Source organism: Haemaphysalis longicornis, unplaced genomic scaffold (assembly GCF_048455015.1).
Source record: "Haemaphysalis longicornis isolate Haplotype H1 unplaced genomic scaffold, Haemaphysalis longicornis Haplotype H1 scaffold_3, whole genome shotgun sequence".
Classification (NCBI taxonomy): Eukaryota; Metazoa; Arthropoda; class Arachnida; order Ixodida; family Ixodidae; genus Haemaphysalis; species Haemaphysalis longicornis.
The window spans coordinates 173,688,808-173,760,748 of record NW_027526335.1 but is presented as its reverse complement, the minus strand read 5'-3'; the positions used below and the strand labels follow the sequence as shown (position 1 = coordinate 173,760,748).

General features: G+C 47.6%; 1 protein-coding gene and 2 long non-coding RNA genes across 4 annotated transcripts; 1 reads left to right on the top strand and 2 right to left on the bottom strand.

Moving 5' to 3' along the window:
• The first annotated feature begins 2,966 nt into the window (after positions 1 to 2,966).
• LOC144175805 (uncharacterized) lies at positions 2,967 to 10,061 on the top strand. Its single transcript, XM_077704805.1, has 3 exons — positions 2,967 to 3,047; positions 4,290 to 4,351; positions 9,661 to 10,061. Exons 1-3 carry the CDS (start codon positions 2,982 to 2,984, stop codon positions 9,902 to 9,904), a joined length of 372 nt encoding a protein of 123 aa, XP_077560931.1. The 5' UTR covers positions 2,967 to 2,981; the 3' UTR covers positions 9,905 to 10,061.
• A 27,982-nt stretch (positions 10,062 to 38,043) lies between these two features.
• On the bottom strand, positions 38,044 to 56,439 carry LOC144175804 (uncharacterized). 2 transcript variants are annotated; one of them, XR_013323696.1, is made up of 3 exons: positions 56,421 to 56,439; positions 43,443 to 43,519; positions 38,044 to 38,447 (listed from the first exon to the last, which is right to left on the bottom strand). It is a non-coding gene; the product is annotated as an uncharacterized LOC144175804 (long non-coding RNA). The 2 variants fall into 2 exon arrangements; XR_013323695.1 differs by lacking the exon at positions 56,421 to 56,439 and having other exon boundaries at positions 43,443 to 43,641.
• An 11,865-nt stretch (positions 56,440 to 68,304) lies between these two features.
• On the bottom strand, positions 68,305 to 70,726 carry LOC144175803 (uncharacterized). Its single transcript, XR_013323694.1, has 2 exons — positions 70,607 to 70,726; positions 68,305 to 68,728 (listed from the first exon to the last, which is right to left on the bottom strand). It is a non-coding gene; the product is annotated as an uncharacterized LOC144175803 (long non-coding RNA).
• Between the last annotated feature and the right edge of the window lie 1,215 nt (positions 70,727 to 71,941).

The following is a 71,941-nucleotide window of genomic DNA, read 5'->3' as shown; positions in this document are numbered from 1 at the left end:
TTAAGAGGTATTACAAAGGGCAAAAGTAGCAACTGGTTCTGATAAATAGCGATTATAAAACTTCTCTCAGCTTTCTCGCAATTCTCATACTCACTAAACTAACTTAAATCTGTATAAATCAGAATCACTTAGCTCACATGCCGAATCGCTTCAGCGTCTGCACCTGTGTCGCGCGGTGGTGTAGCCCTAAGCTAGCACATCAGGATGGCTAGGTTCCGCTTTCTCACCCTTCGAAAGACGCTCTTCTCCGTTTTCTTGCTTCCGACTCACGGCCGGGCTACAGCGGCGGCGTCCGCCGCTCTAGCCCGGCCGTGGCCGACGCTGCTGCTGCGTTCGGGACGCCATCCCTGCAAATTCCAGTTAATGGCTGGCAGAGCCTCTGGTTTCCCTCTTTGTAGAGCCAAGTGTGTGAATTCAAGTGACGTCGCATGGGCAATTGTTGTGGGTGTCGTTTAAAGCTTTGCTTTCCAACAACCTTCGCAGCGTAGATTGGAGCCAATTTTTTATCCCGCGTACACTACGTCAGCCTCGAATACTGCGGAAAAAACACGGTGTAGGTGGGCTCTCTATATACGGACGTGCTCGAACTTAACACGAGGGAATGTTTCAAGTCCTATGACGTCAGGCGACAAGCTCTAACAAATCGTGGAAATAGAGAAGTTAAAGAAATCAGCGTTTCGAGTTAGAGAAATCCCTTTATCTCCCTGACAAAGTCGAAGAAAACCGGCCACTGTAGTAAGATTCTAAGTCCGATCAATCTGCCTAAAATTTGAAGTGAAATGATGAACAAGAAACGCCAACTTGCATGTTGTGTTAGAATGCAAGGAACCGCTGAACAGCACACCCGGTCTGTAATTTCTCCTTAAATCGTGGAAAATGTTCACGGGGTCCGTAGCTGTCATTTCACATTCCTCGAAACCACGCCATTCTACCACGCCGCCTGGGAAGCGGTGGAGCGTTTCGTGTCCGTATTTTTGTATTATCCACAATGGGGGCTGTCCTGATTGTGTAGACATCAGCTTGCTTAAACCGTCAACTACGTACTTTATGTGCTTTCCATATGAGCTGTGGCATGAAATGCCCGTCATATGGTACACGATGGCATTTTACACCTTTTTCCAAACGTGCAGCTATCTCGTGACAGCGAACAATGCGAATTCGCAAGCAATACTCCATTTTCGAAAGCAATTCTCAATTGAACAAATAACCTGAACGCTATGCTGGTAACTCTTTTAGTGCCAAATTCAGCCATGCTGTTACGGCTCTCGTACAGGACTCATTGAGAGCGGAAAGTGTTTTTTTTTCCTCCGGCCACTATTCCGACCACTGTCCTTTAGTGAGTCCTGCAGACTGTTCCCTGATGCAAAGGGTACAACTTTTTGTTTTTCGCCGTATCACAGCTTCCAATACACATCGACGGCCTGCTGCGAGCTTCAACAATCAATGTCGCTAAGCCAAACAATACGCGAAGCCTAAGCACCTGGGGTAGGAAGGACGCCAAAAAACGTGCTGACAGTGAAGCACGTACTTTTGATGAAACTTTCAGGAGATAAGGCATTAGATCTCCCTCCGCAAGCGACGTCAACTCAAGTTTGTATTCTGAAAACGGGAATAACCGGAGCGGTGCGTGCTGGGGTCAAGGCTTGTGATATACGATCAGCCCAGAGGGAGGGAAACGCGTGTAGAATACAAGGGCCAATATTCACCACCGGGAAAACATCAACAGAATGGAAGATTCACGGAAGGAGAATGGGCGAGAAGACATTTCTTTTAGTAGATTAAAATATATTCAGTTGTAGATATTTGTTTTACTGCTGTTAGAATTTCAGTACTTCGAGCAATCGCCGGGACGGACGAGGTCGGGAGTGAAAATAAGGGAGCCGTCCTTTAGTCTTTTGTGGGGTCCTTGCGTTTATATTCGTAGTTTGTTTTTATGCGTTCTAAATAGTTTAAGGGCGGTAAAAATATGACCCTTATAAACTGGAAGTTTGTTGGTAGGCAGGGTTTAAAATTATTAGCCCTGTGTATGGCAAATGGAAGTGAGCGCTAATTGTCGGTATTAACAGAAGTTGTCTTGAAGTAACTAATCTGCAGTACTGACTAAATAGCCAATCAGAAGTCTGTATTGAGACATACGGATCACCTGCTGTGCATGTGCTTTTGAGTTGTGGAGTCATAGACAAATAAAATGCGGACACGAGAACATGAACCGGAACACACAAAATTGAAAGATACTGTTAGTTGAGGTCTAATAATGGCGCGCTATTGGTATATTTGAAAAGCCACCTTTCCTAAATATGTTTTTGAAGCAAAGTCACGCGTTATTTTGACTTGCACAGAAAAAATAGCGCTATTTGTGGGTCCTGGCACAGAAGTTTATATTCGCGTTTTATTTGTCTATGGCTGTACCTTTAGCAACACGACAGCGGCTCTGGCTATGACTAAATGTCTTCTTTACCGTCCAAATTGTTTAGTTTCTGCTGCTCTGTCGAATTGTTTTATCGGCTCCACATTAGCTCTGATTGTTGTAGCTGCCTGCCTGTGGTACCGTGCTTTCTCGTGCCGACTTCGCATTTCTTTCTGCCCAGTGCGCAGCATTTGTGAACAACCAACGCAGCTCACCAAACATGCGCTGTGATCAAGCCATCAGCTTTCACCGGAGTCCCTTACCCGAAAGGTGGTTTCGTTGGCTGATGATTATTTCCGCGCAGCAAACGCACATATTTTCTATTTAACACACGAGTGGCGAGGGAGAGAAAACCTCTGCTTTTCTAGCTTTCAGTTTCCCGTGGCTGCACGGTGTTGAAACTTGCGTGTGTGGTCCGCACGGGTGTAAAAAGAAATACAGCATGAAACGAAGCAGAACTGGAATGTTTTCATACTCCTTCGTCGCCTGGCTGTAGATGAAGCGCTCGCCCACTTCCCTTCCTCTCTACGAGTAACCGAAGCGTGTTGCCCAAACCGGCATTCGAGGCAGCAGGATGGCGGCAGGAACAAGAAGCCGGAGGACGAGTCCATGTGTCCGGCCAGGGGAAGCGTCTTATTTGGTGAGACGCAGAGGCGGTGCTCGAAATTTTACGCATTAGTACGAATTATCAAAATTTTGGTGCGTCTTAGTGACATGGGTTTTGGTATTGCATATTTTTCTGCGCAATTCCTTAGTCTGACTTCCCGGTGTTGCTTTCTCCCTTCTTGATTTCTACTTAAAATGGACTTGAACATCGCTGCTCTGTGGGCAAGTAAAGCGTCTCTGCCTTTTTTTTGTTTGAAGGTTGCTTGGAGCTTCGTTATTTATGCATATCTGATCACGTTAAACGCGAATTGGAGGTAAACAAGCATTGCTTTAGTACCGCGTCAGGGGAAGGCTATGATTATTGACTTTGTTGGGAGTCAAGTTAATGTAATAAAGTTCTGCGTTGTCGATCGTCCATAGGTAACTTTGTGGTTTCAATTCTATTTGTTGTATGCGTAGTCGTACGGTTGAGGAACAACGCCACCATTGACTAGCTTGAACGGTATAGTATTTAAACAAAAGGCATAAAACCAAGCGAAGTTCTGTACCAAGAGTGCAGTGCAACGAAACTGATCAAGAAAACTTTATTCATATAAAAATTTCGTATCTGCAGCGCAGCTCCAATAACTACCCAACAGTAAAATGATTTTTTTTTTTATATTTAGAACTTAAGATTAGAATAAACATTTATCAGTAACGGTGCCGAAGTATTTTTATGGTGCGTACACCCCGGAATCAGCCTTGTTGTACATGTTGTACAGGAGGACCAGAGGGGACAAATAAGCTTTAAAGCAAATAGGCGTTAATGTTATAGCGGTAGAGGTGCATTGTAAAGAAATATAATGAATGTAATTATTCGTAGATAAACAAACTTCTGTGGATGTGCTTTTTGTGCATGGCTGAATGAGCAATTGGCTTGTTGCACCAGGTTATTGCCGTTTAAATTAGTTGTGTTATGTAAAAAGACCCCATCCGCTCTGCATATACCCATGGCTCATTGAGCTTTTCTCTATAGGGTAGCCATCGTTGCTGGGAACTAAAGGGATGAAAAATATCAGCGACAAGTCTGTGCACGTTCCGGACGCGCGATAAACTATTTTTAGGGCGAACGTGGAGAGTGCGTTTGAGCGAAACCAAAACACGGGGCGGCTGAACGTAAACACGGACGTTAGAAGGCTGCCAAGAAAAAAGCCTACCTGTTGGACGCCTACCTGTCCCCGGCGGTTTGTGTTCGTGGCCTTGAAAAGTTGCGTGGTTTGTTATCGTACTTCGACAGCGGTATAAAAACTCAAAAGCCGCGACATCCCGATTTCAAAAGGCGAGTGAAGATATAACGAGGTGAGTGTTTCCTGCCTTGCATAATCTAGCGAGGCTTTAAGAGATCTCACAAAAGAGTTAGTTGTTCGGCATTGAAAAAATGCTCATGAACATTTATTTTGTCGTGTTGTGTTGATATGTCATTAGCACAAAATCCTGTTATGTCACACAAGTGCCAGTGTAAATTTCATAAACAAATAAGGAAAAAATAGAGAACGCCGGCGAGTATACCCATACAATACCTTAAGGAGAGGAAAATTGTGAGATACTGGAAAGCTTTTTCTATTATCTGGTATTGAACAGGTTTTGAAGAAGCTCGAATATTTCTTTAAAAAACAGTGGCCACCATAACGATCCACGCCGTGGTTGAGAAAAAACACGTTAGTGGATAAAATTGGGTTGTGTAAAGTAACTTGCAAATTGATGTAACAGGTTATACACTAAATAGTAACAATTGCCGTTTTTGCAAATGGCGATGATGGTAACAAAAATTGTAACGGTTGGCCGAAAAAATGGCAAGGTCATTAAAAATAATGTTAATGTCTATTCCTCGTTTACTTTACCAGAGATGGCTAATAAATAGTTTATTCGAGTATTCCCAGTAAAGTCGCTGTCATAAGGTGTTCAGACTGAGTTTGTAAAATACAGTGTCGACGGGAATAAAGTACACTTCTATAATTTCGAATCACAGAATCAAAATTGCGCTATAATGGGAGCTTTCTTTAATTTTTTTATTTTAGGCCAAGATTGGGAGTTTCCTCTTGCATGCTCTAATTTGCTCAGAAACTGATCTGAGTGCTATAAGTTCGCTGTCTTAAATGTGAGCTTGAAAGCGTAAGTTCTAAGAATTGGCGAGATTCATTTTTTGTAGATTGGTTATGTCGAAAACGTGGGTGTTGCTATTTAGTGGCAGGATATATCTTTGTCACTTTCAATAGCTTCTGTCGCACTCATAAAAATTGTGAAGACGAAGCAGAGCTCCGCAGATTGAGAAGTGCGAGGGGGCCGTATTAGTTCCCAAAGAAGCTTGTTTGTTCGATACGAAATGTCAGTTGTATCGGTCAGGAAATAAGATTCGATTTAACTTGGCCACCACAATGCCCTCTAAGAGGTTCGCAGAACCTCTCCGTAAACTTTTGTTATTTTAAACAAGGATTATGTGGGCTTAATACCTCTGACATTTCTGTTTTAAAACAACGCGAATAAGCCCCCCAACTGTTCGTTTAATTACAGAATAAATAATGCTTTCTTTAGTCTAGGACTTAGCAGCATCTACAAAGCATTTTATGAGCCTCGGGGTAAACAAGGATACATAGCTTTTAAAACCACCCCGAAAATGTAGGCATAACAGTTGCTTTCTTGTTAAAAAATGTTTTTAGGCTCGCGAATAAAACGCGAATATTTCGGCTGAAAAATTTGTTTAGCCGCACAAATTGAGGTAGATTAGTCAATACTTGCAATTTCCGCAAATCTGGTAGTACAGAAATAGTGTTTATTTCTATTATTGAATGGCTAAAGAGAAGTAATGCAATAATGAGAAAAGCAAAGTACAGATCTGTCATGAGCACGTCATGAGACTTGACAGCTGCTTTGGTGTAAGTTGCTATGATGCCTACGAGAGCGCGGGAAGCCATTGATATACATTAGTAAAGTATGTGTTGAATGACTATGCCTACGGGTGTCTGCAGACGGTAGAAGGGACAAAGCCAAGCATGGTCGCTCCCAAAAGTTTTGAATTTTCATAGACCTGGAAAGAAACCGGACAAGGCTGGAGTGAAGAATATCGTCGTACTGACAGGGAAGGCCCCAAAACATGACATAAATATTTGTAATTAATTTTCAGTAACTAGTTGCTAATGCGTTTTCACAAAATAACGCACAGACACTTTTTTGGAAGAGCAGTTACGACTATAGATTATAATTGAAATATTTCCTAAAACGTTTCGTCGAAAGAAAAATTGTGAAAGTTTGCAAAACGTTGCACAGTTTTATCTTCTTCTTGTTTCTTCGGCTTTTGCGTGGCCTATTTTGGCACTCTTTTAGCGCGAGAAGTGTACTTTTATAATTTTTAGGTACTCTAATGAGCCATGTCAGCGGCAACAGTCCTCACTGGGGCGGGATACAACCTTCCCTCCTTTCTTTCTTCCTCTCCTTTCATCCCCTTTTTTCATTTATAATTTTAACGAACTGATAAACCAGCGATTTGTGTGATGGTTCCCTGTTGGATTTACCTTGATGGTACTTTTAGTTTGCCCTTTGGGTTCACATTATGCAATTTGCGCTCCTTACTAGCATTTTTCAACTTCAACTTAGCAATCTTGTTTGCGAATTTTCAGCTTATCTTTTGCTCTAGTTCATTTTAAATTTCCACTGCTTAGTTTATACACCTTTAATGTGGTAGGTTTCTTTTATTATTTTGTGCTAGTTCACTGCTTTCTATTTCGCGCTTTCTAAATCAATTTTTATTGTGTTTGCGTGCGACGCCTCCGTGGGAACAACCATTCTTGTTGATTTCTAGGTAGTTACGGTATCACATTCTGGTGCTATCGCATCCGGTGGCTCCAACGGGCGTGGTTGGTAGCATTTTTCTGTGGATTCAACTTCTCGTTCTGGAAGGTTAAGCCCAAATTTCAGTTTGTTTACCTTGTTATCAATTCAGGCCTACAAAGCAGGTTCACGATACGTTTTGCTAGCCTTATTCTGCTTGATTTAGTCGATTCCGAACCAGTACAAAGTCAAGTAAAATGACCAGAAACTAAACCCACACCTAACAATCATATTATCACTTCAGGCCTATACAGCAGGTTTGTGAAACGGTTGACGGGCCGTTATGCTACTTGGTTTGCTCCTACCTGAACGAAATCAAGAGACTGCCGGAAGCTGCACCCGAATTTAGCCAGTATTGTTAAAAGTTACAAACCATGGTTAAGAATAGATACTGAAGGTTCGCTTTGACAGGTTTTTTCAATGCGACAAACCATGCGGTACACATCCCACAGATTTTAATGAGAAAAAATTTGACTACACAATGGCTAAAAGTCAGCAGCCTAAGCCTGGGTGAAAATTGTTAATCTATGATCTATTCACAGAGAGGAGATCATTTATAATGCCATTGATTCAGAGGGGTTTCTCAGAATACTGTAACGGTGCCGCATTTGCACCACAGTTTCAATAACGTTTAAGCTGACCGGCCGCTGCACCACCGCAAATTGATGATTTAGACTGACTGAAGGTGAACCTCGCAAGTGGGTTGCAACCGTCGACTTCGATACGTGTGTTGGAGACATGTACTCAGTGCTACAGGAGAAATTTGAGCCTGGTAATTACGCAACTAGCAACTAGGTGAGTAGCAATGTGGCAATGCCCGTTCCCGCCGATAGCGAATACGCAACCGCAATAGTCGAGAAATTTATCTCGCAGTGAAATTGGTGTGGTTCCTCAGTCCAGGAACCCAAGTGACGACTTGGCGATCTCTGCCCTGGAGACCGGTAGTTCGTGGACATCGACGTCAGCACTGGTCGTCAGGTTCACCCACACCTCTCGAAGGGGTAGGGGAGTGGAAAGAGTTGGATGGTTGGGTTGTTAGCATTTCCGATGATGATGTGGGTTATGTTGCCTGGTTTAGAACAGAAGTTACGTTCTCGGGGTACTGGGTTGGATGTCGGCGGTGCTGCCAGTTGGTTCAGGGAGTGTTCGTGTCAATTCAACGGCAAGTAGTTTCTTGGTATTTGACAAGGTTACCATGAGGTGGAGGGATGTATTGTCAAAAAGCGGGGCAATGCTGTGTGATGTCTTGAACCGTCACAAGGGGCGAAGTGTCCCAATCGTCCTGCTAGCCTGGGAAGAAATAGCGCAGGCTCGCTTATTGATACAGTTGTCGCCGTTCATTGAGGGCGATCGGCCAACCAGCAGCAAGACCAGTAAAACTTCGCAAAGAGAAAAAGAACGATGACGGTAATGCGAAGACTCCCTCGCCCCACGGGACAGTAGCCACCGTTGGAATCAGGTTATTAGAGAGCATAGAACGAACGCCACACTTATACAAAAAACTTTATGGGTGCAGCGTACACGGTGAAGGACTCTGCACAATCTACATCGACAGCGCGGAGGAGCAAGTCGGCGCACACAATACTGGCATATTCATTCCACAATTCAACACTACTGTTTTCAATTGGTGACATCAAACGGAGCGCCTAAGTGTTTTAGAATTTCCTGACACCCGCCTGCGTGAACCCTACGAAAGTGCCGGCTACAGGGGAGTGGATACGCACCTAACACAGTGCGATGGATGGCCGAAAGCGCAGAGCGCCATCCTGCGACTGAACGATGCATAGACCAGCAGCTTTGTTCAAACAGGGCTGGGTGGACCCATAATCTGATGCAGTGTGCTCCAGAAGTGAGGAAATTAGGCCTACTTTATGCTGTTGTCCATGATTCAGTCCGATTCATTCCAATTCAGACCGAGATTCGGACCAATGAATCTGAAACAGCGTTAAACTCAACGCTGTTCATAGCGCGCAAGGATTCAGCGTCTTAGCTATCAACTTGGGATTCAACGATGCACAATTCGATGTCGAGACGGACTTGGTGCCCGGCGTAACCATAACAAAGCGACGCTATGGACAAAAACAGTGTTTACATTCCCAATGGCTTTAGTGCTGCATGAGCATTTGTGATAATTTGGTATTTTTCTCTTTTTTCATTTTTTAATGTGTGCACATCTCGTTACGGACGTAAAGTTTTGTTTAAGTCGTGTTTTGAGTACAAAGTTTTAGTTTGCTTCATCATCGTGTTTCTACCCGATTTAGCTATGTACGTATGATGCCTTACACTTGCTTTTACTTTCCACCACATGTCTTTCCCCATTTTATGATTTTATCCAACATTGCTGATACCGATATGAAATAGCAAGCCGTGTAACTTGTGGGGTGCACGTTTTCAGTTTGTCGTTAAAGCTTTATTGCTCTCTCTCTCTCTCTCTGTCCTTCTCGTGTTCCGGGGGCTCGCGACAGTCTAAAGCTCACACCGTAACAGCGCAAAGTCACATTTGGCAGTACAAAACGAATTGGATACTAAGACACCCTGAATTTCAGAAAATGACATTGAGAAAAAGTTGGCCAACTGCTAGAGGAGCACGGATGCCATGGAGACCGGATTGTTGTAGGGTGGCACAAGTGAGAACCACACGAGCACATAATAATCATCCCAAGACGTCGGCGTTTCTTGCTGAAAACAAAATGGAGGTGAAAACACTAGAACTTGTCCTGCTCTTTATCGGACATTGGTTGGGGTAGATCCTGCCTGAATGTCGTCTCTTTCCGCAATTTCAGCTCCAAGATGATCACCACAAGGATATTCGTAGTCAGCCTTCTGGTCCTGGGCCTGCTTGTTGCCATGGCCACGGCACAGGGCTTTGGAGGAGGCCGTGGCTATGGAGGAGGTCGTGGATTTGGTGGAGGGCGTGGCTTTGGCGGTGGACGTGGCGGTGGACGTGGCGGCGGACGTGGTTTCCAAGGAGGCTTCGGTCCAGGACGTGGCGGACCCGTGTCTCGTGGCCGCGGAGGTTACAATTGAAGAGCGGAACGCCGGACGTGGGAGGACGTTCGCACTGTAAACGATGAAATCAGCGGCCATTGCACGACAACGCGGAATATGAGGATGCTCTTATCACTGCATTCGTTCACCCTTTTAAGCAGTAAACCACACTTCGGCCGCTAAGAGGCCAACAGAAGGTTGTTTCGGCTCCTCGTAGTATTTCTGGCTTCGTTTACTTGAATCTTCCGCAGAAATGGAACTTTCTTTGTGGAGCAAGATGATCCTAATAACTTGTTACACTAGAGCAAATGTTTGTTAATTATAACACTTTATATACTGTGGCCTACACGAGGAACCACAGGTAATTGTTAATACGTGATCAATCTTCCACTTTGCGAAAATTAGAAGTCCTGTATAATCAATTTACCACGTTGTGAAAATCAGGCGTTGTATATATTTGTATTTGTTGCAATGAAGAATGCGGCCTCGAAAAATATTGGCTCCTCACGAAGGTAGACGTAGCGACTGCCAGGAAAGTACAAGAGTGGGTATGTGTGTATGGGCACTAAACCATCACCATCATCGAATCTATCACACCTTGGAATGTAGACGACGCATTGCTCACAACTTCATTTTGATGGTTCTTTCGGTCGCTTTCAAAGAACTTGCCTAAGCACAACTTCCCGTTGCGGTCCAAGTCTTCTGAACTGAGAATAAACAGGTCGCACCGACGCCAGACACCGATGTCGCTTGCGATGGAGACGTTATTATTCTTTGATCAATATACGCTGCTGCATATATCAATAAGAGACGCTTCTGGTCATACACCAAGCAACCAAATAAAGCGAAACCATTAGACGGCCGACCGTCTATAATTTCGTGGCACACTTGAATCCTGTGTCCTTAAACTGAGACCTAGGAAAGTGCTACACACGCCCGCAGACGAGACAATTTTCCAAAAGGGGAAATTAAGAAGACATTAGAAGCAGAAATGTATGTGATATAGCTTGTTTAATATAGCTGCTGAGCTCAAGTACGCGAATTAAATCAGGACTTTGGTGGCTGGTTTTCTGATGGAGGCAAAAATGGAAAAAAGAAGTACGTCAATATTTCGGGCCACAATAACGATCACCAGGTGGTCAAAATAATCAGGAGCCCTAACCTACGGCGCGCCTCATAAACCAGGTGTAGATGCGACGCGTTAGACCCGTGATCAATCAAATCAATGAATGTTTGCGCAGTTAATTGTATAATGTAAGCATAATGAAATATTCCACGAACTTCCTTGCAACGAACTTGCCTGAAACTTGGTTGCAAAGCTTTACGGCTGAGCGGCTCTTCGCAGACAATTGGACAATGTTCGTGAGGGTATGAGCGCTTTCCCGTAGTTTTTCAGTCCTTGCAGGGACCCCTGGCCGGGAAACTGGCCGGGCAACTGCCCGATATTAGAATAATTCACCACGTGGTTGAACATAACGGCAATGATAATGCTTTTTGCGGTATACTGAGAACCGGTGGTCTTTAAGGCAGTCAAAGGGGGGACGTTGCTGTCGCGATCATGGGAAGGGATGCTACTGCACAGATCGCATAATCAATAACAAACGCTGTAAAAGTTAGTTACGTACTTGCTTGGATGAGGAATTGGAGTACGCGAAAATTAAAAAGCCCAAGCACCTGGTACGACTCTTGGGGGTAGCGTTCCAGTCATCTCCCATCATAATACGGAACTCTTTGTTGCCTCCGGGTGTAAGGGTTGCTCAGGAACCAGTTCTCTCAATTAGCGCCTTTCCGGTCCGCATTATGACCGTGTGTATGTGCGTCGCCGTTTTACGCTAGGAAACCTGCCTCCATTATCCCAGTATCAACTTGGCCAAACTTGCGCCCTAATACTCTCAGCTGCTACACCCGCAAACAAATGCAGCTGATAAAGACTGCAACTCTCGCTCCGGACGATTTGAATGCATCTTGTCTACTAGTGCTCTCTTGTGTATGTATATATATATATATATATATATATATATATATATATATATATATATATAAGAGATCACTACCCAAAAACGACCGCACACACCATGCAGGGCTTATTCTGCCAAAAGAAAGCGAAAAAGACCCCCTCAGTTTCGGGGTGCCGCCCCAACCCTGATTCCGTACGATTTTTTCCCAGAGCTTTCATTCCCGAGGAAGACCTGTCTCAGGTAGAAACGTTGGAAATAAAGTCTCTGAAGAGCGTACTTTTATTTTGTGTGTGCATATATATATATATATATATATATATATATATATATAGAAATAAGAGTTGGCAGTCAAGAAATCCTCGGAAAGCAAAGGGGAGGGTGTGGTAGGTCATTCAAACAGATAAAAAAATTTGGAAAGAAAGAAAGTGGAGAACAAATTCCCGCCAGGTGGGATCCGAACCCACGACCTCCAGAATACCGGTCTGGTGCGATAACTACTCCGCTACCGGCGGGGCGATTTTGCGCTCCACTTTCTGGGGTATTTATGTTTAGGTTTTTTTTGTTTTCTGTGCTTGGGGCTGTTAGCCCGCGCCACTGGGACTACTTGGGGTGAAGGGGACCTTCTTTTAAGTGCGAATGCACTTTATAAGCGACCCTGAATTCCGGTGACCGCCGTCCGTCCACATAGCAACAGCTGCGGGTACGCGCGCTCCTCGTCTTCCTTGGCAACGGGGGGAGATGGGCGCGCGCTGCCTGGCCGCTGACATGGCAAATACCCACGTGGGGGATTGACCAGGAATCTCCTCGTCTTCCTTGGCAACAGGGGGGAGATAGGCGCGCGCTGCCTGGCCGCTGACATGGCACATACCCACGTGGGGGATTGGCCAGGAATCGGGCGTGAGAAGGGCTAATGCACCCGCTTAAAGGAGTACTGACACGAAATTTCAAAGCTGAGATCCGCTCTAGCAATCACGTACAACGACAACACAAATAGGTGTCTGGGCATGGCACATACCCACGTGGGGGATTGGCCAGGAATCGGGCGTGAGAAGGGCTAATGCACCCGCTTAAAGGAGTACTGACACGAAATTTCAAAGCTGAGATCCGCTCTAGCAATCAAGTACAACGACAACACAAATAGGTGTCTGTGAATAAATGCATTTTTCTTTCTTTGTAGTTGTGTATGTGTGTGTGTGATCTCTCTTTCGCGAACATTACCGAACCGCGAAAATTCAACTCCTGCATTCGCACTTTCACATTCTTCCCCTCGGGGAAATGTGGGGAAATTTATTTAACCCCCGGGCCGGGACTCGAGTGTCTACGACATGTCAAGAGTGGTGCTTTGACATGTCCTTTGCTTTCCGAGGTTTTCTTGACTGCAAACTCCTATTTCTGTCTTAGTTCAACGAGCATATAGCCGTGAAGTAGTCCTTAGTTGCTGCAGGAATACGCACAATGTAAAAGTACGCTCTTCGGAGACTTTATTTCCAATGTTTTGACCTGAGACAGGTCTTTCATATATATATATGTATATTTATATATATATATATATATATATATATATATATATATATATATATATATATATATATATATATATATATATATATATATATATATATATTTATATATATATATATACATATATATATATATATATATATATATATATATATATATATATATATATATATATATATATATATATATATATATATATATATATATATATATATATATATATATATATATATATATATATATATATATATATATTTATATATATATATATTGTAATGCAGAAGATTGGCAACTTGCGCGTTCTTTTACCACGGAAGAACAGGGCCGCCAAAAATCTCACATTGATGGCAAGCCCATGCCGAGCTTCGTTCCTGATTCTCGTGTATGGCTCTGGGTACCCACTCGGGCTCCTGGTCTCTCCTCGAAATTCCTCTCAAACTATCAAGGCCCTTACCGCGTCATCGAACAGACTTCCCCAGTCAATTACGTTGTCGAGCCCTTAACACCTTCCCAGGATCTCCGACGCCGTGGTCGGGAAACAGTGCATGTTGAACGTCTAAAACCCTATTACGATCCACTTGTTTCGCCAGCGCCTTGAGTCGCCAGGATGGCTACCCTTTTCGCCCGGGGGTGATTGTAATGCAGAAGATTGGCAACGTTCACCGGAAGAATCAGGACCGTCACCAATCCCCTGCGGGAGACGTGCGCCACTTTATCATCGTCGGTAGCAGAAGCCGAATATGGAAGCCGCACCACCGTCGCCTGGAGCGACGGGGTTCCGTCTCGCTGTGCTTTCTCCAAGCGTCGACTGTGCTCGGACTGTGCCCGGACTGTGCCCTCCTTACCTTTCGCCTGCACAGCAACCTTTGACAATAAACCCCATTTCAAGTGGTGGAGGAGCCGGGGTCACGATCCAGTCCTGGAACTCCGGAGCCGAAAGCTGCCCGAAAGGGTGACCAGCGAAGCCAACCAAACCGCTACGCCCCCGCCTCGGCCTGTGATGTGCTCTGTTGCTGTGCGTGAGCGAGACCCACCAGACTTCAACGGCACTGACGAAAACGACGCGGAAGATTGGCTCGAAACCTTTGAGCGGGTGAGCGCGTACAACCGGTGGGACGATGCTTTCAAGCTCACTTACGTGGGCTTCCCCCTGACCGGCGTCGCTGAGGTGTGGTTCAAGAATAACCAGCGTCGCCTTAAGACATGGGCTGAGTTTAAGGACGAATTCCTTGCGGTTTTCGGCCGTCTAGCTGTGCGCAAGCTTCGAGCAGAGCAGCGCTTGCGCTTACGAGCCCAGCAGGTCGGTGAAAACTTCACGAGTTACATTGAAGACGTCCTCGACCTGTGTAGGCGCGTCGACCCCTCTATGCAAGAAGCTGAAAAGATCAAGCACATCTTGAAAGGAATAGATGACGACGCCTTCCAAATGCTTTTGTCGAGGGACTTACGCACCGTCACCGAAGTCATTAACATGTGCCGAAGCTTCGATGAGTTACGGAGGCAACGGGCCCTCACTCGACGATCTCTAAGTGTACAGAATGACTGTGTGTCAAGTTTGTCAGCGATGCACGCAGATCCTTCGTTGCTTTCGCAAATCAAAGACTTCGTGCGGGAGGAGGTGGCCCGTCAGTTGTCTCTTCTACCTGCCGTGGCAAAGCCTGTGTCGACGCTAGGACCTTCTCTCGAGCATGTGATCCGAGATCAAGTTGCCGAAGCACTTCCGCCTTGTCCGCAATACGTGCCGATTGCCGCGCCAGTCACATACGCCAACATCGCCGCGAGACCATTGCCGCAGTCAACCCTGACGTACCAGCCGACATTTCCAGTGCAACCTCGAGCTATCCCAACTGTGCCTCCGCCTCCACGGTTTAATCCCCAATCCGGTGGTCCGTGGCGTACTCCGGATAATCGTCCTATTTGCTTTGCTTGTGGAGTACCTGGGCACGTCGCACGCTACTGCCGCCGCCGTCCGCCGTCATTATGGGACGCTACACATGCCGGTTTTCCGCCGTCGGCTCAAGCCCAGGCGCCACTTCGCACCCCGACTGAACCTCGCTCTTCGGATCGCGCCACATTTACTGACCGTCCTTCATCTTCCCCGCGCCGTCGCTCGCTTTCTCCGATGCGACGTCGTCCTGGTCACGAAGACACGGAAAACTAGTCGCCGCAGTTCCCGAGGCAAGAACTGCGCTGACGTCGAAAAGTACAAGGCCTCACCCTCCTCCGTCCCCTACCAATGTTATCGACGTTACCATAGAAGGTTTTCGCACTGTCGCCCTGGTAGACACGGGAGCTGCTGTTTCCGTCATCGAGGCCGATGTATGCCGTTTATTGCACAAAGTCACGACGCCTCTTCAAGGACTGTCGCTCCGAACCGCAAGCGCGCACAATATTGAACCAATGGCCGTTTGCACGGCTAGAGTCGTTATTCAGGACGTGCTGTACTTCATTGAACTCATTGTGCTACCGGCGTGTTCCCACGACGTCATATTAGGGTGGGACTTCCTTTCGCGTCATAAGGCAGTGATCGACTGTGCGCGCGCAGAAGTTGAGTTTTCTTTCTGTGACGCACTATTTGATGACAGCAAAAGTGCCGCCACAACCAAACTTGTCATGGCAACCGACACCGACGTCCCGCCCTATTCTTCTGTTTGTGTGCCCGTGCGCTGCGCATCCACGACTGACGCCACGGCGCTGTTTACGCCCTCTGACGTTTTTCTCCGCCGCAAATGTTTTCCCCTGCCGTCTGCCCTCCTTACTCTCAGCGCCGGAACGGGTAACATGTTTGTCACTAACGTGTCTTCGGCGCCGTGCGCCCTTCTGCGGGGTGAAACACTTGGCAGCTTGGAATACATAGATCCTGGTCGTGTGATAGCCATTCCGGACTGCACTTCGCAGGTTCAGGTTGCCGGACTTGACCACTGTCCGCCTGGGGCGGAGCCTTCGACTGATGTTTTTCTTGCCTCTGTTGACGACGGTCTAGACCCTACCCAGCAAGCCCAACTTTTGGCGCTACTTCAACGATTTCAATCGTCATTCGACTTGTCCCAAAGCGCGCTTGGCCGCACATCTACAGTCGAGCACACCATCGACACTGGTACCCATGCCCCCCTCCGGCAGCGGCCTTATCGCGTTTCCCCAGCTGAGCGCCGCACCATCGAGCAGCATGTGGACGACATGCTTCAGCGTGGAGTTGTTCGACCCTCAAACAGCCCGTGGGCATCTCCTGTCGTGCTCGTCAAAAAAAAGGATGGATCCATTCGCTTCTGCGTGGACTACCGTCGCCTCAACAATATCACGCGCTAAGACGTCTATCCGCTTCCACGCATCGATGACGCTCTGGACAGCTTGCAGGGGGCAGAGTTTTTCTCGTCTCTTGACTTGCGATCCGGATATTGGCAGGTACCTATGGCCGACGCTGATCGCTCGAAGACGGCATTTGTCACTCCTGATGGATTATATGAATTCAATGTTATGCCGTTCGGGCTGTGTAACGCCCCGGCAACATTCGAACGCATGATGGACAATATTCTGAGGGGACTCAAGTGGAAAATTTGCTTGTGCTCCTTAGACGACATTGTCATTTTTTCTGCCGATTTTCCGACGCACCTTCAGCGCCTAGAACAGGTTTTAACCTGTCTTTCTCGAGCTGGACTCCAACTGAACCTAAAAAAGTGCCACTTCGCCGCGAGGAAGCTAACCATCTTGGGCCACGTCGTCACCAAGGACGGCGTTCTACCCGACCCAGCGAAGCTCCGTGCAGTGGCCGAGTTCCCGAAGCCCACTAATATAAAATCTCTTCGGAGCTTCATAGGCCTTTGTTCATACTTCCGACGTTTCATCCGCAACTTTGCCTCTATCATTGCGCCATTGACGAAACTCCTTGGTGGTGCCAGCGACTTACCTGACTGGTCCCCAGCTTGCGACCACGCGTTTGAGACTCTGCGTTGTCTACTGACCTCTCCACCTGTACTTCGCCACTTCGATCCTACAGCGCCTACTGAAGTTCACACTGACGCCAGTGGAGTTGGCCTTGGGGCCGTGCTTTGCCAACGAAGACCTGGTGTTGACGAATATGTCGTTGCCTATGCGAGCCGCACGTTGACAAAAGCTGAAGCGAATTATTCGGTAACCGAAAAGGAGTGCTTGGCCATCATCTGGGCGCTCGCTAAGTTTCGACCATATCTGTACGGCCGCCCATTTGATGTGGTCACTGACCACCACGCCCTTTGCTGGTTGGCGTCGTTAAAGGACCCGGCAGGTCTTCTTGGACGATGGGCGCTTCGCCTACAAGAATACGACATACGCGTCATATACAGGTCCGGTCAGAAGCATTCTGATGCCGACGCTCTGTCCCGTTCACCAGTTTCTTCTGACCTTGCGAAGCCGTCGGGTGACCTGCTGGCCCTTTCGGTGACTGATATGGCAGCCGAGCAACGGAAGGATCCCTGGATCGCTTCCCTCATCAGCTGCCTATCCGATCCTTCCAGGGCCGCTACGACTCGGGCTCTGCGTAGGCAAGCATCACACTTTGCGGTACGCGATGGGCTGCTTTATCGTCGCAACTACCTCGCGGACGGCCGCAAATGGTTACTTGTCATCCCTCAACATTTGCGATCCGATGTGTGCGCCTCTTTTCATTCCGATCCCACGTGCGGTCATGCCGGCCTGCTCAAAACCTATCAACGTTTGCGCATTCGTTACTTTTGGCGTGGGATGTACAGCTTTGTGCTCAAATACGTTCGGTCCTGCCAAGACTGCGAACGACGAAAGGCGCCGGTGCCCCATCTGAGTGGTCCTTTGCAACCGCTGCCTTGCCCGGCCAAGCCTTTAGACCGTGTTGGAATTGACTTGTACGGCCCATTACCTTGCACAGCCCTAGGAAACCGCTGGGCTATAGTGGCCATTGACCACTTAACACGGTATGCAGAGACCGCGGCTCTGCCAACTGCCACGGCACGTGACGTTGCGTCGTTTCTCTTGCACCGATTTATACTTCGTCACGGTGCCCCTAAAGAACTGCTCAGTGACCGGGGCCGTGTCTTCCTGTCTGACGTCATTTCGGCGCTTCTTAAAGAATGCCATGTCATCCATCGCATGACCACAGCTTACAACCCGCAAACAAATGGTCTAACAGAGCGCTTTAACCGCACCCTTGGAGATATGTTGTCTAAGTGCGTGGCGTCCGATCATAGAAATTGGGACCTGGTGCTTCCCTACGTGACGTACGCCTATAATACCGCAATTCAAGCCACGACTGGGTTCTCTCCATTTTTCCTTTTATACGGGCGTGAGCCATCGTGTATGTTGGACACCATTCTGCCGTATCGTCCCGATACATCTGAGTGTGCTCCGGTCTCGGAGGCCGCCAAGCGTGCAGAAGAATGCCGGCAACTTGCGCGTTCTTTTACCACGGAAGAACAGGGCCGCCAAAAATCTCACATTGATGGCAAGCCCGTGCCGAGCTTCGTTCCTGATTCTCGTGTATGGCTCTGGGTACCCACTCGGGCTCCTGGTCTCTCCTCGAAATTCCTCTCAAACTATCAAGGCCCTTACCGCGTCATCGAACAGACTTCCCCAGTCAATTACGTTGTCGAGCCCTTAACACCTTCCCAGGATCTCCGACGCCGTGGTCGGGAAACAGTGCATGTTGAACGTCTAAAACCCTATTACGATCCACTTGTTTCGCCAGCGCCTTGAGTCGCCAGGATGGCTACCCTTTTCGCCCGGGGGTGATTGTAATGCAGAAGATTGGCAACGTTCACCGGAAGAATCAGGACCGTCACCAATCCCCTGCGGGAGACGTGCGCCACTTTATCGTCGTCGGTAGCAGAAGCCGAATATGAAAGCCGCACCGCCATCGCCTGGAGCGACGGGGTTCCCTCTCGCTCTGCTTTCTCCAAGCGTCGACTGTGCTCGGACTGTGCCCGGACTGTGCCCTCCTTACCTTTCGCCTGCGCAGCAACCTTTGCCAATAAACCCCATTTCAATATATATATATATATATATATATATATATATATATATATATATATATATATATATATATATATATATATATATATATATATATATATATATATTGGCCTCGAGGACATACCGTGGCGCCACCTACGAGTGACGTCACTTGTAGGACGCTGAATCGTGTTGTCGTCTGCTACAACGCATTTCCCGTGCGTACGCGAAGCGTGTTTTTTTGTTGTGGCCACCGTCTCGCCCGCTCCTTGTGGATTTTGATGCAAATTACCAAAAAAGTTGTCTGTAAACCTAATAATTCGGGCAAGCAATCAGAGACTCGCTTGTTTCCGGCGACACCGCCGCGTTTAGATAGTTGCTACTATCGCGACCCACAGCTCTTACATACGAAGCCAACTATATAACGCCAAGGACGATGCAACTGATGCCGAGAAAAGTTCGCTGTAAATTCATTATGAAAAACTTGTGACGGGACATGTGTGTGCAAGCAAACACCTTGTAACAGCGACGGAAACACGTCGCTCACTTATGATGATCTCACCGCGCGAACTGCTCTTGCCTGGTAAATGAATGATGCGAGAACGGTGATCAGATTGCTTCGCCGCACATGCCTAAAAGTATTGTTATGGTCTGCAGTTTGGCTTAATCAGTGCCTATTTCCCCTACGATGTTTTATAGTCATGCCCGGATTTGATTAACGATCACTGCCGTAGCCTGTACTCTGCACGGCTGGTGTTTACTTTTCGCGACTTGTCCGCAATGTATGAACGGTATGAACGCGAGTTTTTAACGCCTTCGAGCGGGTTCGGACAAGACTATATTTAGTTTTCATTAGGTGCTCGGCGTGGCAATTTATAATTGCAGCGTGTTTTGTATGTTTACAGTAAGCCGGCATTTCTCAAGCATCAATTTCGAAACTCATGACTGCTCACAGAAGGCGAGGCTGCGTACGAGGCAAAACACGTCGTTCATGATTTCGGGTAATGGGGATACTTAGAATAGGAGAACCGAGCGTTGGGGGCCCCCAAGAAGTTAGAGGAACCCAAACGCAACACGCGCGTGCGCGACGGGAGAGCCTTCGCCAACAGCTCGCAGCCGGCTTCGGATGCACGTAATCGGATGTTAGGAACTTTAGGCTTGGCGTCGCAGCAGATATTTCATCGCCGTTAGAGTTGCGAGTGACAGTCCCTAACAGAACGTTTCACCGCGCTGGGAACTCCGTAAGCGCGGTGATTTCCGTTGAAGCGATCGAAGATCGAGATACCTACGACCTCGGCCGATTCTTGCGCGCAAGCATAGCCATCCTTCGGCCGCTCGCCGCACCGTGCGTGAACGGGCCGGTGCTGCCGGGTCCGACCTCCGCGGCCGGTCGGCGTAAATCGCGGCAGATATTTGAGCATCGCTTTGAAAACCACACCTCATGACACTACCTATCAGAATTTTTCATCACACTAACATCCACTTTCACCAATCTGGAACATCTTTTCCACGACTTGTGCGATTTTAAAAAGCGGCGACAAGTTGTTGCTGCCGCGACCAGCGTCGGTTCGAGCCGCACCGTCGGCTGTGCATGCGGGCAGGCACGGCGGGTGCGTGTGCGTGTGCTTCTGCGAGCAGTTTACGCTTCACGATTTTCTGCTTTATACATTTCTTGCAAACAAGGGAAATCTAGAAACTTCACTCGGCGATCGTCGTAGTCCACATTGTTGATCGGGGAAATGCGCTTCAGTCGCATGCGGAATACACCACCACACTCATGGTGTTTGCGGATAATCTACCATAGTTGATACGGTTATACAGTCACCATTAGGTCGAACTGCGCTTTACGCACAGAATTAACTTCAAACGAAGGAAATTAACACGAAAATACTTCTAGAACGCGATTCCTAAGCGAAGTGTGACGCGCTGCAAGCCAACTACGCAGCAAGATAGGAACGGTGATCCTACAAGTGACGTCAAAACGATCGCAGCGCCGGCCTCTCCAGTGGTAGGCCTCGCGGCCAATATATATATATATATATATATATAGCAAACCTTGGGTGCAGACACTTGGAGAACACTGAACAAGGGTTTTCTTGTTCCCAACAGTTTCGAAAGGTTGTCTTCGGGGGTTATCTTAGAATAGACAGAACAACAATTATACACCCTTTGCCCCCGAGGGGTTCCCTTTCTCTTCCCCGTCGCCAATAAGAATCCTCGGGGAGAGTAAAAGAGCGCGAGAGTAAGAATAACATGTCGTAACTACACTACAGGAGGTGGAAAAAAGGGAGAAAAGAGGAAGGGAGGGAGGAATGTTGTAAATGCCAAGGAGGCACAGTTGCGACATTGATTGACAGAAAACAGACGCATAATGTTCAACCACTGTACGTCTACACAAAAAACGGCGTGCTTCATCTGGGTGCGGAGAGAGAGCGGGCGGGAGAGATAGAGAAAGAGAGGGAGAGAGATAGAGAGAGAGAGAGAGAGAGAGGAGAGAGAGCGATACATAACTTTTGGAGAGTCGAAGTTCGAGAGAGAGAGAGAGAGAAAAATGACCTTTATAGCGTTGTCCGGCGGGGAGTGCGGGTCAGGCCACGCAGGGCTTCGCCGTCACCCTTGTCTATCTACCTATTCTAGGTATCGGGCTGACCTCGAAGCAATGGGCCTGGCCTACGGCTCGGGCTACTAGGGGTGTCCCCGCCCCGCCCCCTGTCACCGTTCCCGAGGGAAGCAACCGGGGGAGAGCGCGGGTCCTCCTTTCGCCGTTGCCGCGCCAAAGCAGCCTCGAGTCGCTGGACGGCACTGAGCTGGAGTCCGTGCTCCGTAGAGCCGATCATGTCGCGAACGTCCGGTGGGAGGCCGCGGCCTCCGTCCCGCGCGCAGTGTTCTTCGCAGCCCCACATGAGATGGGCAAGGTCCGCGGGCACTCGCGCTCACACACTGCACTCACTTCGTTCGTAGAGGTCCGGGCACACGTGGCGCGCGAGCGCCGGCGTGAGAACCGTTTCTGTCTGCAGTTGCCGCAGGAGCACTGCCTCCTCTCTCGTAAGCCCCGGATGGGGGGGGCGCGAAGGCTCGTCTCCCGTGCCTGTACCACCGGAGCGTGGCGCCGTAGGCGGTCAGGGGCTCCGCGTCGTCGTCGTCGTCTTGCTGTTCTTCTCCGGGCTCGGAGGGGGGTCGGGCGAGGGGCGGGGCGAGGCTCGGCACGTGGCGAGGTCTCTTGCCACGGCGTCCGCCTCTTCGTTGCGGTTGTTGTGGCCGTTGCGAGGCTCCCGGCCCGCGTCGGCGGGGAACCAGCGGATGCTCGTGCTGTTCGCGCGGGCTCCCTCCCCGATGCTGGAGAGGAGCCGCGCGGTGCTCTTGCACACCGTGCTCCGGGCGAAGTTCGCTATCGCCGACTTGGAATCGCTGAGGATGGTCGTCGTGGCCGGCCGGACCAGGGCGAGGGCGATCGCCGCCTCTTCGGCCTGGCGGGCGGTCGTGGCCCGCACGCTCCCGGCGCTGAGCAGTTCTCCCGTGGTTGCCTTCACGACCACCGCCACGAAGGTGTCGGCGCGCTCGCGGTGCTTGGCCACGTCCACGAACACTGCGCCTTCGCGCTCGTTGTACTCCTTGGCGAGCGCACACGCTCGCGCCGGCCTGCGCTCAACGTTCCGCTCCGGGTCGACGTTCTTCGGGAGCGGCGGCACGATGACGCGGCGGGCGATGTCGTCCCGCAGCGGAACGAGCTCGTCCTCCGCCGCGGGTCCGAGGGGCGGGCTCAGGCCCACCCTCTGTAGTATCTTCCGGCCCGATCTGGTGGTGCTCAGGCGTTCGAGTTGTGACACGCGCTGCGCCTCGCTGATTTCCGCCAGGGTGTTGTGCACGCCTAGGGACAGGAGGGACGCGTTGCTGGTGCCGTTGAGGAGGCCCAGGGCCGCCCGGTACAACTTCCGGATGGCCGCGTCGATCCGGGCCCGCTCTTGGGTCCTCCACTGGTGAAAGGCGCCCACGTACGCCACGTGGCTCACCACGAAAGCCTGCAGCAGACGGAGGAGGCTGGCTTCCCGCATCCCCCGCACGCGCGTGGAGACTCTCTTGACGAGGCGCGTGGCGATGCCCATCTTCGTTGTCATTCGCTCGATCGTGGTGCTGTTGGTGCGGCTGGCGTCCACGTGCATGCCGAGGAGCCGGATGCTCGGAACCTTCGGGATGGCCGTGCCGTCCCCCGCTCGCACGACGATGTTGCGCTCCGCCTCGGCGGCGGCGCGCTTGCGGTACCGGCTGGTGGGGGCAGGATCAACAGTTGGGACTTCTGCTGGCCTCGATGCTGTTCACCGCCTCTTGCAGCGTCGACTCAATGTGGCCGTCACTGCCGCCCGGAACCCACAGGGTGATGTCGTCCGCGTAGATCGCGTACTTGACGTCGGGGAGCGCGTCCAGGCGCCGGGCGACCTCGATCATCACCAGATTGAGCAGGAGCGGCGAGATGACGGAGCCCTGCGGGGTGCCGGTGCTGCCCAGTTTTCACTCGTCGAGCTGCGTTCGGCCGATCTCCAGCCGGGCGGTGGGCTGGGACAGGAAGGCTCGGATGTAGTCGTAGGACCTCCGCCCCAGGCCGAGGTGAGAGACCTGGGCCAGGATCGCAGAGTGCTTCACCTTGTCGAAGGCGCTCTGCAGGTCCAGACCCAGGATGGCGCGGTTGTCCGCGGTGGGCACGGGTGGGAGTGCCAGCACCTCGTGTTGGAGGAGGAACATGGCGTCCTCCGTACCGAGCTTCGCGCGGAAGCCCAGCATCAAATCGGGATACAGCCCGTTGTCTTCCAGGTAACGTTGCCACCGGGCGTTGAGAACGTGCTCCAGCACTATGCTCCCACACTACGCTCCAGCACTATGCTCCCATCTCCCACACACGAGGTGAGGGAGATGGGGCGCAGGCTCTCGACGCCCGGCGGCTTGTTGGGCTTGGGAAGGAGGATCGTTTTGGCTGTTTTCCACTGCTTGGGGAGGCTGCCCGATTGCCAGCATTTGTTAAAGAATTTCGTCAGGGCTGTTATGGCTGCGTCGCTCAGGTTACGCAGCGCCTTGTTGCTCACTCGGTCCGGACCCGCTGCCGATCGGCAGTTTAGGGCCTGGGTCGCCTGACGAACCTGCCACTCCTCGATGGCCTTGTTGAGGGTGGCGTTGGGCGGCCCGGCGTACTCGGCGTGCGTCTCGCTCGGGGTCTTGGGAAGGTAGCGCTCGTTCAGCCGTTTGTGCACCGCCTCTTCCCCCAGCCTCTTGGTGGCGGTGTACATGATCTGGGCGAGCCTGTGGCGCTGGAACTCCTTACTTTTGCTTTCGTCCATCAGGTGGCGAAGGAGTTTCCACGTGCCTCCCCGGTGGAGCTGCCCGTCGGCCTCGCTGCATAGCTCGAACCACTGCTGGGCGTACACCTGGCGGCTGTATTTTTCGATCTCGCGGCCGAGCGCCGCGATCCGCTTGCGGAGGGTGCGGTTGTGGCGCTGGCGCCTCCAGCGCTGCTGTGGTGATCTTCTCGCCTCCAGCATGTGCGCCAGGCGGGGGTCCATGCGTGTGGTGTCCTCCGACGTCTAGATCTCCGTCGTCGCGCTCTCGGTAGCCGCTACGAGGCCTTCGGTCCACTTCTCGATGTCGTCGATCTCGCCCAGATCCGCGGCGCGAAACTGGTGCCAGTCCGTGAGGCGGTGCTTGATGTGCCCGGCTCCTCCACCGCCGCCGCCGCCGTCGCCGGAGTGGAGCGGCACGGTGACCTCGATGATATTGTGGTCGCTCCCCAGGTTGTGGCCTGTGTTCCTCCAACGCGCGGTCCTGCTGCCGGGCAGGAGCACGAACGAGAGGTCCGGGTTGGTGTCCCGGACCGTCGACGTGCCGATGCGCGTCGGGTGGGACGGGTCCGTGAGGAGGACGTATCCGGCCTCGGCGGCGTCTTCCAGCAGGCTTCTGCCCTTGGCCGTCGTGACGGTGTAGCCGAGTTCCCGGTGCTGTGCGTTGAAGTCGCCGCACACGACGACGGTGGCGTCGGCGTGCTGGGAGACTGCGTTGCGTGCCTTGTGTAGTAGTGCGCGAAACTTCTGTTGGCGATGCTGCGGATTGCTATAGACGTTCACCACCAGGATGGTGTCGCGCGTCGTCTTCTTCTTCCTGTTGTGGGTGGAGGTGATCGACAGCTCGGTCGCGCAGTGCTCGATGGAGCTGCCCCGGGGACCGAGAAAGTGCTCGTGCTTGATGAAGGCGAGCCGCTTGCGGACGAACGTGCACACGCCCTGCGCCGCTCCCTTCGCGCAGGTGCGGGCGCTGGGCGGGCTGGTGTGCGCGCGGTAGCCCGACAGGGACATCGCGTTGCCGTCTTCTGCGTGCGTCTCTTGGACCATGATCACGTCGGGGAGGTCCGGCACGGCCAGGGTCTGCAGGTGTTGCTGCAGCACTGCCTTTCGGCACCGGAAGCCGTTGGCGTTCCAGTGCAAATCTTCAGGCTTGGGGCTGTGCGGTTGTGGCTTGGTATGATGGCTGGTGCTGGGCGTCTCCGTTGTAAAAGTGTTCTTTAACGACGTCGAGGATGAACGCCTTCATGTTTTCGGGGCTGATTTGTTGTGCCAGTTGATTGATTGCTTGATTGATTGCTCGATTCGTTTGGCTGGTGATACGTCTCTCGATGCCCTCCAGGTTCTTGCCCCAGTGGTTCATCACGTTGGAGAGCTGGCGGCAGCGGTTGTTGAGACCCACGTACCCGGGGGTCTTCGTTTCGCTGGCCGTCTGCATCGACGCCGACGAGACGATCGACTCCGCGTCGTCGTCGTCTTCCTGCGTGTCCAGCGTCTCTTCTTGCAGGTTGTGGTTGTGGTGCTCCTTCGCTCGCCGCTTGGCGGGGGTCGGGGAGTCCTGGTCTTCCGCTGGCGGTTGTGGCTGCGGTGGCTGGCGCGGCTTAGGGCTGGTTTCCCTCGTCGCCTGCCGCTGCTGCGGCGCCCGGGCTTGCCCTTGCGGGGGGCGCGCTGGCTGGCTCGGCGCTGGGCCGCTGGCGGAGGTGGTGGTCGCGGCTGCCGCCGCCTTCTTGCCTCCCGTTTGCGAGATCCGGAGCTCTTCGAGCTGCCTGGTGAGCCTCTCTATCGTGTTGGTGAGCTTCTCGATCGTGCCTTTCTGTTCTTGAACCATTGCGCGTAGTTGCTGTAGTTCGTCCGGGGCCGCGGAGCCGGTGCCTGCTGCGACGGGGCGTCTCGTGCTGTTGTGCCGCGAGCTGGAGCGGCTCGCGCGCCACGCTTTAGACTTTGACCTTTGGCGCGCCACCGCAGCTGTGCCGCCCGTGGCGATGGCGGCCCACGTGGGGTCGCGTGATTTGCCTCTGCGCCTTTCGCGGCTCGCCGCGCGGCCGGCAGACGGGCTCCGGTTTCTGCTTTTCTCCCGGCCGCGGTTATCGGCCTTGCGCGGGGCGAGTTCCGGGAAGTCATCCCTTCTGGATATTCTGACCTTCAGCGCCGGCGGCGACGGCGGCGGCGGCGCCACGTGGGCCTCCTCGGCTTCGAGCTTGCGTTGCCACTGCCGATTCTTCACTTGAAACGGCGTCTTGAATTTATTCTTGCAGTTCTTGGTGCCCGTGGCGTGCGGGCCGCCGCACAGCTTGCAGTTGGGCTTGCAGTGCTGTTGGTGGTCTTGGCCCGGGTTCTGCTTGCCGCAGCCGAAACAGACTCGGGCGGTGGGCGTGGGGCAGACGTCCTTGCTGTGGCCCACCTGGCCGCACGTCTTGCACACCTCCCTGTGCTGACAGTAGAGGTAGCACCTCACGATCATGCTGCCGTACTTGATGTAAGACGGGTCCTTGCCGCCGTCGAAAAGAACGACGACCGCCTCCGACTGGCCGAGGCGGTGGGCGTCCAGCGCCGTAGGGTTGTGCTTGTGCACAACGCGGCTGTGGATTTCCGCGGCCGTCTCGTAGATCCCGATGTTTCTGATGATTCCCCGGGCCGTGTTCTCCGGCGCCGCCCGGTATGCGTAGGCTTCGAAGACTTCGTCTTCCATGGTGATGGCTCGGATCGTTTCGTAGCGCCTGGTCCGCTTTTCGCTCGGCGTGCTGAGCACCACGATGTTTTGCGCGACGTTGGGGCTCGCGGTGTCCTCCGTCGCTTCGCTTCCGCTGATTCCGGCCGCTCTGACGATGGGGTTCGTCAGTTCGGTCGGCCTCGCCTTCCCGACCATTAGGCCTCCACGTGGTCGGACGACGACTCTGTGCTCGTCTCGGGGGGAAAAGTTGGGCATCTTGGCCGTCTTCGCCATGGTCGCGTTAACTTTGCGGGCAAACTGCGCCCGCGTGGGTTGACGAGGGGTGCGAGATTTCGAAGCGGAGTCGGGGCTCGGCTTACCGGTGGGCGAAAGGGGCTGCTGCGGGAGGGACCCTTCCGTGCCTGCTTGCGACTTGCGTCCGCGCCGGGGTGCGACGTTAATCCACCCGGCGCGGCCTCCTTCTTCGCCCGGAGCGGCGGCGGCGGTGGCGCGCAAATCCGCGCCGTCGTCGTCGGCTGCGCCGGGAACCGTGATCGCTGTTCTCCCCAAACTGCGGTCCAGACTGGGTTGCCGTCGGTGGAGGCCGTCGGCGGGGGTTATATTCATGGCCGTGATGTCATCGTTGTCGTCGACGGCGTTGCGTCGTCCTCCGGCCCCGTCGGGAGCGACGCCGGGGGCGTTGCAGGTGGCGGCGGCTGTCGACGTGGCCGTCGCCATGGCTCGGAGTCGTCGTAGCCCCCGTTAGGCTTAGCTCGGGGGCCTCGCCTCACTCGGGAAAAGCGGCCGTAAAACGCGCAGGAATGGGCGAAATTGCCCAAAACTGGTGCCACTGGGTGGCGGGTGCTAAACCGAACACGTACGTGCTGTTTTGGGATGGTTGAGGCGGGATGGTCCTCCGAAATTCGGCATAAACGACGGAGCCGATGTGAAGTGCGTCCACTCACCTCGGCGACCGCAGCGCCTCCTCGAAGTTCGAAAGCCTGAACGAAAAGGCTCTGGATGGCAGAGAAGGATGCCAACCTCTGCCTACCGGTGATCAATGGTAAAAAAGACCTAAAAACGGCATTTGTCAATGGCGGTTTGAGGACGTCGTTAGACAAAGACAAGTGCCACATGGCGCGCAGGTGGCCGAAGGAAGCTTATAGGGAAACGAAACATTCGTGGAGCATTGAAAAAAGGGTCAGTGAGTCCCCAGTGCGCGGAGGCTCGTACGGGTCCGCCTGAGTGAAATGGTCCGGAAAGTTTGCGTAGAAAAGGATTTACGCCTCGCAAAGCGGGATTCACACGACGGAGAAACCCTCTCTTTTTGGCCCGCGGGACCCGCTTACGTGACCGGTTTTAGGCTCCGCCCCTCGGTGGGGTTAGCCCTCAGAGGCTCCGTGAAAGAAAATGCCTCCTCATGGTTTCGCTCGACGGCGGTGGCCCTCGGCGGGGAATGGAACCTGTTCCTCGGCGCTGTCGTCTGCTAGTCACTCCGCGTAGCTCCGCACGGGTGGATGCGCCGCCAGGCCGGATAATCAGGTCACGTGCTGTTGAAGTCACATATCCGTCCGCCTCCGCGCGCCTGTTCCTCCGTCGTGTGAATCCCGCTTAAAGAACCAAAGGCGGAGAAGGATTTATTACCTCACCGTCGCCGGAGGGGCAGTTTCCACGCGGACCGTCCCGCATCGCACGGCCCCTCCCCCCTTCCCCTTCCCGGTGCCCCTCATGTCACAAATACCGGCGAAACGCGGCTCCCTTCAGGGGCGGAGGGAGTGTTCTACGAACTTAAAGAGGAGAAAAAAAGAAATTGCATGACCATACGTTTCGCCCTCCCCAAAAACAGCTCAGGGTGGTTACGTCAGTTTCGAAAGCAACTCTTCCCAGTAATCTCATTAATTTTTTTGGCGAACGTCCGAAATTTATGCGTAAAGAATGATTCTCTTTGTTCCCGCTCGTATGTGGTGCGGAAGCCTGACTGAATTAAGACGACCTGTATTTTTGCAAACGAGTGACCCGAGAGTCCGATATGCCTACACAGCGGAAGCTCGGGGGTTGCCCTTCACGTGTGACTTGTGATTGCTAAACGTTTTGCGGAAAGTGTTTTTGTTTGGCCAATATATTCCTCCTAACAGACAAGGCAACGGAGTTTGTAGATTACATCATGGGGGTCACAGTTGAGGTTGTCTTTGATTTCATATTTAAAGGTTGACCTGGTGGCCTGGGAAACATTAGTGTTCTCCATGTGGGGACAAAGTTTACAGCACGGCTTGCCGCACGACCGGCAGCCTAGAGTTCGCTCAGGTACTTGTGCTTTTGCCCTGACTAAAAGCTCCTTCAAGTTTCTGGCCCGTCTGTACACAGCACGGGGGGGGGGGGCGCTAAAAAACAGCCGCCAAGCGCTCACTCTGCTTATGATATTAAAATGTCGTCTCAAGACGTTATTTACATGGGAAGGTTTGGACGAATATGTAAGAACTAAGTTAGTCTCATGGTTGGTTTCTTTTGGGGTTTCAGTCAGAATGTCTTCTCTTTGTAAATTGCGTGCTCGGTTAATCGCATTGTCAATAATTTTTTTTTATTTTTTGACGAATCAGGGAGGTCTTTAGCTCCTCCGCATGTTTTTCGAAATCGTCCCGTTCAGAGCATATCCTGCGGTACCGGTGCGCCTGTGAGTAAGGTATACGTGTTTTACAAGGGGGCGGATGGCTTCTGTACAAGTGAAGATATCGTTGGCGGTCAGTGGGCTTCCTGTACAATGTTGTTGAGACTCTCGCTTGGTCCAATATGAGCGTGACATCTAAAAAAATTATTGTTTCAGTTGATATCTGATAGGACAGTTTGATTGACGGATGCAGCGAGTTTATTTCGGAGATAAATTCCCTGAGGCTTGTCTAATCATTATTCAAAATGAAGAAGATGTCATCAAGGAATCGTTTATAAAGTTTAGTTTTTGAACAGCATTTTGCAATAAACTCTGTTTTCAATGACGCCATAAAGATATTGGCGTATGTAGGTGCCACTTTCGTACCCATGGCTGTGCCGTTAATTTGGAGGTAGTGGGTATTGTCGAATTCGAAGTGATTGTACTCAAGGACGAGGTGGAGGAGGGTTTTCAATGTTCCAGGGGTTATGTCCAAGCAGAAAGTAGAGTCACCGTAGCATGAGACTGCGGCAAGGATGCCATCAGAGTGAGGAATGTTAGTGTACAGGGACGTAACATCCGTGGTGTCGAGAACACTGCCCGTTGGGACCTAGAAACGTGAAACATGGCAGAGAAAGTGGCCTGTATCTTTCTCGTATGAGGGGAAAGTCTGGGGGATGTCTTTAATTAGGTGGTCAATGAAACTGGGTATGTTTTCTGTTGCCGTAACATTGCTGGATACAATGAGGCGACCAGGATTGTTTTCTTTGCGTATTTTAGGTAGGAGATAGAAACGTCCTGGCTTAGAATTTTGGGGTAGCGTAGCTTTATACATCGGATAGGTAATTTACCCATCACGCAGCAAGCGCTTTAGTGTATTCACACTTTCAGCTTCAAATCGCAATATTGGGTCGTCTTTGAGCTTGCGGTATAATGTCTCCTCAGCTAGCTGTCGCTGTCCCTCGTTTAGATAGTCATTCTTGTTCATAATCACAACAGCCCCGCCTTTGTCTGCAGGTTTTATTACTCTTTATTTCATAAACAAAGACTAAGGGTACGGGGACAAAAGGTACACATAAGGACCTGAGTGGGTCCCTGCTCTCTTTGAGACATCAGCAGCAGCACAAAATTACAAGACGAGAGAAAAAAAAATTCGGTACAACTGGTAACCGAGCAAACAAAAAAGCAACAAATGGCAGTATCCTCACTCAGGCACTTCAGTGCTTCAAGCTCGTCCCTAGCGATGTTGCCGCGGATGGGCAACCGTTTTTTGAAATCTCTGATTATATCTTTTTGCGCGGCCGAAATGTATAGATCCAAGTGCTTATGCCGTTGCTCGTTTGATGTCCACATTTTGTCTGAAGGGGCAGGAAGTAATTTTTTGGCTTTCAGTGGGAAGCCCGTGAAAGTATTCTCGAAGGCGCAGGTTTCTCGCAAAGTTGTCCAGGTCCTGATATAGTTCGAATTCAATAAGGTTTCCCGATGAGGGACAGAAGTTTAGGCCCTTCGACAGTAATTTGATTTCCGCTGGAGAGAGCTCCGTACTTGAGATGTTCACAACGTTAGAACGCAAGTGCTTGTGCTCAGCGGGAGAGGGCTGTTTATTTCCGACGTTGAAAACGTTAGAGCATATAAGGCTGCTTTTGAGTCGCATAGAGTCTCTAGTCCGCCCCGGTCCTCCACCTCGGCAACCACCATCAGAGCGCCGTCGTCCCCCCGAATTGAAATTTTGTCTCGTTGGCATTTTTTGCCTTTTGGTTTTCCGCAATTTTCTCTTTTTTAACTTCGTATCTTTCCAATTCAGATTGTTCCGAATTAGAGAGAATTGCTTCCTGGCGTTTTACGAGTTCAGCTGATATGAGTTCTTCGGCCTTCCGACTGCTATGCTTCGTAACCAATCTCGTCCGGTTCACGGACGCGTCATTTAAGATCTTCTCCCACTCCTTTCTCTCGGTGTCACTAAACGTCGACATTGAAGGTGATAACCGCGCACTGGGGACTCACTGACCCTTTTTACAAGGATGTCCACGAATGTTTCGTTTCTCTATAAGCTTCCTTCAGCCACCTGCGGGCCACGTGGCACTTGTCTCTGTCTAACGACGTCCTCAAACCGCGATTGACAAATGCCGTTTTTCGGTCTTTTTTACCATTGATCACCGGTGGGCAGAGGTTGGCATGCCTCTCTGCCATCCAGAGCCTTTTCGTTCAGGCTTTCGAGCTTCGACTCTCCAAATGTTATGTATCTCTCTCTCTCTCTCTCTCTCTCTCTCTCTCTCTCTCTCTCTCTCTCTCTCTCTCTGTCCGCACCCAGACAAAGCACGCCGTTTTTTCTGTAGACGTACATTGGTTGGACATTGATTGACAGAAAACAGACGAATGTCGCAACTGTGCCCCCTTGGCATTTACAACGTTCCTCTCTCACTTCCTCTTTTCTTCCTTTTTCCCACCTCCTGAAGAGTAGTTACGACAGGTTATTTTTACTCTCGCGCTCTTTTACTCTCCCCGAGGGTTCTCATTGGCGATGGTGAGGAGAAAGGGAAGCCCTCGGAGGCAAAAGGTGTATAAGCGTTTTTCTGTCTATTCCAAGATAACCCCCGAAGAAGAAAGGTCCACTTTTCGAAACTGTTGGGAACAATAAAACCCTTGTTCGGTGTTCTCCAAGTGTCTGAACCCAGGTTTTGACCACCTGAGAACAGCACATGTGACGCCAGCACACAAACCGTGGACGTGGCCGCAACACCAGCTGTACAGCACGCAGGCGAACAACAACCCGACCCACCAAAGACATCACGCTCATGGTTCACGCTGACCCCAACACGCAGTATAACGCAAACAGGCACCCAAACAGACATCGATGTGGACCTCACCCCAAGAAGCCCCCCTAAACAACTGACTCCAAGCAAAAAAGTGTCACCCCGGAGGTCTGCTCGAAACAAACACAAATGACTACCACCGAGTAGACCGGATGCTCCAACCCCTAAATCCCGCTCTTTCCTCAAAGCTCGAAAACTATTCGGCAAACAAACCAACTACAGATTTCATCTGAAAACGTACTCCTCGTATCTCCAAAGCAAAAAGATCCCAAAAGGCCTCCGCCTAAAAGTTATTTGTGCCCTTGGTGAGCTCCCTCCTGAACTAGCTGCCAGGTGGCAAGATATTCTCAATAAGGCTTCGCTTTCCCTCCTGGAAATTCTTAGAGACCACTGTACTGGCCAAACCAGCCTCTTCAACGACCAGATTGAAGCTCTTTCGCTAACTGAGCAGATAAAATAAATCTCAATCTTTTTATAAATCGCAAGGAAAATGATCTTAGTAATAGGCAAGCGGTTAAGTTTCAACATGACCAGCTTTCCTCGCGAATAACAGCTTGCACTGTAGAAAATCAGCCTCTCAATAGCCCGGAAATAGAGTATTAGGTCATGCAATGTTGCCCCTTGATACAGAGATTGCTTTAGTAGAACCTCATCCCCCAGCCAATAATCCTATACAAGCTCCCTCGCTACCGGCCCCAGCAACTTCATCGACATTTCCAAAACACTAACGGCCGACGAAAAAGGTATCCTACAACGAGGTCTAACTTTCTGTCCCACAAATAACCGTGTGAATGAATACGAGTTACATAAAGATCTTACTGAATTTTCTCGGAGAATGAGACTAAGCGAGTTTTTTTCGGAAAAGCAGGACCAACCTGACAGTAACAAATGCACCCTCCACCCTCCTAGCACTTGGACTCCAGATGTAGATCAATCTCCAGAATTAGATCTGTACTTAAAATCAGTATCAAGAGAAATATTGGCAACAACCAAGCGGTCAAACAAGCGCAAGAACCTAACTCCGTCGGAAGAAGTTACCCTGAATAGCCTATCAGCCAGAACCGACATAGTCATAAAACCAGCTGACAAAGGTGGTAGCGTAGTTGTTTTACCTATGGGAAAATACAAAGATGAAGCTTATAGGCAGCTCAATAACCCTTGCCACTACAAGCCCCTAGATAACGATCCGAGCCAGGAATACAGCCTAAAAATCCTTCAGTGCCTCACAGATCTGCGATCTAGAGAATTAATAACGACCACTGACTTAAATAATAAGCATGCGGGCCGTTTTTACCTCCTCCCAAAAGTCCACAAAGTCCCCGTAGAATTATTGTTCACCGCCGACATTCCTGGCAGACCCGTAGTTTCGAATAACAATACCCCAACAGAAGCATTATCTCTGGTTATGAATCATTACCTATCTGACATTCCGACTCTTCTTCCTTCATTCGTTCAGGACACCCCCCACTTCCTCGGCATAATAGAAGAGATAAATAAGGGTGGGCGCCTACCCAGTGGAACCCTCCTTGTTACTCTTGACGTTGCCGCATTGTATACAAACATCCCTTTCATCGAAGGAATTGAAGCTATTTCAGAAACTCTATCAGAGAACCCGCACCAACATGCGCCAGAAGTGTACATAACTTTGTTAAAACTAGTTTTTAACTCTCAAAAAGTTTGAATTCGACTCTTCTTACTTTTTGCAAGTTTTTGGAACCAGCATGGGTACTCCATTCGCGCCAACCTATGCCAATATTTTCATGGGGCAACTTGAAGCCACTCTATTAAGCTCTTTTCCGCATAAACCTCAGGTTTACTTCCGCTACAAGACGACATCTTCATGATTTGGGAACACAGTCGCGCGACTCTGGAAACGTTTATATCTCATCTCAATTCTTCGCATCCGACTATTAAATTCTCCTGCCAGTATTCTGAAAAAGAAGTGAACTTCCTAGATACTACCGTTATTTTAGACAACGGTAACCTCAAAACCACGCTTTTTAGAAAACCAACTGACAGGCAGCAGTACCTGGACTATAAAAGCCATCACTCGAGAAACTGGAAGCAAGGGATCTTTGTAGGACAAGCCACCAGGCTTAGAAGAGTATGCAGTGATGACCGTGACTACGTAGAGCACCTAGATGAACTGAAGTCCACCCTTATTAACAGCAACCACCCCAAAAGCTCGCTCGATCAGGCGTACCAACGTGCATCTAATCTCAAAAGGGATGACGTGCTCAACAAACAGCGACAAAACGAAAGCGCCAGGCCGCCTGCCCTAATAACTAAATTTTCAAACGCCTTCCCAAACGTAAACAATACACTGCGCAAGTACAACCCCATTTTAGCCAGTAACGACCGACTTAGAAAGACTTTCCCGGAAGCCCCAAGGGTTACCTACCGGAGAAACAGGAATCGAAAAAATATTTTAGTGCATGCTAAAACAGGGCCTTCAAAGCAACCAGTCATAGCCAGCTGCTCTCGCCCCAGATGCAAGACTTGTAGGCACCTGCAGACCGACTGCATTGTAAAAAGCACAACCAGTAATTATGTACACAGGATTAATTCAAGTTTTACGTGCACTTCATCCAACATTGTGTATATGTTGGAAGGCTCAATGTGCCACAAACAGTATATAGGCGAAACGAGTCAACCTATCAGCCTACGTCTTAATGGTCACCGGGCAGATACTCTTAGCAAATCCTCAATAGCTGTAGCGCAGCATTTCAACCAACCAGGCCACAATTTTGATGACCTTAAGTTGTATATACTTCAGTCAAACTTCAGGTCTCCTAGGGACAGGAAATACCGAGAATCCTATTTAATTCACAAATTCAACTCCATTGAACGTACTGGAATTAATGCGCCTAGGGGCAACTTGGAATCCTTGCGATATGCACCGGGAATACAGAAATAGGCAATGTCTTGCATATACCGTATCCAAAGACTATTACTGCTCCCTCTGGTCCTTACCTGGTCACCTAAGTTCTTTTTTTCATTCCATAGCATCTAGCTTAATACTTGCCCGCACCCCTCCAACCTTTGCATTTGGAATTCCATTTTTTTTCTCTCTTTTCTTTTTCTTTTTTTTTACTCCGCGTGGTCTTGTGCCCCGTACGTCACTCTAACTTTATCTTTTCGTTTTTGAGTTTCAGGACAGGCCTGTTCTACGAATGTTGCCGTGGGTGACACGGGTCATTTCAGTTGCCCGGTCATTGCTTTTTCTTTTGTGTGTGGGTTTGTGTGGTTTCCCTCCCTGTTTCTTTTTTCTGTTTTTTTTTCTTTTTTCCTTGACCTAGTTATTTCCCCCCTTCTCTATCCTTTCTTTTGACCTGAGGCTTGCAGATAGTTTCTGATAAGGAGCCCACTCTCACCGCCTGGTCTGCTTCCGGCGGATTTATGAGAACCTTTCCGTATGCCCCGCGGCGGTTCAACAAACACCCTCTCATCCATTCTCTCCAAAAATTCCCCGAATATCAACCACCGGCTGACTTCCCTGTGACCTTCTTCGCGACCTAAACTATACAACCTTCTTTGCCCCTCAATCTCTCCCCCGACATACCCCCAAACCAATCCGCTTTCTCAATTTCACTTCCTATTGCCTTCTCCCCTCTCACCTGGGGACCTACCCCTATATAAAGCGTGCCAGCCAGGCGAGAGATTGCCCTGTCGAAAGCAAGTCTCTTTGCTGAAACGTTGGCAACAATCGTGCTTCTGGAGCAAAATTAAGAGCACAAGTTTGTAAGCAATCGGGCAACATAAATAGAAGGATTTTTCGAATTTACGTTTGTATATTAATGTTTTTCAATCCCGGACATGTAGGCACGAATCACGCGCTTCGGCGCCCGCGCTCCTCGATATGGTGCTTGGAAGTGCCTTGCCTGGGTGAAGCAGGTGACTCTACTTTGCACCATTCAATGTGCGTTGATGGTGTTGCGAGAATATTGAATATGAGCTGCTGTCTTATGGGAGGATACAGATAGACCAATAAGATAGCGGTTGAACGCACTCGACGCAGCATTTAATAACAGACAGCAAAAGGCATCAAAGGCGAGCAGGAATTGGAAATTGCAAGGAAGACGCTTCTGCGTTCGGGGAAGGGAATGACAAAAGATGGGTTATGGCCTCGTTAGGTGCGCACGCCACGGCGAAGTGCCAACGTAGCAAAAGAGACCGGACATTTTAAATAAATGCATGAATGATGTGATGCATGTTATACCTGTTGAATAAGAGACGCATGCATCTTACCCTCTATCATGCATTGTATATTGCAGCCCGTGTTTCGCCATTATTTCACAATATCTGCTACGCAGCTGTATTGGTACTATCTGTCTTTTGCGTATTCCCTCTGGCTTTTTCTGCTTTTCCTATCGTTTTCTTACATGCCAACCAGGCTGCCTGACCGTTGATTATATTAGGGGACATCAAACGGTGTTGGAGGAGGTCTGCTCCAGCGTTACACTTGGGTACCTCCTTTTGTATAAAGCAGTCCATATATTCAAATGTGTGCAAAGTATTTTATGTCAAAACTTTCAACGTTCAGCCTTATCCCGACAAACTTTTCGGTTCTAATTGTGGACCTTATACTGCTTGTGACAACCAATACCCGGCTCCTGTGTATGCGAAGACGCGATGTTACGATTCCGATAGTTTGTTAGCCGTGTTAAAAATGTTTTAGGACACCTTCGTTCTTCCTTCCTACGCAGTTTTATGCAGAGTACAAAGTATTGTGCTCGAGATCTCACACTCACTCACTCACCGCCGTTCGCATGGCTGTGTTAAAAAAAAACGTGGCATACTTCGCACCTTCGCCCGCATTACGAAACATGGGTGGAAATACTGAGAGAAGAAAGAGACAGAGAGAGAGAGAGATAGAGAGAGAGAGAAATACCTGCATATACAGGCACAGTGCCTGGGAGGCCCAACTTCGGGGCAAAAGGTAGAAACCAGAATTCGACCACTGAGAAAATCCAGACAATGGTGTGCGCTGAGCAGACAGCCACGCGCTCTCGCTCGCTTCGTCACAACTCATTTGTTGTAGATTGAGAAGAGCATAAGAGAGGTAGCATAACATGGCTAACACCGAACTGAGGATGTAGAAGTGACCATTTTTGGGGGTCGTTCCGGTATTTTCCTCTCCGATCTTCTGCGCGGGGCTTTTGTTTCTAAGCAATATTTATCTGAGATGTTTGTGACTACTTTGTTTGGTGGATAGCATACGGCGGTTGGTGAAGGCTACCTGTAATTCCTAACAGATGGCTGGGAATGTTTCATAATAATGTTTTGAATGAGCATTGCAAGCAAGCAAACAATAAATACTCGAAATGAAAGGCCCGATTTATTCCTTCGCAGCGCAAATATTCATTCCAACGTTGCAACTTTTAATACCGGTGAACATCTTGGCTGAATTCAAAATCCCGTGCGTGAGCTTTACATTAAAGAGGTTGCGGCATGGGCAGAAGTTTTGCGTGTCGTGATGAATAGTTAACGGCCAAACGGGCCTCCTACGGCCTGCGGTCCCGCCCCTTGAGGCGCCGCGCCGCCGAAGGGTCCTTTGTACACCGTTTGGACTGGGCCAGCTCCGTATCCAGGCGCTGCGGCAGGCCCACCGGGACCGGGCCGTGGTCCCGCTGCGGGACCGAACTGGGCGTTGGCCATTCCAAAGACCAGTGCGAAGACAAGAATCGCCCCGATGACAGACCTGCTGTTCGTCATGGTGGCTGACCAAAAAGAAAACAGAAAAAGTTGAGTGAGTTTTTCGGCACCTTAAAACTCAAACTCGGTGTGAAGCAAAGTTCAATGATTGTAGGTGTATTACACAATCAAACTGTACGTATAACATACCATGACGGTGACCAGTTTCGCTACCACAGCGAATCTCTCGAGGGGCTCTTCACGTTATTTGTTAAAAACGAGACCTCAACGGTTCTGATTTCAGTTCCGCAGGTTTCATTGCAACGGTGGGAAAATTTTTGTTTCGTCTAGAATGAATTGCAGTGTATTTTACCACCGGGAGCCATCTAAAATATTCTCGGCCAGTTAAGCCTGCTAACGTGCTTTGTAAGGGAGTGCTATGGATTGTCGAAGACTCTATCACTGCTTCCTGTTTGCGTCTGTTTGTTAGCTTTCATTTTTTTACCCAGTTAATCTGGCAGGCAGACTGGGCCCAACTGACACGGTAGTCTCCTCGACATGCACCTTTTCATCACGCGCTTCCGTGTACACCTTTCACGGGGCACGCTACCGTCTAATCTTTGTACCTTTTTGCCAGGGTGCCGGGTTGCGTTATTGACAAACCTGGCCGCCTAGACGCAGCCTGTTAGCTCCGTCTGCTGGGTCTCTTGGAACACTTTTTGTATTCTCCTCAGCAACTGCTAAACAGGAATTTTTTAGGTCTCTAGAGCACTGTCTATTCTAACTTGTCTGGTCAAGATGTGCTCTTACGTGCCCGTAAAATACCGTTTCCTCCCTCAAAAAGAACGTTCTTCTTCACACTGCACAGCGAAACTTTGCCTGTTAAGACGTGGCTGCACAACCGGAAAATTTTAGTGGCAAAGCCCCTTAGGGGCTCGAGCTGTCGGCGCCTCATGTCATCGTCGTCGTAACCGTCGTGTCACGTAGTCATGGTAGTGAAACACCGGGACACTCACTTATGCCCCGCGCTAGAACGTAACACGCCCTAAAAAACACAGGGACCCTCGTTTACACCTCGCGCTGGAACACGCCGTGCTTCAAAAACACGAGACATTTAGAGCAAAATTGTATACGCCTACCGTCCAACGGTGTCATCTCGACTGGACAAAACGCCAAGGCACCAAGAATACATTTACTATACACTGCGTGCTTCGCCCCTCCCCTGGTTTCGCGTTAGTGGAGATCGCCGTGGATTTTCGTGTATTCAGTGAACTGTCGTTTGTACGACGTACCGGAAACTGTTGAGCACTGCTTAGTAAATTGTAACGATGCCATACTATCTCGGTATGTCCTGCAAAGAACACTTAAGAAGGACTTTGAATCTCGGTACATGGTATACCGTATCTCATATCACCCGCAGACGGTCATGTGCCATATGATTGTTTTTTTCTAATTGCTTTGCGTAGTTAATGAAAAATGTGAATGCTGAGTAGGCACGCTGAGCCTATGGTTTCTTCCAAGTCAAATTTTTTCCAGAGGATCATTAGTCTTAAAGACATCTATGACCAATCTGATTCTCGCCCCGACTCGTATCCCCTCCTTATTTGTTGTTCACTTTTGCCCCCGTTTTAAACCAAGTATACATAATTGTTCATTGTGTTTAGCTTTGCTTTTAATCTTGTAATCAACTCATTTGTACGCCTACATAGTTTTAAATATCTGTTGTAACTATCGTTTCCTACATTGACATGTAGTGCCATAAATACCGCGTGGGAAAGTTTTTGTTCTCTGTGGCTCAGGGGTAGGGTCATGGGTTTACACTATAACGATTTGGGTTCGAGCCCCAGCGGGTTAATTTTTCTTCGCTGGAAATATTTTTTTACGTCAATTCTACGCATGATTGTCGACAATACAGATAGTGTGGCATCTTTTAAGCCCGTTCAGCCTGCCAACACGTTTATTAGTTTTCCAGTTGTTCTATTACGACGCACTAAAGACGCGGACATAGGGTGTGTATAGGCGGCCAGGTTTGTTAAATACATGGTCGGTTTGGCGCTGTGGTTTATCCCGCTTGTCTCCTGCTCTGGCAACTCGTTTTCACATCCCATATGAAGCTAAAGGTGCTTTTTAAATTTATTTCTTGTTTTCCGCGACGGCCAATTTGGTACCACTGCGGTCACCGGCGACGGCGACGACTGCGGTCCCTACTCGCGTTTTATACGACACCCAAGGCCGTCGCCTTGATGAATTTATTCTTTTAGCCAAAAGAAGAGCTTGAACATGCATTGACAAGAGTAATGTTACTTTAAAACCAAGAATGATGTCAGTGTCATGCCTACTTATTACACGAGCTACACGAGACAATTAGTGATAGCGGTAGACAGGCGAACCCGTCAGTGCTCGCCTTTGACCAACAATCTGCATATAAGCAAGCTGTCCGCAAACGAACTGACGTAATGACAGCGACGCCAAAAGATCTAAAGCCACAAAGCATTCATGCATTCGACAAGGTAGGTTTCGCATAAAATGAGTCGGACGCGTATTCGCTCGTTCGCTGTAAATGTCGTGGATCCTTTTGCGGCCTGATCACATAAAACCATCTATCTTGTTCACGTTGCTGGCCACACGCTCTTCTGCTGCGATCGCCCTTCTCCCATGACGAATGCAATAGGGTTTGCCCAATCTAATTCGTTTTTATCGCGTTCGTTGCACTCACGTGCCATCTGCTCGGGTACCTTTCTTTTTTTTTTTGAGCTTTGCGCAGCTAGAGCTGGAGATCTTGTAACACCGAAGCTGTTGAGCTAATCTTTTCTGTATGGTGTCCGCAGTTTAAAATACCAAGAAAATGCCGAGTGCTGGCGCACGCGTGCCTCGAGCGCACAAGCTATGCATACCCACTTAGGCAGGTTGGCCAACTTCGGTCACAGAAAAGAAAACGTCCAGTGTTTGCCGAGTGCGTCGAGCGTACGTTCGCAAATCCAAGCATACGTGCTTGGCCAACATTAGCCACGGAAGTCTCCAGCGTTTGCCGTATCGTGGCAGGACTTGCTCGGAACGAGATGCACGCGTCATAGGCTACGCCCCTCGCTTCTTCGTCCTTGCGTCTTCGTGCGCATGCGCTAGGCATCGTAGAAGAGCCGCGACTTGAAAGTAGAAGCTGGTGTAAAGGATCATTGACTCCACATCTCCCGGTCGTGGATAGTTCGCAAGGCCGACGAAGAGGCCGCGCTTAGAGAGGCTCGGCGTGCAAAGCATCTGATAAAGTCGCGCTTGCAGGGTGGCGTACGAAAACATCGACCAAAACGATGAGCTCACTCTGGCCTTGCTAAACATAAGGCCATTGAAATGCCATGGTGCCGATGCCAACCACGACAACACAACGATACTAAACTAAATTTTGTGTACGTCAGTAATCACCTACAACAGATTTACCATTAAAGCTTTGGGCGTGAGAGCAAGCTTCCCTAAATTTTTTCTAAATTTTTTCGTTTTGTCTCACCTTGGACACCTTTTTTAACCGTACTTTGTTTTTTCATATTGTAAATTGAAATCCAGCCTGTATCGCGAAATCAAGCGTAATGTGCTACGGCCGCGCTTTGGAAGTTTAGAACGGTCTAGCCTACATATACCTTGTGCTCAACCCTTTGTTGATATTGTTTTGCCATGCGATCGAATCTCGCGACATATAGCAAGATATGCGAAAATTTGCGTGCTTACGTAGTTCAAGAAAGAGTTTCCTCGTAAAAAATCGTTTGGTTTCCTGCAGCTCTTGTGTGGTGGCATGTACACCTTGCGCATATCACGGCACGCGCAACGCGCCTCGACCGACGGCGAAAATATCTTTAATGATGGGAACGTGCGTAATTTTAAATAGCTTGGCCGTAATGAAGGCAGGAAATAGGCAGAGGAGTGAAATATGCAACCGTTCGCACAACATTCGGGGGTGAGCCGGTAGTGGTCCAATAGTTTCTGTTTCGGGGCACTTATTTGGCTTTACGTGGGCTGTTGTGTCATTTTGGCTACATTCGCCTGTGAGCACTGTACCGACAAGTTTTTTTAACGGTGAAATGGCTATTAGGTTTATGCGTTTGGTGTAAAAAGGAATCAAAGTAATCCCAGTAAAAGAAAGGTTTCAGCCGTTACTGACGTGAGATAGTCCCCGTAATCTTGCGATCATGCATAAAAGCTCAAAGTCTTATTTTTTACGGCGGAAACAGCGCGCCGTGGCGCAGTCCGGAATGTACGAGACTGGTTCACAAATTGAATCTTTAGGTTAAAGACTACAAAATACGGTGCACAGGGGCGTGTACGATTATTCTGCTAATGCTCATTCGCTGTGAAGATGGTGACATTTTAGCTTACAGCGTAGGAGGAATTATTGCAATAATCGCCGCGCCTAGACAATGTATGTGGCGATAAATATTGGAGTGGTCCTGGATAAATACTAATGCCTTGTTCTGCCTATACTATCTATCTAGCCTTCCCCATCATCATCATGGGACAATCGTCCAAAGAATAAACAAAGCCTCAGCAATAGACGGACACGGAAGGCAGTTCGTCCCGTGACAGCTCATCCGCATATCGCCTTTAATGGATGATGACGTGGTACTGCTTGTTCAACGACGATGGCAAGATATCAGCCCGTCGAACTTTTCCCGCATTCTGTACCACTAAGTGGCTGCCCTTCTAAAGACGCAGAAGAACCACGTGACCGGACCATTTTTATGATCATCAGCATCCTATCTACGCCCACTGTTGGGCAAAGGCCTCTCCCATGGATCACCAATTATCCCGGCCCTGTGCTAACTGCGACCAATTTATTCCCGCAAACTTCTTAATTGTATCTTCCCATCTTACTTTCACTTTCTGAGAATGCTTTTACGTAGACCTAACCGAACATTTTGCATTGCCCAGAAATAACGGACAACATTCGCACCAAAGCTTAGATCTAAGGTTTCCTGGCAATTGTTACAGTTGCTATAAAGTTTCGGGCCTTTAGATTCCATAGCAATTCATCAGAAAACCTGCATCACGGGAACTTCTGCTTTCTCTTAACTTGCATAGAAAAGACATTTACGTACCTGTTGAAGTGCGTTCCAGATTTGCGACGGCTTCTAACCTCGTAGTTCAGCTTATATTTGTGACTGGGCCGTCTTATCTGGTGGGAGATAGGTACATAATAAAAGCACGGACAGTGGTGTTGACCTAGACGATTCGTTCTGTGCAAAGACTGTCTACGACGCTGTCTGCGATTCACGTCACAAATCTAGTGTAATAAAAGTCACTTGGGACTCATGTTTATTATTCAGGGTTAGCAAGGGTTGCTCTGTGAAGTTGTTTACGATGTCCGGTTGAGGCGTTCCCTGTGTTGCGCGAGTGCAGGAAAGCGGACGTTCACAATCTGAGCAGCGAAGGAAAAAGCCACGACAGCGTCTGTGCCTTTGCGGTGCAGCTTAGGACGCCATGATCCCCTAACACATTTTGTTAGAAAATGAACAGAATGGTTTAATTTTGCACCTCTTTGGATATTGAACAAAATTGCCAGAAATTCAGGCAGTTAATAAATGGTAATACTCTTTATTAGAAATAATAAAAAGGGAGGCGCTAAGCAGACAAAGACGAAGTAAAAAACATACACCACATACAGGCGCCTGTATGTGGTGTATGTTTCTTCTGCTGAGCGTCCCCCTTTTGATTATTTCCAATAAGCATGAACCAACTAGTTGTACAAGTTTTGCTAAGTTAATAATCCGTGTTGACCTGGAACTAACGTAATGCAGAAATACAAGATAACAAAGAACGTGACGAAACCTGGATGCTGCCCTAAATAGAACTGATTTATACTCAAACACATCTAGTTGTGACATAGTTAGACCAACGTCGGTGTAACAGGTGAGTGGGCCGATTACTTCATGAAAGAACGGGCCCAACAAAGGGAAAGTTAATTCTGTAGGCAAAAGGTTTCTGGAGTCATGCGTCGTGAGCCTCTTTAATTGCATTGAAATGTTCTGCCTTAAAGTTCTTACCGTGACTTTGCCCGCCCCCGTCACAATGTTTTGGTCACAAAGCGGGTACTTGTGCTTATATTTGTTCAGAAATAAATAAGTCGCCTCTTTGATGCCGTAGAGTGACGATCTGTGCTGCGTCATTTTCCAGGAGCGATTTCCAGAACGTGAGGATGTAAGAATCCTTGTTTAGGGTGTATATCACGATGCGGAAGTATTTTGACATTGCATTCACTCATTATGAGGATACTGTAAGTAATATTTGGGTGTTATCTCCCAATCTGGGTAAGATCATTGAAACCAGCTGTATTTTCTTGCGAAAGATGGGAGCACGAGCAATTTATAGTAAACCACAAAATCATCCGGCGGTATCTCTTGGTTCTGACCTGCTATTTGCCAAAAAGCGCTTTGAAATTGTTATGTTGCTTGCACAGAAAAAATGACTTGCTTCCATGTAATACACAGCTGCATTCTTCTCACCCAACACGGAAAAGCTGCAGTGAAGTATTGCATGGAAATAAAAGTTAAATTGCACCCATATAAACGGAAGCCAAAATTCTAGCACTACAAAAGGAATGGTGTCTACTGTAAACGGGATGAGAACATGATTAGTATTTTTAACGCATTGGAGCCTATTCTCGTTATTTGGTCAGCTTATGTATTAACTAAATATATTATAATGCGGATTCGGGGGACTGTCACTGCATTTTCCAAACGCATAATGGGGGTGACGATCGATAAACAAGAGGAGACCACGCTAAAGTTCCAATATGAAGGAATAAGGCACATGCTGAAAAGGCAAGTCAAGCGGTGCGCATCAATCCTGGGAAGCAGATCATCATTTGACTGCCGAATCCAAACGATTCAAGGGGAAATCATAGAAGGCAGGCACTGCCGTTCCGTCTAGCGCTAGCGTTATTGTTTTGGACTCTTCGAGAAGCGGTGTCCCACCCCTTCCCTTCAAGCGGTACTACACTGTGTCACCAGCTACAACGGGACGCGCTTTACAAAAGGGATTCCCATTTGATTTTCGCCGCCGACGGATATGAAATATTATTTCGGCCAAGCCTTTACTAGGAGTTTCACTGCAAGTAATATCCCCATTCTTTCGACAGGTATGCGGACAGCGTTGTCTTATGTGTAAAAATTAAAACCCAACAAATTAACAGGTGTCGATTATCGCTCAGCTTTATAAGGTTGTCACGAAAACTAAATATGATGAAAACCTCAACACAAATTGAAGCAAACGAAATTCTTTACCGACACAAGTACATTATTTTCCTTAGTCTATTAGGTATCGGACTCCAACATAACTTTCGGTGGCTGAATATCGTTCTCTGTGCCTTTAAAATTCAAAGTGGTTGCTAATTGCGTTGTCTTAAGTGTACCCACTGGCCCTTCCAGTGCGGGTCGCACTATATTCAGCGTTACTATATTCCATATGTACGTCCATGGGTAGCCTGATGCAAAAGAGGGCCTTGATGAACCACACATAGTCGAGGAAGATGCAACAACTTTCATATAGGAGGGTGTAGAAAACACGCTGTTGAAGCGTATTCGGAATGGGACCACTTGTTTACTTGAACCGGGTCAGAACACAATAAGGTGTGGTTGACACCAGTGTTGCAAAATGGGCAGTCCCATTCCACTCCGATTCCATTTAGAGGAATTAAAGCTTTCCGCAACTCATTCCTTTCAATTCCGGCAAATGCCAAAATTTTGCCCATTCCCACTCCTTGGAGGGCCGGGAAGTTTAATTCAATTTCTGTTTTTCGTCAGCGTTGCAATTACTTTTTGGGGGCTTTATGGAGTTACATCTACGAACGCATTAGAATTCCGACGTCATCAGACCCATTTTGAACAATAAAATGCGCATGCACATCGCCAAAGTCGGGCGATGGCAGCATGTAGCTTGGGGACATCTCGCACATAAAACAAAATGTAAAAAAATGGCGCCAGTTCACGCTGTTAAGGTGGTTGGAAAGCAAAAATTTAAATGACGCCCACAGCAATTGTCCATGCGACGTCACTTGAATTCACAAGAGCGGACGCCGTAGCTGAAGCCCTGCCGTGAGTAGGCCGAAAGAAAACGGAGAGGAGCGTCTTTCGAAGGGTGAGATAGGGGAACCTAGGCATCGTGATGTTACAGCTTTGGGCTACACCACCGCGTGAAACAAGCGCAGACACCGAAACAATTCGGCATGTGAGCTTAGTGATTCCCATTTATGCCGATTTCAACTACTTAATTTAGTAAGTTTGAGAATTCCGCGAAAGCTGAGAGCACTTTTATAATCGCTATTTATGAGGACCAGTTGCTATTTTGGCCTTTTGTAATACCTCTTAAAACACAACCGAATTGGTATTCACAAATTTAGAAAACTGAGCCTCATTCGTGGCAAGCAGTCCACAAAAGGTAGCGTTTCTCTAGCGGCAAGATATCTGTATGGGGTTGGTACGTTTTGATTTCCCGCCCTACAAACCAGTCCTAAACGTATTTTTGCCGTAAGACCACTTCATTCCGCCGGGTGCGGGTTACCCTAGAAGTGCTGTCGAACAAGTCAATCAAGCCGTGCAAAGGCACCGCGCAACGGACGCGAAGCTGTACCAAAACATGCCCAAAACAACCGTCGCTAAAGCAGACGACAAAGCTGTTCCGACGACACCGTCGCTGGCGAGCAGGCACTTCCGCGCGGGGAACGTTGGGCAAATTCGCTGCGCCATCTCAAGTGCGCTCCGTCAGTGAAACCCTCCGTCTCCCCGTTCTCCCACGCCGCCGCTTCCGATGAGTTGGGAGTTTGTTGTTAGAACGCTTTGTTATTAGAAAGCTTTGCTTTAAAAAAACTATCAGGTCACCTATGCTTGATCTTGTGGTGTGGGAATGTGTAAGCGTCTGCTCTTTCAGTAATGTCAACGAGGTATGTCGGTAACTTTAGTGTCGTCAAGTTTTGTGGGGTTGAGTTTAGCGTTAGTAAGTGCATGTAAGGCGAAAAATGCAACACCCCTAACAGATCATCTTTCGAACATATACCATTTTTTCTTGTGGTTTTCTCCCTCTTCTATCCGTTGTTCTTACCAAGAGCCTTCGACAGTTGCTGTTGTTAGCCTTATGAGGCAAACGTATCGTGCAGCTTACAGACGTACCAAGCAACGCCAAGGTGTGGGTGCAGCTTGAAGGCGTTAGTCCTCAAAGCGTGCATTTTAGGACTAACGTCGGGTTAGGGGATACCCACGTCCACCCCTCAATCACCCCCATTCAGCTGGCTGCATTTTGGCATTTACACATCCTTTCTTTGGCCACCGACCACCCCTTGCCGAATAGAGATTTTTAGTACATCATCACCCTTTTTTGTTGAGCCACATCTCACGTACTAGCCAATGGAGACGTCGGGCCGGCACATGCTCGCTTTTGCGGCTATAGAAAAGTCAGGCCAGCGCATTACCCGCAGGCTAACACATAACTGCTTTCGGAGCCAATGCATGCTCGTATTCGCAGGTGAATGAAATTTCGCGCCCACGTTTCTGACATAAGAGAGATAAGGGGACAGTACTTTTAAATCGAAGCTTTTTACTTTTACCCTCCAAAGGTGCTGTCGTGACCATTGCTGTCAACAAAAAACTCCCGCGAAAAAAACAAAAGTCGTTACTGGCACCGCCAGGAAAAGAAGCCGGAACGATTAGAGAAACGGAGCGAGAGCCCATTGTATTACCGATTGAGCCACAACCCACGCGGAGACGGGGGAGACAGCCGGTGCACTCACCGAGCACATCTGCGGGTTTACGCCCCTGCGTATCCGGTAAATGCCACGTGATAGCGTCACGCGGCCTCTGGCGCTTCAGTGCGCTGAAACCATGGCATATGTAGCGGCCGTGCGCGGGCCGTGCGCATGCGCTAGAGGTTACTAAAAATTAAAGGAACTGCTCACCAACACATGGCATCTCACTCCATATCTGCCTCTGATCTCGTCTCCTTCACCGGCGATGGCAGAGACAGAGGGGAACTGAGATCGCCTAACACCGGGTTTGAGCTTCCTTTCATTTTATAAAAAAGGGTTTGCCCCCAAGAGTTTCACCAATACAACTGAACTTGCAACCATTCATGGATCATGCATTGGTTTGACATTAGCAAAGAGTATCTCTTTGAAGTAATAAAGGGTGTGGTTAAGCCCATTTCACGCATTTCCAGCTGTGTGAATTCCAGTGACGTCGCTTGAGTAATCGTTGTGGGTGTCATTTACAGCTTCGCTTTCCAACCACTTTCACAGGGTGCATTGGAGGGCATTTTTTTCGCCAACCGAGGCATGTACTGCTTGACCGAAGCTCATCCCTAAAACGGCTCCCATGCATGCAACCCTTCCCACTACACCACCTCGCAGCAGTCCGTGTCACACACCTGATAGCGCATGTTCTGTGCGCAAAGTAAAATTTCTAAGCGTTAAAATAAAAGTTACCTCGAACTCATAAACTGCTGCGTTGGAGCATGAAGGGGCAATGAATACGGCACTGTTGCGTCAACCTTGTGAAATAATGTGACCGCACGAGGATTTGAAAGAGTGACTGTGTCGTGATCACTCCTAATTCGGGATAATGTAATTAATTTCGGCACATTACGTTTTCATTTATCTGAGGCAGAGAACCGCGTTTTGAAAAAAAGGTGGCTTGAACTTGTACAAATTGCTGCTGTGGGGGGGGTGGAATACCCGTCGAGGGAAAGAGTGCCGCAGAATACAACGGTAGTCGCGCGGAGGAGTTCCTTTGGCGCACCTTAGGTGCCGAAACGTGTGACCTGTATGGAGCTTCTCTCTTGGCGGATTCACTGGGAGTCACCACTTTCATCCACGAGTTTGCAGCATTGGCTGCTTGAGTTGTAGTGACTCTGGTTCAAGAGGCGGCTTGGCTGCTGGTCGGAGCGTAAGATCAACACAGCTCGTCTAGATCCCCAGCCCACGCCATTCCCATTACATTCAGAGTAAAAGGCGCTTAGTTACTTTCCCATTAAATTCCTGCAAGTGCAAGTGCACAAAACGGACAGCGATTGCTGAAGCCCAAAGTCACATTTTGGTCTCTTTCTGACGTTCTACATGACGGCCGGCGTTGCCAGGCTTCTGTATTCACGAATTCTCTCCTCTTATTGAAATCAACTTCCTTTCCCCCTTCTTGACAAAGAACACAGAATGTCGAAAAGTGCCCTTTCAAACTAAATGTTCCCAACAACTTGGTGTAATATTGAAAGCGCTGCCACTGTGCGCAACATTTCTGAGGCAATAAAGCTTCGCTTGAAAAAATGCTAGATACAGCTGTGTTTCTTAACAAGCCTGAGTCATAGCTGCGGTGTGATATCACGGTGATGATGATGCTGATTAAAAAATATTGTCTCTGTTCTGACGGAGTCACTGCTTAGAAGTGGCAGGCTCCTGGTCCCTTCACGTAGCGGTCACGAACCCATGGGCCCTGGCGGTGTCTTCCGCCAGCTGGACGACTCCTGTTTGGACGTCGGGTTAGTAGCTGAGCAGCGCGGCCTCCTATTGCTTTTTCTTGTTCTGTAATGCGTACACGGTGACGACTCGATGACACTTATTTCACACTCAGCGGCCGGTTGTTGTTTGCATTCATTGTGAGACCAATTGTTTTAGTCGAAGTTTCATCGCTATCGCCAAACATAAATTCTCCACTCAGCTTGAAAGGCAGCAATTCAATCGATATGCGGCTCAGTGTTGCACAAAATTAATGAACTGTTCGACGCCTTGGATACGGTGCGAACCGAGAGCAGAAATCTGCACTTTCCACTGATGTATTGTTTCGTATTGCTTTATTGTATTCGTATTGGTTAGTACTGGTTTACGTTTATCTAGATCTATTTCTGCCCTTATGTAAATCAAGGCACCCTTGTCGGTTTCTTGTGATATGTATCTTGTGGGGAGCGCACTCGCGCCCTGCCCCCTCTCCCACTTCGAGCGCACGCCGGCGGCTATGGCCAAGCCGGCTGACGCTGCCGGCACGGGGGCAACCTTCTCGCAGCAATGCGCTGCGCTGCACATTGCCAACCGCCCCGGTAACAACCCGTTTCGGGTCTCGGTTCCCGTTTCCTCCGCGACGCCTCGGAGGGCGCGCTCGTAGCTCCGGGAGGAGGTTGAGGAAAAACCGCTCCTCGGCAAGAGCCTAGATCGGGGAGGAGAAGGAAGTGGTTGTTGGGGGGACGGGGAAGGGGAGATAGAGGCCGATAACTGTCTGGCGTTACGCCGACACCTCAACAAGCCGAACGGAAGCGATAAGGGGGATAGTGAAAGAGGAGGAGGAGGAATGGTGAAAGAGAAGGAGAATTAATTATGGTGAATTGTCAGCCTAAATAAAACCTGGAGACAACAGATATGATGACAATTAAACTGGGGGTACACTAGGCTCCAAAACGTGGTGAAAATTGATAAGATAATGATTAAACTAGGGGTACACAAGGTTTCAAAAAAAAAAAAAAAAAAACGTAGAGACAGCGGATATAATAGTAAATACGAGTGAGGGATAACAATCGCGGGTTGCAAGGGAGGGCCTGGCCTCTTTCGACGGATGGACCTCGTGGCGAAAGGACCCCCCTGCCCCTACCCCGGAATTCACCCCCACCCGCGACCTTCACTGGGTAAGCCAAACCCTTTGACTTCCCTTGCGAGAACGCTGCAGTAGGACAGTACTATCCTCCCTGCTGTGGCTGCTGGTCTGTTTGCACGCGCAACGATATTAGCTACAATAAACCTGTTTATTGTTTGTTGCGAGTCCGTGTTGTACTTTTTCGGCCGAACCCTGAGCCACGCACGACTTTGCGCTCGGCGGGTTGGGAGTGGCGTGTGAGCCGCCAAGTTATACGGCGGGACGATTGCGTAAACGCTAGCAGGTGAAGCTTGCTTCACAGGCTAGCCTTACGTTGGCGACCCCACAATGTACAGTTACGTGAATAAGGTAGCATACACGATCTTCGTAGGCAGTAATGGTGTTACGCGATACAGTCAGTTGAAATGTGCCATAGTTGTAATAATGTTCAAGTAGCCCCATTGTACAGACATGCGCAATCAGTGCAGGTACTGTTCTGAACTCCCGTTGGTTGCATGTTTCCTGCATGAGGGCTTCGGCTGATTGCAGAGCCGTTTACATTCACTCATCATAAAAAATAAGGCTGAATGAACGATCTTAAACTTTTCAGCCCGCCGTCAAGTAGTTTTCCCGCTTCACGCTAATGAACAAACAAATTCTTTAAATCGCCTCTCGGGTTTCTAGACCACCAAAAGGTCAACGCCTTGTCCTTGGCCTCCGAAAGCCCCTGTGGCTTGAGATAAGTAGGCTGCCCATTCTTGCAAAGTACGTAGTTTTTCGGCCACAGCTGATAAGCATTTCATGTAGCCAGTTTTCGTAGATAACATTTTACGCAACACAGCAGTGGACGTTAAACGTAGCAAGAAAACTCCACGTGCAGCTCATAAAATAAGCACGGAACTCTACGAGGGTACGAACTATGAAGCTCAAAAACAGTGTTTGCCCTCAATGCTCGAGATAGCTTGGTTGACAGAACCAACGTTTTGTGAAGCGCATAAATACGTCAATGGCTGTTAGCAGGGCTCTTGGTGGTCTTCGTACGCTCGTTATCAGACGTTCAGAGCTGCAACGTGCCGATATAGGCGCGCCATGAAGCTAACGCCACAAGCGCGACGAACGTTTCGACGTGAGTGGAACTGCATTATTTGGTGTTGTCGTCGTGCAGCTGTTAACTGGTCTAAACTGGTATTATTATCCTCTGCAAGTTGGAGAAATGTACCTTTTTTTCAGAGAACCTGTATACGTCTCCCACCCAGGCACTTTTCTGGTCGTTCACCAGTCACGTAAATACAATCCATGGCTTATAACCCCTTGTTCAACATACCCTTGCGAAAATTTACCAACAGTACACTTGCTGAAACCCACATATGCAAAATGCAGTTGTGGAGGATTATCCAAGAATTAATGAAGGACTATGCCCTATGCCAGGAATTCTAGCGTAAGCTGGTAAGAACTCTGCAACAAGATGGTATTATAGAAATATAGACTTATTGACCACCCAATTCTTCCGCAAACATGGTGTCTCAACTCCCTGAATCTACTGAGAGGACAGAAACGGAGTGTATGGATATAAGAGGTAACTTTAACTTGCCTCTCGTAGACTGGACTGGCCAAGCAGGTTCGCCCGCGGCGTCACTTTGCGCTCTCTTCAAGAAATGAAAAACTTACTTGAGGTATTTTCACTGCTCCAAATTGTGAGAGAGCCGAAACGTAAAATATTATTTTGTATTTATTTTTACGCTGTGAGTTAAAAATGGTCCTATCAACTGAATAAGCGCCCATATCGCGGTAATCTATGAAATCACATTGCAATACATAAAAACGGTGAGCAGGTTGGGTAAACAAATGTATAACCACGGGTAAGCCAATGTAGAGAAGGTTAATTGCGCTATGCGTGGGTATTCTACTGTTTTTGAAATTGAAGCCGAGGCTGAGACAGTAACGCACTCGTGGCCGATGCTGAAAGAAAAGTTATTCGGGCGCCGTAAGCGCTTTTTTCCGTCATGAATACTGACGGAGATACACGGTAAGAGTACGCCATGGTTTTATAGTAAACTTCAACGGCTTGTCTCCCCAAAAAAGTATTATCGTGCCTCTAAACTATTGCCCAATGAATGGAATCTTGAGAAGCTAAAGGAAGTAACCTGCGCATTAGGTGTGCACTCAATCAATCGAAATACGTTTTTTGAGCCAATATTCACAGACGGTTAGAAGATAACCAAAAAAAAATTTCCGCGCCTTCCCGCGAGGGGAACACGAGTAAATGCAGAGCATTGGGGGTCGTTAACGCCGCGTAAAGTCGCGTTAGGGTGGGTAGTTGGGTCGTAGTTGCTTTGGTGTTGGTTTCGGGTAGAGAGAGGGGAGTAAAGTCGCGTTAGGGTCGAGCGAGCGTCAACCAAGGAAGGAAGGAGCAACGCAGTGACTGAAGCACGAGCGACCGCTAGCGGCTTTATATTTGCAGCGCGCGCAGTAGAGGGAGAGCAGTACGGGGGAGGAGAGCGCGCATGCGCAAGCAGCGCGCCCCCTTCCACGCCCCACCGCGCTGCTATCACGCACCTGTTACGCCGAGACCGCGACGGAGCGAACGGGCTGACTACGACGCATGCGCGCGCCAGCTGCTGTTGCGAGAGAGGAGGGAAGGAGGAGAGGCGCACTTGCTGCGGACGCGGAGCTGTGGACGCCGTCCGACGCAGGAAGAGGCGAGGCTAAGAAATGCTCTGCATTTAAAAGAATTCACGCAGCATATAAAATGTAATGAAAGAAACAGATAACGTGTCCATAACCCCGCTCAATATCAGTGATGCCCTAGTTCATGACGATCTCGCAAGAGCTGGATGTTTCAATTAGCAGGTTTGTTGTGGTTTTTCGTCAATGATTTCTGCAGATAAGAAACATTTAGTATGAAGCGGTATGGCGCTATGGCAGATACTACAATCAGTAGACGTGAATGTTTAATAAAAAATTTAAATAACTGTGAAGGTGATGGACTGTATGAGCTATTGAACAGCATGTTGAATCTCTTCGCGAGGTCACTTGTGCCCTACGTAAAAATTATTTATGATGAATCGTTGCCCCATTCTTGCATTCCGTAAGATTGGGAAAATGAGGGCGTAGTCCCAGTCGAGAAATTGGGGCCATGTAATATTGTTTTAAACTGCAGAGGCGTATAGATAACTTGCGTTGTCTCTATAATTTTGGAGCATGTCCTGTATACCAGTATTGTGAAGACATGAACGTTAACTAGATATTCAATGCTACACGGCATGGTTTTAGAAACGTTTTTTTGTGTGTTGCGCCACTAAACCAATTGGTTTGCGATCTTGCATAGGCCTGGGATGAGAGACTTTCCGCTGATTGGGTATTCTGCTATTTCAAAAACCATTTTATACTGAATGCCCTCTCTTTACCCTTGCCGAATTAGAGACTCTGCGCGAAACCTCTCGAGGAACACTACATCGTGAAAGGACAAAATTCCGAATAAGCTGCTCCGCAATCTCAACTCTGAAGCATTAGAAGCCCTTTTAGATTACATAAGTAATCATTAGGGCAAGGGAAAAATCCCCCCTTAGTGGAAACATGCCGATCTAATATTACCGTAAACTTCCTAAAGAACGCCCATCCAAAGCACAGCGATATCAAGTGAAGAGAGCGGAATGGGCGAACTTTCTCGTCAGAGGCGAAAACTGTAAAAAAAAGTAGCCCCACCGCCAACCAAAATTGCGGAGATGGCAAGAAAAAATACGACGAGGGTCAACTCTCGTCAAGTGGGGAACGGACAAACAAGTAGCCGCATCAAGAAAAGAATAGATGGTTCGCGTTTATTTTGTTCTCGCATCGGCGCTAAAGCCATTGATTTTAGGAAGTGGGCAATGTTTGGAGACTTTTAGTAAATTGAATATATCACCCCTAAACGAGGATTGGCGATGTTTTGTGGGAGGGCGTTCTCCCGCATCTTTACGGTAATTCCCGAACATGGAAAGCCGTTAACAACAGCGAAATTAAGATTCCCTTCAATTACATATTGCGCAAGGAAATAATTTTAAACAGATTGTCCAAAATCGACTCTCCCCGTCCATTGAAGAGCAAATCATTTTCGTAACACCATGTATGACTTCCGCTCACACCTATCGACTCAGGATGTACTCATTGAAATTAAAGAATACAGTCTCGACTGCCGTACCAAGAAACATGAACGCTTCATCCTGGCTATAGAAGAAAAAGGTGCTTTTGAGAAAATCTGTCACCACGCTATCCTACAAGGCATTTCATCCGTTGGTTGTGGCCAGAGAGTGTACAATTTTGTTTTAGCGTTCCTTACAAAACGTACCGCGGCCATTAGAATTGAACAATTGCGGTCCGCCCTTATCAAGACGACCGCTCATGGTACCCCGCAGGTTCAGTCACCTCACCACTTTTGTTCAACCTTGCCATGAAAGAGCTCCCACCAATATTGTTGTATATTCCCCAACTTCTTTACGCCATCTACGCAGACGAACTCACCTTATGGACCCCTACAGGATCCATCGGTGAGCAACAAGAAGCACTTCAAGCCGCTATAGACAAGGCGCAAAGATACCACCGAGAGCGACGACTTGAATGTGCGCCGGAGAAATCGCCACTTGTGACACTTAGTACTCGTATGCCGAGATAAAACGAGCCCATCCACCATCCCACACTCGGAACTATTCACAAATAGGCAACCCATCCCAACAATGCTGCACTCGAGAATTCGGGGACTTGTCCCCAAAAATGGCTCTGGTCTCCACGCGACCACTCCCCTCCAAATAGCTGTCAACCAGCTAACACATCTAAGTCAGCGCGTCGCGCATCGTCGCGCATATGGCCTCAAAACGTCTGACATACTCAAAATTATACAAACGGTACATATAAGCAGAATCACCCCTGTAACATGGTACTTCGCCATTAAACTGAACGAACAAGCCAGCATAAAAACAATTATTCGCCAAGCCCACGAGACTGCACTCGGGCTACCCTCGAAGACGTCGGCATCCAAATTATTACAATTAGTTGTACATAAAGTATGGAGTAATTACAGGAAGCCCCCAACACTTCTTAGGTAGAACACTTGAAAAAAATAGTTCCTGGGCGGGCGACTCTTCACCGGTTCGGTTGTATTCCCGGATTAAAGATTACAAAACAGCATACCCTTGAAGATCCGACAGGACATACAAGTGGCCCCAATACCAAGAAATATGCATCCGGAGTACAACAAAGCCGCAAGAATTGCCCGAGCACGAGCCATGTCCGCCAGATATACAAATGACCTAAATACCTGTCATGTGGACGCATCCCCTTATCCATACCATCTCGCCATGTATTCTGTGTCGTGAATGGACGGGGCCAAAAAAAAACACATCCTGCACAGTCAATCAGTCAATACCGCAGAAATTGACTCTGCTGAAAAAGCCGCATAGCCCGCGCCATCCCCACTACTCGAAACACAAGCGCCATACTCACCGATCCCAGGAAGCTTGCAGAAAGTATCTACAAGGTCACATTTCTAAACGGTACTTCTTCTTCTCCTAGCGTGACCTAGCACTACCGAAGTTTGTATAGTCTGGGTGCCAGGACACGAATTCCTTGAGGGGAATGAGGCGGTTCACGCCGCTGCCAGCGCTTTATATACCCCGGGACGTTTCTCTCACAAGGCAGTCAGGACCTCTCCCACCTAACCCGGAACCCTTCTTGCACTACACGGACATCTTGGCGGACTACCGACGCAAATAGCAAATTATCTCCAATCCGGCCACCTACTCACTATGAATGGAGCAACAACGCACACACGACTAAAAACTACCACATATCCTCACCGCACTCTTCTTCATGTCATTTATCCAACAGACTATCAATACACCTGCAACTACTGCCGAGAGCCCAGTACCCTCTACCATCAGGTGTGGGAGTGGAAGAGTGCATTACCGGACCTACAACCAATCCTCAACCGCTCTATACAACAGTTGAAGGCCGGCTGAGCATCAAGGACCCTTCGTTCCAGCTCGACCTGGGGAAAAGGGCCGCAACGCCATCCGCAGCAGGAAATCCTGGAGTAGGGATTCCGTTCACCGGGCGGGTGCCCTAACAGCAGCACCTGTTGTTCTCATAAAGATTTCATTCATTCATTCATTCATTCCCAATTCGCTCCTAATTAAAAAAGGAATACGTTCTAACGTTAGTGCACAGCTCATCTCTTGGATTCAGGAATGTATAAGGCTGCGATGACAGTTAGTTATAGTTATTGAGAGTGAGCCTAGCATGGTAAAAGTTACATCCGGTCCACCACAGGAATCTGTAATACGTCCTTTATTGTTTTAATATTTTATAATGTTATCACCGATGGAGGTCTCTGTCATTTGAAGCTGTATGCAGATGACTGTAGAAGGTACGATTCTGGGGCCTCACAACAAGATGTCCAAATAATTACCCTTGGGTTTCAAAACTGGCCCAGGCAGTTGAACTCATCAAATTGCGCCTATATGATGTTTACCAGAAACGAAATCCCTAAATTGTTTAATATAGTTTAAATATTAGAACATTATTACACAGGTGTTCGACTATAACTACTTGGGAGTTTTCATAAGGCCTGATATCACTTCCAACTGTCATGTAGATACGACACCTGTGCAGGCCTCCAGTGTTTTGGGGCTTCTCTACCGTAATGCTAAACATTTTCGTCCAGTCTGTAGACAGCGTTTTACAAACCAAGCTGTCACAAACTCGAGCGTACGACGACTAAAAGTACCTTATAAAAATTTTTCATTTATTTTACAGCGCCTAATTCTTCTTACACTCGTCCGATTCATTCAGTCCGGTTCTATTCGCCCCGAGACAAGGCTGGAACTTTCGCGAACGAAGAGGCGGTAATACGATCACCCGCCGGCTCGCCGGCAAGAAAACAACAAAAATAAAACCCCCGCCGCTCCGGTTTCGTCGAAGCTTCCAGTACTTTCGAGGAGGTGCGCGTGGCCTTGCCAGTTCTAAAGAGCGTCGATTATTCTAGAAGGGAGAAGAGTGAAGTTATTCGCTGACGGCGGCGGGCGAATTGTGTTTTGTGCTCTCCCTCTCCCCTCCGGCGCGCCTATAAAAAGAGAAGCCGCGCCTAAACAAACCAGCTACGTTTGGACGTCGTGATTGACAACGGCACCTGCCAGTTTGTACATCACACCATCGGCGACCCGCGCCCTGGAGGACTCCAACGTGCTCCCGGGCCTCGAATGACCGTGATCGTCTCGGACGGCCTGGCCTACAGCGAAGCCACGCTTCCCAGGTAGCCGACTCGCCTCCGACAGCGGTGCATCGTCCGGCCCGGTCGGTGAATATGCTGGGACTCTGTCTCTCATAAGCATCGAACTGTTCATTTTCTTTTAGTTAACTGCTCCGATTCGTAATCTTCATTTGTTAACGCTCCTGTTTGTATCATTTTGTCTAATTGGACTGTTTCTTGCATTTGAATTCCATCTAAGTTGTCTGTCATTATCGATCTGCTACCTCGTGCTTGTATTTGTGACTTGCCTGTCTAAATATAAGTCTTTTTGTTGTTTTTTCGTTCAAGGCTCTTGCTCATTCTTGCCGCTCTAGTCGGCGAAAGTCGCACATCAGACGGCCACCCCCTTTGTCACCGGTGCCCTGTAGATTCGGTGGGGTTTGGTGGCTCTCTTGAGTCGACTCCCCATATCTTCTGACAGTGCACCCTAATTTAAGGAAACGGGTGACACAAGCGCAGGAGCGATTATGGAATATTCCTGTAGGGTCTTGGACCCATGGTCCGCTGAAAACAATTCTAAATTTCAGCGAACTAAAAACCAAGCCGCCCGTTTCGTTTCCCTAAATTATACGATGAACTTCAGTGTGACTTCGACGACGCAAAATTGGAATGAAACTTCTGCAGAGCCGCCACAGAAAGCTTCACTTCAAGCTTTATTATTTCATTAATCATTCCACTACAGCTCGGAGGCAGGACCAGTACATACTCAAACATGATTATTAGCCTGACGTTTAGTTTATGAATTTAAAGTTCGTGAAGGTATCTGGAAACTGATGTAGGATTAAAAAGCTTTTGCCCTCAAACCATTAGTAACTGAACCGTCTACCTCGTCCTATTGTTATTTTACAGAACCCTGATAACTTCTCTTCTATGTTGCTGTAGCAATACAAATATTACATGTGCCTATACGTGTCTGTGATTTACGCATTTTTTTGGTTTCTGTTTTTGGTGCTGTTTAAGTGACTGCAGAACTGATGTTGCCTTACTGATTTATGCTGTCTTTTACGTGTGGTGCTCCCAGCCTCTAATGCCTCAGGTGCTGTGAGTATTCTGTAAATCATATCATCATCATCTTCATCACCAACAGGTCCACTGCAGGACGAAGGCCTCTCCCATTGGCCTCCAACTGCTTGGGTCCTGCGCTGCTCGAGTCCAGTCTTTATCACTAATTTTTTTATCTCGTCCCTCCATCGAATTAATAGCCTTCCCCTTCTTCTAGTGCAGCCTCGGGGTATTCACGCGAATACCTTGGTGGTCCATATTTTGTCCTTTTGTCCAACTACATGGCCAGCCCAAGCCCGCTTGTTTTCGTTTATTTCAGTTACGATATCGTCTACTGGAGTTTTTCTCTGATCCAGGAATCTCGCTTCCTGTGCTTAAGTGTTACTCCTATCATTTCTTTGTTCCATGACCCTCTGGGCCAACATAAATAAATTGAATAAACCAATTCTTCGTTCGTTTTGGGACACCCACATCGAATATTTCGTTCGTACAGTAAAAAAGTCGAGAAAATATTCCGATCATATTTGACGAACAATACTAAAGCAAGTGAGGGAACAGAAGTTCTTAGGTGTTAGGTTTCAAGAACAACTTTCCTGAAATACATATATTCCTCACCTGCCCACCAACCTCTCTAAAAGTGTAGGTATCATATATAGAATCGCCCATTTGATAACTCTATAACAGAATCGTGAGCTGAAAGTTGGTATGGCGTCATTACAAATGGCGATCAGGGAGACGAGGAAGGCGGGATTAGAACATGTAGAGGAGCCCTGTGTATGCCCTCATTTATTCGAAACCATGCTACGTGGTTTTGGTGTGGGTAACACAACTAAAACAACTTGTAACAGGCTAAATGTACTACAAAAAAAAATTTCCCGCATATAATTTTATAATCATGGATCTTACGCAAATTTCCGGACAAGTCCTATATTTAATGAGTATTCAATACGTCGAGCTGAACATAAAGGTTTCGCACACCATTTATAAAAAAGGCCCACAATCAACATAACATTAAATCTTCTTGCTACCACCTCAGGCATACAATACTGAACACTCGATAAGTAAGAACAAACAATGGTGAGAAGTCTGTCCTGATCCAGCTAACCGAAATAATAAATAAATTTGGAGATAAATAAAACTTCTACGCTAGGGAACCCACGTTTCAAAAACAGGTTCAATAAAAGTTACTGAAGGGAAACGCCTTCAACACTGATCTATAGATAATTGTTTGAGGGGTATGTCGATATGTTCCCCTAAAAGAGGAAGTAAATGACTTTTACGAACTAAAATACATGGATTCGCTGAAGTATCGTGGTGTTACATACACGTCTGCTCTTGATAGGCATACACATATTAACTAATCAGTCACAAAACCGGAGAGAGCATTTGGTCGCATTAAAAGACTATGCGGGAAACCAGCAGGAATGCGCCGGGACACGCTTTTGCTGTTGTACTGATCCTACGTCCGGCCAGTAATGGAGTTGGGGTGGGTCTTGTTTTGCAGTTGCCCTATCTACAAACTGCGACCTTTATATTTGTTGGAGAGGCGCATTCTTCGATTTTGCTTTGGCCTCCTTCGGTTCGTATCGAACCGAGTTCTGTACTTAGAGGCTCGCGTTCCTGAACTCAGGGTCCCATTTCTCTTGCTGACGGTTCAAACTTACGTTGGCATGTACGAACCCCCCCTTCCCCCCCCCCCCTGGAGCTGCCAAGCCTGTATTTATTTGGGATCCGAGTTTGTTTTTCACATCTCCGTAGCCTAGACGCATTTCCCCCCAAGTGCTATTACTTCAATCATGCCTGGATTGTATTTCGGTTAAGCTATCTGAAGTTATTCCGGTATCCACAGTTAAGCGAGAAACTGAGTTTTTCTTTCAAAACCCCTTCCCTTCGGCTGCAAAACTTCTCCCCCGCTCGCAATTAGCCGCTATTTTAAATAAATATTTTTCCAAGCATCCTGCTTCTTCTGTGATTTATACTGATGCATCTCAAAATGGCGAGAAAGCTGGAATTAGTATTTTTCCACAATCTCTAGACTGGAGTTATTTGTTACGAATCCCGGATTACACACCGATTTTGATGGCCGAATATTTAGCAATAGCTCTCGGTTTATGCAAAGTACTGCAGCATGTATCCAAAATCATCATATTATCCGATTCGATGGCAGTTATATCGGCATTAACTTCCTCTTCCGTGTCTACATTGTACCGCACACTATTATTTTTTCTTCCTGGGCACGTGAAGGAGGTACCCTTGTCTTGGGTCCTTGGACATACGTACCTCAGGGGCAACGAGCTAGCTGACCAATTAGCTAATTTCACTGTAACAGCTCCCATTCAATTCGGAATTTCTAATCGGGCTCTATTTCCATCTTCAAGATTAAGACGATATTGGCATTTAGAAGCTACTCGTTCAGACTCTCTTTTATCGTTTGAAGAGTACCAACATTTAAAGTTCGGGTGGAACGTTCATTTTTGTGATTATCGGCAATGCGAGGTGACCTTCACCGAGCTGCGCTGCAGGATCCCAAGGATTAATGTCCATCTGTTGAGATAAGGACTTTCACCTACGGAACTATGTGTGCGGTGCCAGGTCCTGAAACAATCGAACATTTTTTTCTCGACTGCCGCCATTTCTCAACAGCTAGACAACTGCTTTTGAAGGGCCCAATTGAGCGTTTGGGGATGTCTTTTTCGATTCCACATATTATCTATTGGCGCATCAAATTTGGGGCTTTCAAAAAAAGATATATATAATTGCATTCAAATTTTCTTTGTGCTTCAGGTCGTTTCAATTGCTGTAGGGCGCTAATTAATGGGTAATTCGGGTTTTATTCATAACTAAGTTTCCTTTTATCGCCTGTTTACGGAAATAATTTAGTATTTTGAAGTCCCACGTATTTAACAACCGATTTAGCCCTGGCCAATCCCCCCTTGTGGGCACGTGGCAAAATCTTTGAGGACGTCATCATCATCATCATTATTACGTATGTGTGACGTAGTTGTCTAACCGTTGAAACTTCATGCCTGCGGATTGCTAAGTCTACGTGTACACTTTCGTCTTTCTGTGCATATTTAACCTATGCTTTGTACAATACAGAGGAAATGTATTAATCACTGTGCTTTTGTGCTATTGTCCTATCATGATTGTGCTATTTTATTTAGAATTGCTTAAATCTGCGCGCAGTCTGAATCGGGTACCTGAGGCCTCTGTCAGACTACATCCGGATTTAGTCTCAGCCTCCCCTTGCTTTTGGTCAAGAAAACAAATCAAATGACATAAAATCAAAGTATTCGATGGCAATAACCGGAGTGTCTTGAATATATTTCCCCAAGGCATATTGTGCAAGAATGAGTTTTTTTAGGTCAGATTTTTGCATGCTTCGGGATGTGTACACGCTGAAGATTCAGGTAACGTACTAGTTCTTCTGTATACCAGATACATCCCCACCGCTCGGGAGATCGTTCTCTCCTTCACGAGTGCGCACTGCCTCAGCGGGTATGAGTTATTAGCTGAGTTTTTGGGTACCAGCTGTACAAAAAAAAACCTGTTTTCATGAGTTATCGCAACTGTTTCGTTAACCAAATCCCAATAAATAATTTCAACTCTCCGCGAAGTAAACACGACGGTTGAGCTATGTTAATTTCGTACAAAGTGTTATGTCAAGCGTATTGTAGCATTCTAGTAGAGGCTAAATTGGTTAGTCCGTGAAAGCTCATGTTTTTTTACGTTAAACAATATTACCACCATTCAGTTCATCCAATCACTTCTGAAAAAGTATCAGGGTACCCTAAAGATGCTGACCTTCGAAACCAAAATAATATTTTAAGTGCATTCAATATACACTCTGCTGATGTATAGCAAAAACCAGACTAAAGTATTCCGCTGCATGATCGGACATAAAATATATTCCTACAATAAATTATCAACTTTGCGCTATACCGCCCTAAAAGCACTGTTGCGGTGTGCTGACACACAGCTTGGAAAACGTGATTAGTGCTTTTATGCTCACCTGTAGATCGGTTTAGGACACTGCTCGCGTACCCCAAGGCATTATCTGATTTGACCAAATGAGTGGGACTGACTGTTTTTTGGACGTTATGAAACTGCGGTGCCCACACCGAGACGGAGGAGAGTGGTAACCCCTCTAATAAGGCGATCGACTAAACGCACAAAAGTGGCTTGCTTATTAGGCACGTCTTTATTGCGGTCTTGGATGGCCAGGCTGGAGGTGTTTTGCGGGGGGGAAGTGGGCTGATATTTTCGCTGTGTTCGTATTTCAGGGTATTTATAAACGGAACGGGCAAAGCACCTGGTGAGGATCAGATAACAGCAGACCTCTTGAAGGATGGCGGAGAAATTGTACTTGAAAAACTGGCAAACCTGTATACGCAATGCCTAATGACCGCAATGGTACCGGAATCTTGGAAGAACGCGAACATCATCCTAATCCATAAGAAAGGCGACATGAAGGACTTGAAAAATTACAGGCCGATCAGCTTACTGTCAGTCGTCTACAAGGTATTTACCAAGGTAATCGCTAACGGAATCTCTGCAACCTTAGATTTCAGTCAACCTAAAGAACAAGCAGGGTTCCGTAAAGGTTATTCAACAATGGACCATATTCACACGATCAATCAGGTGATAGAAAAGTGCGCTGAGTATACTGAACCCCTATATATAGCCTTCATAGATTATGAGAAAACATTTGACTCGGTCGAAACCCTAGCAGTCATTCAGGCATTACGGAACCAGGGGGTAGATGAGCATTATGTAAGAATACTAGAGGATATCTACAGTGGGTCTACAGCTACCATCATCCTCCATAGGGAGAGCAGTAAAATACCTATAAGGAAGGGTGTCAGACAAGGAGACACAATCTCTCCAATGTTATTCACAGCATGCTTACAAGAAGTATTCAGAACGTTGGATTGGGAACAGGTGGGAGTAAGGGTTAATGGAGAATACCTCAGTAACCTCAGATTTGCCGATGACGTTGCCTTGCTAAGCAACTCGGGGGACGAATTGCAAAGCATGCTTTCCGCACTGAGCGAACAGAGTAGCACCGTGGGCCTAAAAATTAATATGCAGAAAACTAAAGTAATGATCAATAACTTCGGGACAGCACAGCAGTTTGAGATAGGTGGCGATGCAGTGGAAGTGGTAAGCGAATATATCTACTTAGGCCAAGTTGTGACCCCAGATCCCAACCATGAGGCAGAGATAATTAGAAGGATCAGAATGGGGTGGGGTGCATATGGCAGACATTCTCAGATAATGAATAGGAGCCTACCATTGTCGCTGAAGAAGAAAGTGTATGACAGCTGCATCTTACCGGTACTCACCTACGGGGCAGAAACTTGGAGGCTCACTATGAGGGTTCAACTTAAATTGAGAACGACTCAGCGGGCAATGGAGCGGAAAATGATAGGTGTAACATTAAGGGACAAGAAGAGAGCGGAGTGGGTCAGAGAGCAAACTGGTGTTAAAGACATATTGGTAGAAATTAAGAAGAAGAAATGGACGTGGGCAGGGCATGTAATGCGAAGGCAAGATAACCGCTGGTCATTAAGGGTAACAGAGTGGATCCCTAGAGAAGGCAAGCGTTGCAGGGGGCGGCAGAAAGTTAGATGGGCAGATGAGATCAAGAAGTTTGCGGGGATAAATTGGTCACAATTGGCACAGGACCGAGGTAATTGGAGAATAATGGGAGAGGCCTTTGCCCTGCAGTGGGCGTAGATAGGCTGGTGATGATGATGGTGATGATGATGATAAACTGAACATTTTATGATAGTAAAAGTGAAAGTTTATTTTATAAGAAGTAATACAAACATTATTACACAGACGAGGGTCCCATAGTCAAAAGATTGTAAGGTGACCCTCGATTATGAATACACAAACAAATTTGTCCAAGCAGCAAATGGGCGTGACATCTCATCATAATAGTAAAAAGACAAGTGAAGTTAATCAGTAATTTTCATGCACTCAACAGTAAGCCTAATATATCTACAAGAAGTTATACAAACAATGTCCAGTCACGCAAATGAAATAACGGCACAACCAAACAATAATACAACTCATAAATATGAACAAAAGGAGGATCGTAATTAAACCAGAAGAAGCTCTCCTTACCAGAAGAAAGATTTTTTTAAAGCACGTAATAGAAGACGATGATTTAACCGTAACAGGCAAATTATTCCTCAACGTGAGGGCTGCGAAACAAGAAGTGTTCTTACCGTAATTAGTATGAACAGTTGGTAATAAGAAATTATTAATACCAGAAAATGTGGTGAAGGTTTTTATTCGTAAACTAACAAGATCCAATCATAAGAACGGTAGCACCGCAGTAATTTGTAAAAAAATATTCCCATGTTGTATTGAGATGCTGCTTTAATTGATAGTATTTCATTCTGACGTAGTAGGCCTGAGGCAGAGGAACGACGTCAACTGAACGTTATAATGCGAATACATTGATTTTGAATATGTTGAACCGATGAAACGTGAGAAGAGTACGCGTTGCACCATGAAACGATGCCATAATGGAAACGACTGTGAACAAAAGCAAAATATAAATGCAACAAAGCATAATGAGGGAAATTGCGGCGAGCCTTGATAAAAGCGCGTACCTCAATAGCGGTTTTTTGCTTAAGATTAAAAATGGGCGATTTACATGTAAGGATATGGTCGACATGAATGCCAAGGCAAGTAACGCTGTCACATGGTGCAATTAAATGGGGCCCAAGTTTTAGTTCCGGAAAAATATTGATAGTTTTCTGATACGAACTGAATATCATAAGAGATGTTTTTTCTGGGTTAATAATTATGTAATTTTCAGGGCACCCGTGGATAAAGATGTTAAGCACTGCATTTAAGACCGAGGTAAGGCAAATTATTAATTTATTAGATAATGATATTGTAGTATCGTCCGCATACCAGACGCAATGACAGGGATTAATGCAATCGGCAATGTAATTAATATATAAAATAAAAAGTAAATACCTAAGATTCACCCCTGGGGAACGCCTTGATTAAATGTTCTCTATTCAGAAGTAGTATCAGCAACATATATAGTGTATTGTCTGTCTAGTAAGTGCTTTTCAAAAATGAAAATGCCGGCCCGGTTATACCATAGGCTTCTAATTTATTAAACAAGATTTCATGATTAATGGTATCAAATGTTAAGTAAAGTCTAAAAAAACTCACCTAGTAAATTTTCAGAGTCAATAGATTTCTTCATAAAGACAGTTAACGAAAGCAAAGCTATGTCAGTTGACCGTCCAGACCGGAAGGCAAATTGACATGGGTTTAGTATATTAAACTTCGGTAGCTATTAGGACTTTTTCAAAACAGCTGTTGAATTAGTTTACTTAGATTGGAGAGAATGGAAATGGGGCGGTAGTTAGATAGTAATAATCGATCGCCATTTTTGAAACTGGGTATCACTTTTGCTTTTTTTAAAATAAGATGGGAACGTTGCAGACCTAAATACTAGATTTTTTATATGGGTATTCCGATTATATGGTATTTCGATTATATCGACAACTAACTTCGAATGGCGAATAGAAATATTGTATAGGCCTGGGCTCCTGGTTTTTAGTGTACCAAGCGTAGACAGCACTTCTTCTGGTCTAATCGGGAATAAAAAGAAATATTGGCTAGCACGGCGCATACGAAGTTCCGCATTCACTGACTGAGGGGTATTGTTATAGTCAGAGGAAAAATAATCGCAAAAAGCTTCGGCAATGTCAGTAGGTTTATTTAGTTTTGTTCTTTTGTAGGTAATTTTTCGTATTAAGGAATTAACTCTAGTCGTGTTAAGAAAGTTACTAAACAGATTCCATTGTGTTTTGGGTTATTTTCGTGTTTAGCAAATTCGTTTCATAATAGCGTTTTTCGCCTGTTTTAAGAGAATGTTTTGGAGCGAGCAGTATTTTTGGTATAGCTTAGCTAAATTGGAATTGAAGGGCTGCCTTTTGGTTTTCTTGTATAGATTATCTTTCTTTCGCATGCTTTCTAAAAGTTCATTAGTAATCCAAGGATTGTTGGGGTAACTGAATCTTTTTTGACATTTTAGAGTAGTACTGCTAGATGACACAGCTCTTACAAATGGGGAAGAAAAGTGCTGCAGTGCTACTTCTGCATCATCCATAGAGTTAATGGTACACCAGCCAGTCACCCTGATAGCTTCTCTAAATTAATACAGATGTAGAGTGAGAACTGCATTTTTCAAGCACGTCCACGTAAAAATGAGCGGTATAGGAAAATGATCGGTGGTATCTGTGTCCAGAACGGCTGGGAAAGGTTGGGGTGATAGGTTAGATAGCGCATGGTCTAATAAGTTAACGTGCAACCGGACTGATAATATTAAGCACTATTTTTTAGAAGGGGTGAATACTTGGTAATAAGGGTTAACACTCGCAGGGGAGAAGTATGTTTTTTCTGGTCGCGCATAGCCGCCCCTGACAAGAAGTCCTACGAAATAAACGCATTTAACGACCCTTACATCGTCACACAAGTGCGCCATGTACAGCGAACAGGCACAGTGTGACCTCTACCGTTTTATGTGAGCCTGCAGAGCGTTCGCGAAGGGTTTGTTTACTTTAATGAGAGCAAAAAACTAGTCACCTAATCGCCCACCTAGGTGTAGTCCTTATCAAACCATTCTTTAGCGGGGTAATTGGCCGCCATATTGCAGGCACTCTTTAACATGAAATCAATGTCGAGTCTCAAACCCCCGACGCGCACTTGGCTGCGGGATTCAGGACGTGTCATCCCACTATCAGATTCCTATTATCTTTCTCCCCAATAGCATACGAGTCCCTGACAAATCAAGTTCAATCAATCAATCAATCAATCAATCAATCAATCAATCAATCAATCAATCAATCAATCAATCAATCAATCAATCAATCAATCAATCAATCAATCAATCAATCAATCAATCAATCAATCAATCAATCAATCAATAAATCAATCAATCAATCAATCAATCCATCAATCAATCAATCAATCAATCAAACATCTAATAAATCAATCGATAAGTCAAACAAACAAGTGATTTGTAACGCACAGTCAACGGACGGTGTTGTAGGTGCTATTTATTCCTTTACTCTGCAGATCATCACTCTAGAAAGGGTAATTTTTGTCACAAATTCAGATGGCGCATCTTCTCTTGCATTTCATCTTCTTCAAGACAGAAGTTCCCAGTCACCGGGGTAGGGTCCACAAAGTTGTCGGGCGTGTGTTCTGGATATTTATCGGCCGTACACTCCACCTGCACCGTATGGGCCGGCGTATGGGCCCATTCCCATAGGCGCCATGCCCCCAAACGGGCCCTTGTAGATTGGTTGAGGAGCAGGAGCTACGTAGCCCGGACCCATGACAGGTCCACCGACGGCGTAACGGGGTCCCATAAAAGGACCGAACTGAGCGCTGGCCATTGCGAAGACCATTGCGAAGATCACAACGGCAATGATGATAGTTCTGCTGTTGATCATTGTGCCTGGAGATAAATAAAAAGTTTTGTGAGTTCTTTGCACCTCGCTACATTCGGACTCAAACAAAGCTTCATTCTAGTACTTAATTTAATTTTGCAATTAGGCCAGTTCGAAACAGTTTTGTGAAACCCTTCAGCACATTCCCCTGAGAAGCTTTCGAACTGCCAATAGAAGTCCGGCCTGAACAGACAAGCGTATTGTTGATCGGTTAGAGCTATAAGAAACTTTTTATATGAAGCCACCAGTCCACCAACAGCGCTAGAATTTATTTCTATATTACTTGACCATGACTCATAATGCAGGTAAAATGCAAAAACAGTGCACGTAGCACATGTCTAGTTTTAATGGTACTCTTTCCACCATTTCTCCCAACAGCTAACTCACAATTCCTCCTTCCACTGGAGCAGCTTTCGATGTAGGCCTTTCCAGGTTTGTAATCAACGTGCGAGAAACCGCATCTATTACCCCTGCACTGCCGTCAAGTTTGGTGGTTACCGGAATGCAATCGATTGACTGATAAATACTTGATTGCAAGGTTGGTTTTGTTCTTATGACTAGTATGGCTTTAGTTTTATTAGAAGGTTTTTTTTATGGCTGGCTTAGGTTATTTGTGTGCTATGCTGACTGTGGCCGCTATGCAGGAACACCCGTAAAAAGTTTGAATCCCTGCGTTTAAAACCAGGCCTCGAGGGTTACTGCTAGAGGAAACCGAAATAACAAAAAACAAACCGTTTGCTTTCTGACAGAGGCAGGATGTTACAACCGTTATCTCTCGTTTATGAACTAGCGTGTAAAACATTTACACCCGCAATACGACCTCGTAACGCAGTCTGCAATCACCCGTACTCCACTGCTAAAGAAGTACCCCGTGAGGAGCCCAAAGCCGTGTGTGGGGATGTTAACAACGCTCACATGATCACATTATAGGGCAGCAATCGTTGAGTCCTAAGGGAACGACTACAGTGTTGGCGGAGTACAAGCAGTGTACGGGGCATCTCCCAAGCACACTGAAGGTGGGTATTTATGTAAGAAATACTTGAATTACATGGCGAAAACGAACGCAAAACGTGTTCCCCATTGCAGCTGTCGAAGCAAGCAATTGAAAACACAGCTAGAGCTATTAGTGAGCCTATACACTGAGGCGGTTGCGACTCAACATGCGGACTGCAAGAAACCGGGGGAATGCACGGGTTACTGCGCATTGTGCCGAATCGCTGACGATGGATTACCTGCCGCATTGATTGGAAAGCAGCTACCTGTGCACTAGGGTGTCGTAAAAATGCGAGCGACACCTTGCTGAGTTGTTTTTACAAACGGGACACTGGCTTTTACGAAACACATGCAACCGTCGTTGCGACGCGTTTCCACTATTTTTTGCGGTGTTTAGTTCCACCTCGTAATGCCTTTTGTTAGGGTGACGCTCTAAGCCTCAAGGAGCACAAACAGATAACTGTAGAAAGACACGTCCCGTTGTTTTCCTTGCGCCCTAATTTCGTTTTTCAGCAGTCCATATTTGCGTCATACTCCGGTTTTACGACAGCGACGCCCTACGGATTCACCAGATGTTCACTCATTCAGTTATAACTGTGTTGCTGGGATCTACAACTTAAAAAGTCGAGAATATTCCCACTCATGCAGTCACGCAACCAATTATTTCGATGAAATCCGCGTGCGTGTTACGTAAAGCAAATTAGCTAATATGCGAATTTGAATTCATCACAAACAAAAATGACGTGCACCTGTCAGTTTGAGGCTAAATTTAGCTCTAACTATACCGGCAGTTCCAGATATGGTATTTTAGTGTTCTGCTATCTGATAATCAAATCTTAGAAATTTGACCTGCTCAAAATACTAGTTTTGGATAACTAGAATACGTGACTCACCTTTTTGGATGTAGTGCCGATTGGTGACTGCTTCGAACGTGCTGGTTCCCCCTTTATATAGTCGCGCTGCCCTTCTTTCTCTTCTCAAAGATAAGGGTGCAATAAATACACGGATAGCGGTGTTGGCTGAGTCGTGTCACTGTCTGCCAACGCTGGCGATAACAAGAAGCTGTATACGATTCATGCCAGAAATGTAGTGTTATAGAAGTTCCCCACAAGCGATGTTTATCATTTCGTGGGAACAGGAGTTGCCCTGTGCCGCATTTTACGACGTCCGGCTCTCACGGAACCGCCTGCATTGCACGAACTCACCGAAACTGCACGTTGACGACATCAAAAGCACACAGAAATGGCACGACTGCGCTGCTGTATTTATGACGCTTTTTTAGTGCCGTGACGTCTTGCTGTAATCAGCAGAAAAATTGAAGAGAAGCAAGGGATTGATACTGTACTTTATCTGGTATAGACGGCAAGAACCTCTTCTGTGTAAGCTTATACGCATTCAGTGACCGGCTAATTGTCATTGTTGCCCTGCCGGTTGTTTGTTGATGAACACAGATATTTTAAAGAATTAGTGGTGGTTACCTCTGAACAGTAGTAAGTGCTTAAGCGTGATCTTTTCGCAAGTACATGTTGCAATCTCCAGCGAAACTAAAAATGTAGGGCCCGACCAATTTGTACGTAATTTCGGTGAATTTGTATTGAAAGCAAAGGAAATCGCCAGATGGTTCCTCAGGGAATCCGAATTACACAATTGATCAATAAGAAAAACGTTAGCTCAAAGAGGTCTTTATTACTTTAGCTCGGTTCAGAAATTTCCCCTGTCGCCCAAGTCGTCTTATCTGCTTTGAAAGCGACATCCTCTCGTGTAGTTGTGACGGGGCCTTTTATGCACGTGTTCACACGTTGAGAGAGCAGCAACGCTTTTTTACCTTCCCTAATTTATCTTCATACACCTTAATCCACGTTAATTCAACATGCTTCTGTATTATTTCTTTTATCCACACTGAATTGTCTTAATCCACCTCAGGCTTCCGCACTCCACCGAAGTGATAGCCTAATATACCTCAATTCACCTAAATCCTCCCGAATTCTCACCCCGATCATTTTATTTATGTTTGACCCACATTTATCCATCTTAATCCCCCTTAATTCAGCCAATTTAATCAGAACTAACAATCAAACAACATCAATAAATCATTTTATTTTAACTTGATCCTTCTTAACCCACCTTAATCTCTGCTGAGTAATCGTATTGAAGTTTTTCTCTATGGTAATCCTCAAATATGTATCATTGTTCGGGCTTATCTGTCTTTATTCATTATATTCCCCCTT

What these genes read in the sequence shown, in the direction of transcription:
- LOC144175805 (XM_077704805.1), top strand. Translation starts at nt 2,982, where the DNA reads ATGGCGGCAGGAACAAGAAGCCGGAGGACGAGTCCATGTGTCCGGCCA. An exon ending in CAGGGGAAGCGTCTTATTTG is followed by an intron (nt 3,048 to 4,289) that starts GTGAGACGCAGA and finishes GTACTTCGACAG; the next exon opens with CGGTATAAAAACTCAAAAGC. An exon ending in GCGAGTGAAGATATAACGAG is followed by an intron (nt 4,352 to 9,660) that starts GTGAGTGTTTCC and finishes CCGCAATTTCAG; the next exon opens with CTCCAAGATGATCACCACAA.